Genomic DNA, 72,089 nt, shown 5'->3' on the forward strand with positions numbered 1-72,089 from the left:
AGTTTGGATCCAATCCATCGGATCCGACTTGGCCGTTCCCAGACTTGTGGTAACCAAAAAGCTCTTGGATACCTCCTCTTACCCACAATGCATCTCTCCCCATTACCTCAGATCTTGTTTGCTAGAATCATAACTGTAAAGAAAGAATTTTAGTTCTTAAAGCCCAAAAATATTTTAAAGGAGACCATTTCTGGAGCATAGAAAAAAACAACCTGATACTTGACAATCTCTTCCCTTCCAACCAGGAACCCCAAGGAAGGGGGATGGAGGGAGGGGATATAAGAAGAGATGAAAAAATCAACAATACAGATGGAACATTATGGTGAGTACGTAACTTCTTTGTCTGATATTGTCAATTTTAAATCTCATCCTCACATATGGGACCAAGTCTCCAGCTACGTTTAGCCTGGGTGAACTCACTGGAGAATGTTCTTCAGAACCATCGAACCAAAGGAGGCTCTTCCGCTGGAGATCAAATCTAACTTGTAATGAGTGATAAAGATATGATGGTTTGCCCATGTCGCTGTGGCACAAATATCATTTGTGGAAACATTTGTCTGGAAGACTGCAGATGTGGGCATGGTCCTGGTAGAGTGCGCTCAAATGGATTTGAAAGGTTTCATGCTTTTTTAGGTGTAAATGATGGAAATGCAATGAGAAAGCCATTTTGACAAGGTAACTTTGGAAACTGGTAGGCCTTTCCTAGGGCCTGCAAAGACAATAAACAATTGGCTTGCTTTCTGAAACTCTTCAGTTCTATGTAAATAGAAATGTAACTGTCTATAAACTTCTACCAAGTGCAGGACATATTCTCCCTTATTACTGAAAATAGGGAAGAAAACAGGCAAACGTATGGTCTGATTAATATTTGCTTGTGAAACAACTTTGGGCAGAAAAGAGGGGTTGGTACACAAAGGGACTCTGTCTTTATGAAAAACAGAATACGGAGGCTGGGAAGACAGTATCTGAATTTCTGGTAGCCTTCTCGCAGATGTAATAGCCACCAAAAATATAGTTTTCCAGGATAGAAACTTAATTATCACAAGTGGCTGCAGGTTCAAAGGGTGGCTAAACAATCAGACATAGTACCAAATTAAGGTACCAAGGGGGAGAAGGATCTTTGTGGGGAGGCCTTAACAACATGGTACCTTTTAAGAAAGCTTTGTAAAGTTTGTGAGAAATGAGAGATAAGTTCTCTATCCCAATGTGAAAATTTGAAATGGCTGCTAACTGCACATTAATAGTAGAAGCAGCAGCTCCATTGTTGAAAAGATGGGCTAAAAATTCTAGAATAGAGTGAATACGGGCTGTGAGAGGACCCACATTGTGTTGTTGAGTCCAAATTACAATTAGTTTTTGAGTGGATGACTTATAGAAGGACATCAAACTATGACAGACTGGGGAGGAGAGAATAGGTTGTCTGGCAATCAATGGAACTGCAGGAAGCAAAACATCAGCTTGAGGTTGTGAAGGTGGGGATGAAGCTTTCCTGTCAGGTGTGATAGTAGGTCAAGAAAGGGATCCAGAATCCAGGGCTTCTTCTGCAGATGAGGCCACAGGAAGGGAAACCAGATTTGTCGAGGCCAATATGGGGCAATGAGTATTACTGCTATCTTCAACCTGTTGGCTTTCTAAAGGAATTTGGAAATCAAGAGAATTGGGGACCGGGAGTATACAATAGACCAGGAGACCAATCGTGTATTAGAACATCCCTTGGGGACTGCCCCTGTGGGGAAATTAGGGCGAAGTAACTGCTGCATTTGTTGTTTAGGGGAGTGACAAAGAGGTCACAGCAAGGGTGGCCCCATGTGCGGAAAATGTTCTCTGCTACATTCTGGTTGAGAGACCACTTGGAAGGCACGAGAATGGCTCTCCTCAACTTGTCCACTATGATGTTGGACCTTCCAGGAACGTGCATTGCTATAAGAAAGCAGTAGGATGGGATCACCTATTGCCACACTCTTAGCACTTCTCAACACAGAGGGTATGGTCTGGGTCCTCCCTGCCTGTTTATGTACCAGGCCACCAACACATTGTCTGATTGGATCGCTACTGTTCCCAGAGTAAGAGCAGTCTGAAATGCCTCCAATGCTAGAAGCACTGCCCTCATCTCTAGAATGTTTATGTGGAGCGTATGTGGAGCTTATTCTCATCTGTGGACCAGGTTCCTTGGACCGTCTTCCACAGATAATGCCCACACCCTATCAGGGAGGGTCTATATTAAATATTCAAATGCTTAAACGTTTGAATCACTAAAGATCGAACTTTAGTGATCGAACACTTAAATGTTCGAATATTTTAAAAAATTAAAAAAATAATGATAAAACAAAATGCAAAGTGTTTAAGCAGGGGGGCAAGCCCCCCTGCACCCCCCACACTACTTAAACATACCAATTCCAAGATCGCACTTCAGTGTGCTACAGTGCGGAAATGGAATATTTCCCATTCCCTACACTGTAGTGCAATCTTGGAGATGGTATATTTAAGTAGCAGGGGGTGTGGGGGGTGCAAGGGGGCTTGCTCCCCTGCTTACACCCTTTAGTTTTTCTTTTTTTTTTTTGTTTTAATTTTTTTTTTTAATTTTTTAAAAATATTCAAACATTTAAGCATTCGATCACTTAAGTTTGATCTTTAGTGATTCGAACGTTTAAGTGTTTGAATATTTAATATAGACCCATCAGGGAAGCATCCATGGTCACAGTAGACTGTGGTTGAGCGGGGAATAAAGGGTCGACCTTGTGTCACCTGTTCTAAACGAATCCACCATGAAAGATTCTTTTTGTATATGTCTGTTATATAAGAATTTGGTGAGACATCAGTTGGTGGATTATTGACCATTGAGCAGCTAGAAGCCATTGCAGGATTTGCATGTGAAACCTGGCTAAAGGAGCTAACACAATTGCTACGGCCATAGATCCTAACGCCTGGTGGGCAGCTAACTTCTTGTTCCTGATTAATCTGTAAGTTTGCCATCTGACTGTTAATACTCTGGAAGGAGGAAGTTTTGCAATAATTTGAGTAGTGCTCCTATGAACTCTAGAGTCTGAGTAGGTTCCAGATGAGATTTTTCGTAATTTATTGTTATGCCTAGGTTGGAACATACCTTAAGAACAGACACCTTTACGCGGATAAGTAGATGCCTGGTCAGGGCTGATATGAGCCAGTCGTCTAAAAAAGGTAACACCCGGAATCCTTGTTGTCGCAGGTGAGCTGTGACCACTGCCATGCTTTTGTGAACACTCTGGGGGCAGTAGTGAGACCAAAGGGCAGTGCTCTGAACTGGTAGTGATTGGCTCCCAGCTGGAAATGTAGATATCCTGTGGAGCATCTATCTATTTTTATATGGCAGTATGCATCCTGAAGATCTATAGAGCACATCCAAACGTCCTGTTCCAGAAAAGGAAGTATGGACTGCAATGTGACCATTCGGAACTTGCAACGGCAAACTGACTTATTCAATCTGCTGAGATCCAAGATTGGTTTCCAATCCCATTTTCCTTGGAACCAAAAAGAACTTTGAGTAAGTTCCGAATCCTCTCTGATCTTGGGGGACCTCCTGGATGACTCTTTTTTTCTTGCAGTCTTTGAATTTGAATGACTGCCTGATCCCTTTGACTGGGTGGAACATCTGGGATCCTTTTGTTGGAATGGGGTTATTCAGAAAATGGAATTTGGTAACTCCTAGATATTATCCTCTGCACTGTCATATGGTAAGTTATGTTTTGACAAGCTCTCCAGTGCAGGCATATTCGACCCCCGATTGCCTCCAGAGGTGGACAATTGGGCCTCCTTTCAGGAGCGATGAAAGGGCTTCCCGAAGAAAGACTCCTGGGACCCTTGGTTCTGCGGACCTCCTCTGCCATGAGGGCGGCATCTTCCATTATTGCTTCCCCCTCTGCTTCTGGGGGAAACTCTCCATGTGTGTCTTGGAAGTACCCCTGAGACTTATTAAAACACATTTTTCTGCTGCCTCTCTGACCTTTAAGATAAGGTCTCTGAGAAGCCAAAAAATGTATGGCCACAGCAGAAAGGGTCTTACCTTCCTTCTCACACCTGGATAGCATATCTTTGACTTTGGGACCAAAAAGAGAAGTGCAGTCAAATGGAATGTTGGCAAACGAAGGCTTAAGGGGTTCTGCAAAATCGCAAAGGTGCATCCAGGTATTCCTCCTCACAGAGATGCCAGAATCCACCTCTCTGCCAGTTCCTTCAGCTGCATGTGCAATGAGCCTCATGGAAGAGTCAGCTAAAGAAGATAGGGTGGCTAAATGGGAAGCCACTTTCTCTTTAGCTCCCTCAGCTACTGATCCTTCAAGAGTATCTGAAAGCTCCTTGATCAGATCCCTTTGTAATATGGTGAAATGTGAAAGGTAATTCAACGACTGCAAGGCAAAGGTCACTAAAGAGAACACTCGCATCCTAAATCTATCCATCATCCTAGAATCCTTATTAGGAGAGTAGATAGTTGAACTCTCCTCGGACAGTTCCTTCTTTGCCGCTGCCGCCACGACCATGGCATCCACTGCAACCCCTTTCATCCAGAAGGCCTTGTCAGACACAGCGTTTATAATTTTATCTGGTCTCCTGGGAACAGGCTCAATGGAATCTGAGATCTCCCACGCCTGCTGAGAGATCAAACCTATGAGCTTATCAGTGGGCAGGGTCACCCAGGTGGTGGACGGATGGGAATCAAAGGCTGCTATGTACACCTACTCCTTGGCTGAAGGATTACTGGACTGCCAGCCACCCCTCTTTCAGAATCTTCAGAATCTCCCCAACGGAAACAGCCTCAGGGGGTGACCATGGATATCCTTCTCCCTCATCCAGGTTAGTGTCTTCCATGGCTGATTCCTCCGTGTAGTCCAAATGCTTCCTCTTGTAAAGTCTCTTCCTAGGACCTCCTCAGTGGGGTAGTCTGGGGCAGTATTGGAAGAGTCAGGGGCACCCGGATGGGTATCCTGGCACCTAAGGTCCCAATGTCCCTGTAGAACATCATGGTAAGAAGAGGAATGCAGGGTATCTTTATGGGATTGTGGATCTGAGGGGGCAGGTGTCCTTTTACATGCAGTGGCAGCTATAGCCTTCTCTAAAGCTCCGAAGGCTGACCACTCCTGAATGGACGAGGACTCCATCTCTGACAAGCCATGCTTTTAGGATGGGGTCCTCTTCAGATCAGAAGACTGTTCGCCAGGGGTTGAAGCCTGAGCTGAGCTCACCTTCGTTGAAGCCCTGAAGCACACTGACTGTTCCAAAGACCTGGAAGTCGAGCACACTCGAGGTTTGTGGGGCTCACTATGGCTCTGGAAACTCTCTGGTCTCGAAAATGCAGAACAGCTCTGAGCAAAGGTCTGATCCAAAGAAGAGGATATCTTCGGATCAGAGCTGAAAAGCGCCAGGTGTATCAGATCTGATAACTCCAAAGCTTGCCCTGAATTTGGAGGAGGAGGAGGAAGAGGGGGGAGAGTGCCATTTAGACAGACCTGGCACTGTAAGGGTCGAGGTTGAAAGGGATAAAGTGATGCTCTGCACCCACAAAATTTTCTGCACCATCCGTTCCACATTTTCTTCAGTAAGGCTCCTGGTCGAATGGGAAAAAGAGGCAGATGGGGACCTTGGTCTGAATAAGAAGGGAGATGGTACCCTCAATGGAATCGTATCAAAGGTCAGGGAGTACTGTGTCCTCACTAGTGTCAAAATAGGTTTAAAAGGGTTAGTTGTCACATCTGACATCAACAGATCCAATCTATCCTTACTAAACAGAATCAGAGCTGAAGAAGTCAGACCCAATGCAGCAGAGATCAGTGCCGAAGGCTCTGATCGGATCACAGTCTCCACAGGCTTGGGTGATTTTGACATTTTTGCTCTTGGCTCCAAAGAATCCATTGGCGCTGTAGAGGGTCTTTTCTTTCCTCTATCAGAGGATTTACAAGAAAGTGATGAAGCATGGCTCGAATGAGCTGATTTAGTTTTCTTGGACGAACCAGATTTATCTTTACTGCCAGAAATAGTCTCCCCAAAAGCTGAAGTCAGCATGCCCCTCAAGATGAGCTTATTTTTTCTTTCAACCAAAGCTCGATGGTTGAAAGAATGGCAAATCACACAGTCCTCTTCTAAGTGAAGGGGCCCAAGACAATAGACGCACAGGGAGTGTGAGTCACTAAAAGGGATCTTGTGCCTGCACTTTGTGCATTTTTTAAAACCAGCAGGTTCCTCTTGCTTATCCGCCATAACACCCGAAAAAAACAGGCTGAGAATCCACTCACACAGATACACACACACACACACACACACACACACACACACACACACACACACACACACACTAAGATAAAAGGACAGTGTAAGTAACCTAAATAAAATCTGTTACTGTAAAGGATATAGATTCTTAATGATAAGGGAGAGATAGGAAAGACTAACTACACTAAAAATAAAGAGAAAAAATAGACTATAGAGGAAAAAATTTCAAAATAATACGACCTGATAACGAAGAACTAGCTGATCAGACCATGTCTTCGCAAAGTGGCAAACGAGATCTGGGGTAATGGGGAGAGATGCATTGTGGGTAACGGGAGCTATCCAAGAGCTTTTTGGTTGCCATGAGCTTGGTAATGGCTGAGTCAGATTTGATGGATCGGATCCAGACTGATATGTGAGGATTAGATGAAAAATTTACAATATCAGATACTATGTTAGTATCAGTGCAAATAATCTTGTTTCTGACAAAACTTTCACCCACTCTTCCTAAGGTACCTATATATGCTTCGGAAAGTTATCGCTGGAGCATTATATTATGTAGGTGACAAATGTTCACTAATATTTTTAGTCCTATATCAAAATTACATCTGCTGACCAACCATACCTCTCAACTTTTACCTTTACTGTTAGAGAAGAAATAAAAAATTATGGAAAATGCCTCACATTATGGATACATTTTAAATGCTGATATTAACTTAGAACTTCTCAAAATAATGTTTAATTTTAGGTGGGGAGGAGCAAAAGTATGAAAAGCAATTCATGGCATCCCTCCAAAAACAGGATAGTCCAGTGGTATGTCACCAACTAAATTAGCAACATCTTTGGTGGAATACAATCCTTCTTTATAATGCACTTTTATATGCTGTGTTGCAGAGTTGTAAATGCCAAAATATAAGGGGTTTACTAAACACTGTATTTCCATTTTTTTTGGCCATAGCAGTTTGAATCTATTTATCTTTGACTAACAAAGGGTACACCCACCCCATTTTATATAATACATATATATATATATATATATATATATATATATACATACATATATATATATTTATATATATATATATATATATATATATATATATATATATATATATATATATATAGGTTTACCTTTACAACAGTGAAACAGTGGTGCGATTGCTCATATTCAATGTTTGAAAATCAGCAAATTGAAAAGCAGATTCACTGATATTTGAACATTAATGTCGAAAAGAAAATTTACTGAAGTGTAAAGCAGAGGGGCCAGCCCCCTGCACCCCCCACACCCCCCTACTTTAATATTCTAACTCCGAGATCGCACTACAGTGGGGAAAGGGACCATTTTCTGATCCCCACTATAGTGCAATCTGCCTCAAAATTACGAATCTCCAATGAGCGAATGTCACTGTGCATTTGCTCATTGCACATTCAAACCTTTTTCCATTCTGCGTTTGCAAACTTTGCAAACGTCCTTTCGGACGACTGCTATTCACCCTTGTGCAAAACGCACACATAAAGGTAAACCTATATATATATATATATATATATATATATATATGTGTGTGTGTGTGTGTGTGTGTATCTTTTTATGGATATCTTCACTTGCTCACATAATCTATATTGTACCCTTTTATCAGAGATCTCCTGATGAGTTAAGAAAACTCCGTACCCAATTCATCAAGTAAGGAGGGATTCTTCACCACCCAAAAAAAATGAACTGTAGGCATGTTCCTAACCACTACAGTGAATGTCCACTGTTTAATATTAATAAATTATTGCTTGTAATATGCTTACAGTGTAGTTTTGACTGAAAGCAAAGAAAGAGATTTATTAATTAAATATCTGTACAACCGTTAAAGGTATACATCACTGCTGTACAGTAATTAATAATCAAACCATTCAGCATAAAGAGTCTTCTGTATCAGGAAGCAATTATCAATATAATGTCAAAAAAGTTTGTTTTTAAAAGCATCAGACAAACAAAAACATTCCCCTAAGATAAACACAAGCATGTGGTATGGCCATCTCTATTATTTTATTTACTTCTTTTTTTACTGGTTTAATCCCACTAGGTATAGTCTATTATTACAGAAGCAGTGAGATGGCATTCATAGTGACTTAAGGCAATTTATCTAGTACACTGGGGAAATTCCCAGCTCTTGTATTCTGAGTAAGGGTGAGTTCCAGGATGGAAAACAGACTGCAAATAGGGCTGGACGTTGGAGCCATTTCTAAAACTGTTGTCAGTGAGGTGAAAATTGCAATGTTAAGTGGCACTGGTTAAGGAAATGCTTTTGAGGAAAAGATAATCAACAAAACAGTAAGCATGAAGGACTGGAGAGGAGCAATGTAATGTTAGGATTTACAATAGCATTTATAATCAACTCAGGATATTGTTGTCTCTCCAGGTGTATTGGAACAGCAGGAATCGGGCATGGAACTAGACAGTAAGTTCCATGTAAGTGCGAGGAGAGCCGGGCAGATCTATATCTACTAATAAATACATATAGAGGAAGCACTGGGGTAAGTAGCAAGTGAGCATGAATAGCTTGTCCACAAAGCATATGCTTCAGCTGCTTCTACATGACTTAAAACAGGAGAGAGGGCACTAAGACAGACAGCAACACTTCACAGAAGATATACACTAATATCAATTTCTTGTAAAACTGAGACATATCGTAGGTAGGACAGATATATAGTATGTGATCATTTGATACAGCTGTTAGGTTTTGCTGCATTACAGCACAGATTTATTCATTTAGGGACAAAACTGTTGTGCATGTCTTTTTGGAGAGTGGAAAGAGCACACATTCGTAAAGTGTACTCTGTTGAAATGAATTTAGGTATAGCTTCTGATGCAGTTTAGAAGAGATACAATAGTTAAAAGGAATATACAATTTGTCTAGAAAGCAGAGATGATGTTGTTTATGAAATTAAAAGATTAAAAGTTTAAAGGGGATATGGAATAGAAAAAAGTCTAGACTGACATAAAAATTGTAAATAACCAAATTGTGCATACTGAGAATGTGGTTAATGCCTTCGGCTGTAGAGGGGTAAATGGGTATTTAAAACAGCCAAAGAAGTTATTATTGTGGAAATACTAATCATCTTATTCAATACTGTGATAAAAGAAGATGTGATTAATATAAAGAAAGGGGTTACTCTAAACAAAATTGCAAAATTATATGTACTAAATGTTGCAGTGCTGCTCACTTTTGGTCTGACTGTAACAGGATGAACTAGATCTTGCAGAAGGCAACATGACAAAAAGTATTTGTGTGGAAAAATACAGCACAAGATCTGACAGAATAAAAGTATCTAAATCAGATAAAGCAACACACACTGAGTGATGAAACTATGCTGGGCATAAATACTCAAGGGGATGAGTTATGTTGAAGAAAAGGACATGAAGAAGGGCACAGGGTGGGTTTACTGCAGTAAGTATGGTGTGTTACACCTTTTGAAAACACCAGTAATGCATCTGAAAATTATATGGAAGAAAGTGTAAAATAAGACTGCATATTGCTAAAAAAGTAATTACATGAAAATGGACTTGAAAATAATTTTAAAAAAGATGTAAAGGGATAAGATAGATAACCTTAACTTATGTTCAGTAACTGATTATTTGCACTATAATGGTGGAAAAAAATAAGTTATGACTTACCATAACATTCCATCTGTGTTATCTTCATTCATTCATCACTGATGGGGTTTGGTTCGAAGCCCTAGGAATCGAGTCGGCCTTTTTACCAAGCTTGCTCCAGCCAAAAAAAACTCTTGGGCTAAGTCTCTACCCAGAATGCCCTTCTTCCTGTTACCTCAAATCTAGATCGCTACAGAAAGGGAAGTAAAGCCGAGGCCACTTCTGCGCAAATACCCTAGGACACCACTTAGACCCAAAGCACCCCCCAGTAGCCTTAGGAGGGGGTAGGAGGGTGGGAAGTGATGAATGAAAGAAGATAAACACAGATGGAACGTTATGGTAAGACATAACTTCTTTATCTGACGTTGTTAATCTTCTTTGCATTCATCACTGATGGGACAGAATCCCAAGCTACCTTGAGGTCCATGGGCAGCCTTAAAGGAAGAACATTCCTTAGTACCACTGAGCCAAAGGCAGCTCTCCCTCTGGAGACCAAGTCCAATTTGTAATGATTGATAAAGGTATTAGGTTTAGCCCAAGCAGGTGCTGCGCAGATGGAAGCCCTGGAATGGAAAGCTACAGATGCTGCCATAGATCTAGTGGAGTGAGCTTTAACTTTTGGCATAGATTCATTACTGAGGGAATAGATTTAACATATGCAGTCCCTTAGCCATTTTTGATAATGTAACCTTGGAAACAGCCTCTCCCATTCTGGGCCCAGAAAAGGAGATGAAAAGCTGTTCAGATTTATGGATATGTTTGATCCTGTCTATGTAAAATCTTAATTGTCTATGTACATCTAAGGAGTGAAGGCAGTACTCTCCTCTACTGGCAAAATTCGGAAACACTGGCAGATCTTGCCACCCCCATAGTGCCTTTTTTAGGCAAGGCTCAAAAGACAAACCCACCTCCATAGGTATCACAAGGGATACGAAACTAAGACTAATGCTACTCAACGCCAGAAGTCTAAACCTCAAGATGCACGCACTCAAAACTCTCCTTAGCATGGAGAACATTGATATCTGTGCAGTAACAGAAACCTGGTTCAAGGCTCCCGACAGCACCCCAGCACTACCAGGTTATACCTCATACCATGCTTTTCGGCCCCAAAACTTGGACCGAACCACAAAAGGAGGGGGAGTATCAATATTCGTCAAAGATACCCACACCTCCAGGCTGGTGGCACAGCACGAAGCATCAGAGACTATCCATGTGCAACTAACAGTGGGTAAAACTGCCTTCCAGTTTATAGCCTGCTACAGACCACCCTCCTAAACCCAGGAACCCCACTCGGCCTTCCTGAGAACACTGAAAAATAAGAAGGTCTCTCCAAACACCATTATATTGGGCGACTTCAACTACCCAAACATAGACTGGAAGCATTACTCTAGCTCCAACACCCTAGCCCAAAGGTTCCTAGAATTTATAAACTCAGATGCTATGGAACAACTTGTTACCACTCCCACAAGAGGGGAAAACATACTGGACCTGATCATCACCAACATGGGGGCTCTATGCTCCAGACCAGAAGTGTATCCCTCACTGGTAAGATCAGACCATAGACTAACCTCACTGGATATTCACATCCCGACCCCATCCCCTGCCCAGAAAACCACAGTGAAAAACGTTTCTAAAGCAAATTTCACACTCCTCAAAACCGAGGTGGAATCCGTCAAAGCCCCCGGGCGTGTGGAAAATACGGCCCAGACCGCAGAATCCTTTATAAACGCATTCTATGAACACCTTCAGGAATGCATGGATCATGCAATCCCAAATAAAACCAAGACCCAATCCTCCAAAGGCAGGCGTCCTGTCTGGTGGAACCCAGCCATAAACAAACTGTACAATAGAAGGAGGAAGCTACTACATGATAGAGCAAAATCCCAAAAAGGGAAGGCATCTCTGATCAGTATTAGCAAAAAACTACAGGCACTCATAAAATCGTCTAAGGCCAGCTTTGAGAGAAAAGTTGCACAGGACACTAAGGATAATCATAAGGCTTTCTTTACTTATGTTAGGAACCTGGGTGGGAATTCCCAGATATGCTCAGAATTAGTCCAAAATGACAAAAAATACACCGCACCCACAGACATTGCAAACATTCTAGCTGACAGGTTCAGCGCAAACCCCCCCCCCTCCCCACCAAAAGGGCAAATATCTATCCCAGCAGAGTGCTGCCCCCCTGACATCTCAGATGCTCAGGTAAGAGCCGCCCTCTCCAAAGCAAAAAACACAGCATCAATGGGACCAGACGGTGTCCCGGGCTGCGTCCTACATGAACTCCAAAAAGAGCTAAACCCAAACATAAAACTACTGTTCAATCTCAGCCTTACTACAGGATATGTACCCAAAGAGTGGCGTACAGCAACAGTGGTCCCTCTCCACAAAGGTGGTGCCTCAACGGATCCTGGAAACTATCTCCCCATAAGCCTGACTAGCTTGGTCTGCAAAGCTATGGAAAGGATAATCATGGACCTCATAAATAAAGACATTGGGGACCTACAGACACTGGATCCTACCCAGTTCGGCTTTGTTAAGGGCAGATCCTGCCTCTTAAACCTGGTTGATTTCTTTGAAACAGTCACCAAGGCCATTGACGAGGGGAAGGTGGTCCACACAGCCTACCTGGACCTCGCAAAAGCCTTCGATACAATACCCCACTCGGGCATTATAGATAAGCTCACCAGCTTAAATATAATCCCCTATGTCACTAGATGGGTTGCAAACTGGCTCAAGGACAGAACCCACATGGTTAGAATTGCTGGAGCCATGTCAGACTCCAAACCGGTTACAAGTGGCGTCCCACAAGGCTCAGTCCTGGGACCTCTCTTGTTCGGTATATATTTCTCGGAGGTAAAGGCCAACATGGAAGGACTGTGGCTGACCAAGTTCGCAGATGACTGCAAACTAGGTGCCATAATCGACTCTCCAGCCGACACAAGCATCCTACAAAAGGGCCTCATAGAAATAGACAACTGGTGCCAGAGTCGTGGCCTCAAGCTAAACGCCTAAAAGTGTATAGTCATCCCCTTTGGCAAAAACAAAGTGCCCACAAATTACCACATAGGTGGTAATCCATTAAGTACGGAAGAAGTAATTAGGGACCTGGGGACCCAAGTTGATAGCAATCTCTCATTTGAAAACCACGTGGCCAAAGTGGTTAGAAAAACATTTTATATAGCCCACCTAATCATGAAGGGATTCGCATCTAGATCAGGGGAGATCATCGTGCCTCTTTACTCATCCCTCATCAGGCCCATAATTGAGTACAATGCCCCTTTTGGGATGTACCTTACCAGACACCTGTAGCAACTGGAAAGACCCCAAAAGTACCTCACCAAGAGGATCAAAGGGCTCAAACAGATGCCATATGCTGCCCGGTTAAAGAAACTCCAGCTCTACTCAGTGGCATACCACCTGCTCAGAGGCGATTTGTGCCTGATGTATAAAGCCATGTCCAACCCGGAATTAACGGACATGCTGCACCTCAGAAAATCCAAATCCCATCGAGCTACGCGCTTGAGACACTTGAACCTCAGCACTGAAATAAATAGGACATGCTGGAGGGACAGATTCATAACCCAGAGGCTCCCTTCACTCTGGAATAAAATCCCAGTCCAGGTTAGGCAGAGTCCCTCATTGACTCTCTTCAAGAGGAATCTTGATGAGTGGATGGGAGATCGTAGGTTTACCCCGGGTATCACTTCTCTGTCACTGTTAGACAGAGGCACAGTATACTAACCTCGAAAAAGGGCATAGCAAAATCCATTTAAAATGGGTGGCGAAAGCCAAACACACTCTGGCTAGGCTTATAAATGCCCTAGGGCAGATAGCCTAGTATGAACCTATGAACCTAAGATCAATGGTCTGGTTTATGGAGAATTCAGAAACAACTTTGGGAAGGAAGGATGGATTCGTCCGAAGTGATACTCTGAATTATGAAAGACCAGATAGGGCCTCTTGATACACAATGCCTGCAGCTCCGAGACCCTTCTGGCAGAAGGACAAGGATTTCCAAGACAAAAACTTTAGGTCACACTTCTTTGCAGGTTCAAAAGGTTTTTGAGTCAAAGACTGAAGGACTAAAGTGAGGTTCCATGGTTCCACAGGCTGTCTGACAGGAGGCCTGATATGAGAGGTCCCCTTGAGGAAGGCCTTGCAAAGGCGTAAAGAGATAAAAGGCATGCCATCTATACCATTGTGGAAATTAGAAATTGCCGCTAGATGAACTCATACTGTAGAGACAGAGGCTCCGTTATCAAAAACACTTAGCCAGGTACTGAAGCACTGCAGTCACTGGAGCCAAATATGGGTCTAGCACGTTATCCTTGGACCAGATGGAGAACCTTTTCCATTTATCCTGATCTAGCCTTCTGGTGGACAGTTTATGAGAGGCCAGAATTATGTCTTGAACAGGCGAGGAAAGATTAGCTTGCCTGGAGACTAATGAAAGTGGAGAAACCAAGCTGTCAGCTTGAAACTGGACAGATTTGGGTGACTCAACCCTTGGGAGTGAGTAATCAGATCTGGCAGAGGGTCCAGAATCCATGGCGGGAATACTAGGTGAGGCCGAAGGAAGAGGAACCAAACTTGTCGAGGCCATAATGGAGCTATGAGGATTAGCTTGCATCTCAACTGAAGAGCTTTCTTTAGAAATTGTGGAATCAGGGGGATGGGAGGATAAGCATAAAGAAGTCCCGTGGGCCAGTCGTGGATTAGAGCAGCCATTAGTGACTCCCCCTCCAGGGGAAGTAGGGCGAAATAGCTGCTGCACTTGTTGTTCGATGGAGAGGTGAAAAGGTCGCAGCAAGGCTGGCCCCAGTGGCTGAAGATTTCTGTCGCCACCTCGGGGTTGACAGACTACTCATGAGGCATGAGGATGCATCTGCTCAATTTGTCCGCAATCACACTGGAGCTCCCCAGGATATGCGTTGCTATCATTAAGCGGTTGGAAGCTATCGCCCACTGCCAAATTCTCATGGCTTCTCGACATAGGGGGTAGGACTTGGTTCCTCCTTGCTAGTTGATATATCAGACCACTGACATATTGTCTGACTGAATCGCAATTGTCCTGGAAGGGAAAGCCGAATGAAAGGCCTGCACACTAACAGCACAGCTCTCAGTTCCAGAATGTTGATATGCAGGTGGACCATGTGCCTTGGACTGTCTTTCCCTGGAAATGGCCCCCCCACCCAATCAGGAAAGCATCCATGGTCACAATGGCTCTGGGCTGAGGGGATTGAAATGGATGACTCCAAAGTTCTACGTCTGGCCTCATCCACCAAAGAAGGTCCTGTTTGCAGGAGTTGGTTATTCAAATCTGGTAACAGAGGGAGTGATAGTTTGGGAACCACTGACAAAATAGGAGCCATTGCAGGATCCGCATATGTAGCTTTGCTAGAGGTACTATCGGGATTGAAGCTGCCATAGAACCTAGGGCCTGAAGAACTTCCCTTGTTGAGACTTTTGTTTGAGAGTGTATCACTCGGAGTTGAAGTCTCATTCAGTGGAATCTGTGAATTGGGAGTGATACTAGACAGGAGTGAGTATTGAACACTGCTCCAATGAACTTTATTTGTTGTGTAGGAGTAAGGTTTGACTTCTCCCAATATATCGTTATTCCCAACAATTTTGCCAGAAAAAGAGTATAATGCAATGCTGTTATCAGAAGATGCTTGGTGGGGGCGGTGAGGAGCCAGTCATCCAGATATGGAAACACCCGGAATCCTTATAATCTCAAGTGAGCAGTTACCACTGCCATGCATTTTGTGAACACTCTGGGGGCTGTAGAGAGACCGAACGGCAGGACATGAAATTGATAATGACTGGCCCCTAGCTGGAAGCAAAGCAGGCTCCTGGAGCATTTGTCCATCTTGATGTGGTAATACTCATCCCAGAGATCTATCGAGCACATCCAATCGTCTTCTCTTAAAAAAGGGAAGAATGGATTGAACCATGACCATCCAGAATTTGGTTTGGGTGACAGACTTGTTTAAGCCACTGAGATCCAAAATGAGTCTCCAGTCCACTGTCTTTTTGGCACCAAAAAGAATCTTGAGTAAAATCCGGATCCACTCTGGTCTGGTGGGACTGGTTGGATGTCACTTTTTTGAGACAGCTTTATAATCTCTGAAGCTGCTTCTTCCCCTTGACTGGTTGGAATGTCGGGAAGTTTTCTTGGAAGGTCTGGCTGACAAGAAAGGTGAATGGTGTAACCTCTGGTGATGACACTCTGCACCCAACGATCGGTGGTAATGGATTGCCAGGCAGCTTGGTGCAGAGAGAAATTACCTCTGACTGCTTCCAGAGGTAAGCAATTGGGCTGCTCCTTAGGAGCACTGGTAAGGCTGTCCAGAGAAGAAATCCCTGGAGCCTTGGTTACGAGGACCCCCTCTGCCTCCATAGGGACATCTTCCGGAATTGTTACCCCCTCTGCCCCTGATGGTATTATTACCATGTGCAGCATGGAAAGGACCCTGAGATTTTTTGTGCCACATTTTCCACTCCTCTGATTCCAGGAGAAAGTATGTTGAAGATTGGAAAACTGTAGGCCTACGGCAGACAGGGTCTTTCCATCTTGCTCAAACCTGGCTAGAGTGTCCTTCACTTTGGAGCCAAAAAGGGACGAAGCTTCAATGGGAGCATTCAGAAAGGAAGACTTTGAAGAGGTCCACGAGGTCATAAATGTGCATCCAGGCATGACGCCTCATGACAATGCCTGGACCAGCTGCTCTAGCCACCCCTTTGGTCGCATGTGAAAGCAACCTCATGGACGAGTTGGATATCAATTCCAGGGTTGCGAGCTACAAGGGCAATTTGTCCCTGACCTCGTCAGACAGCTGTCCTGCGAGTGTCCCAGAGCGTTTGGGGATCAAGTCCCTCTGGAGCCTCATAAAATGTGCCAAATAGTTCAGGGACGGTATAGCAAAGGTCCCTGATGCAAAAACACTCTTTCCAAGTCTGTCCACTGCCCGAGACTCCCTGTTGGGTGGATGGACAGCGGGACTTTCCTCAGCCAAGTTCTTTTTTGTGGCCGCCGGCACCACCATAGCATCAACTGGTAACCCTTTGGACCAATGCGGGTTCTCCTCGGGAGGGGAAAGAATTTTGTCTGGTCTCCAAGGGATCGCCTCAATGGAATCAGCATTCTTCAAAGTGTGCTGCATGACGAGCTGGATGAGTTTGTCGGCAGGCAGGGTCACCCAAGAGTTAGAAGGCCAGGTGTGGAAACCCTGCAGGAACATGGACTCCTCAGACGAAGGGTTGGAGGGTTTTCAGTCACCTCTCTGCTTAAGAATTTCCAGGATGTCTCAGAAGGAGACATCAGGAGATGACCGCGGGGACCCTTCACCATCATCATAATCCATGTCTTCAGTTAAGGAATCCTCGGGTGAGTCCATGTGCTTCCTCTTGCATGTCCTCTTTGGAGGGGGCTCCTCAGTGGGGTTCTCTAAGGAGGACTCGGAAGAGCGGGTACCCTGAACAGGGGTGTCCTGCAGCTTTTCTGCCCGGTGTCCCATGGAGGTGGTCTGTGACAACTGTAGTTCAGGGGGTGAAAACTGGCGTTCAGACATCAAAGAAGTGCTGCCAGAAGCAAGAGCCCTCTCCATCGTGCAGAAGGCAGGCCCACCTGAAGAGGGATGGGAGCCTAGAACTGAGAAAGACAACCTCAGAACTGGCGTCACACCCTGCTCCGACGAACCTGCACCCACGGGTGGAGCCTCAAGTAGGATCAGTGCGGACGCAGCTATCGGCGCAGAGGATGGAACCGATGAGAAAGACAGCTCCGTGCCATGGGCCGAAGCACCCATCCCTCAATCCCCAGACTGAGGAAGGACCGGTTCCGCTGGAACCAAAGACCAAAAGGGCAAACTCGGAGCTGGAGTGAGATGCACTGTAGGTGCCGAGGTGATGGGTTCCAAGGATGCCAGAGCAGAAGGCTTCAGAACAGAAACTGTCGGAGGAGTGTAAGATGGAGTCCGTGGATAAGTCAACCCAAGTCCTGCAGGTGGATGGGTCTTAGAAAGTGCGGGTATCCCTCTGGCTAACAACAGCTGGTCCACAAGATGCACCACCTTGTGTTCAGACAGGCTCCTGATGGATCTAGTGGATACTCCGGACGGAGAGTCAGGACATTCAATGAAGGGGCTATACGCTTGGCCCAGAAATGGATCTACGGAAGGGGAGTATCGGGTCCGTGGTGCAAGGTCTGCCAGCACCGAAGTCTCAAGTTTCGAGATCAGGAGTAAAGGGGTCAAATCCAGTGAAGTCGGTACAATGCTCGGTGCCGAAGTGGCACTCGGAGCCGAAATGGTTGGTTCCAAAATGGTAACTAACGAAGTAGTCAAAGGTGTGCCCTGAGCGGAAGTGCCCACAGGTGCTGAAGTCGAAACAGGCGTAGTAAGGTCTACAATCTGTGCCGAAGGCAGGACCGGTGCCAAAACTGGAGCTAATATTGAAGGTTTCGAGATGCTCGGAGCCAAGGAAGATGGAACCGTAGAGGTATATTTATGCTCAGAAGACAACTTTTGGACCTTTGATTTCACAGGCTTGCCCTGATCACCCGATGGTGAGGAGGGAACAGAGTGGGACTCTTTTTGTCTTTAGTAAGAGGGTTTGAGACCTCCATCGCAGAAATGGCCACTGAAAAGGGAGACTTGAGTAACCCTTTCAGAATCAGTTTATTTTTGGGCTCATTAAGAGTGCGTTGACTGACACTCTGACAAATGTCACATGGCTGCTGCACCGAAAGGTGGTTTCCTCCCAAACAGTATACACAGGTATTAGGTAAGTTGCCATTAAATGAAGCACAATGCTTAAAACCTAAGTACCCTTCTTATCCGACATCTTGATAAAGAGACGCCACAGGCCAACAGTATAATCCAATTAGTCAAACACCATTCAGAGAAGTCACAGTTATAGCAATACAGTGATATGTAGAAAAGAAAGAAAACACCTTACTAAAAACCAAAGGTAATAGGTTAAACAGGAAAGACAATACCAACTATGGTATTGAAGGAATACCACAAGGGTAAGGGAGGAAATGCCGTACCAACAATGGTACTTGAAAGCTTACCAACGGTAACAATGAGTGCAGCAGCGAAGAAACAAGGTCAGACAGAAGAAAACACGCTAGAAATACTATTCGTTCAATAAAATACGAATATATCGAACATTTTCCACACAAATATCAAATAAAGTTCCACTTAGCTGAGAGCTCAGCTGAAATGCGGTTTTACGGCTAAGCAGCAAACGAGATCTGAGGTAACAGGGAGAAGGTCATTCTGGGTAGAGACTTAGCTTGAGAGTTTTTTGGGCTGGCGCGAGCTTGGTAAAAAGGCCGACTCGGTTCCCGGGGCTCAGAACCGAATCCCATCAGTGATGAATGGAAAGAAGATTAACAACATCAGATCAATGCATATAGAATGTGAGACTGTATTCAATTTCTCAAAAGGAAGAAAATGAAGTAGTAAGCAAAAAAAATAAAAACTTTGTGCATGAGGACCAGAAGAATGTTCTGGAATCATTATTCTCTAAAATAAGGAAAGGTCTGTAAATTAAAGAACTGATAATTGTTCAGCCTGGTTGTGGTATTTTTGCAGATACAGGAGACACAGTATACAGGACAGTGAGGTTTTATTTACCTACATTGCTAAGTGCATGGAAAGATTTTTTAGAAAAAAATTTAACCCCTATTTATGGAGAACATACTTAGAAATGGGGATTTTAATCTGAATTACAAATTAACAATGGTGAAAGTAAGCTTGGGTATAAAACAATGTAAAGAAATATGCAGAACTGGTGGACTAAAACAGTGAAAAATCTAAATTATACCAACAAAACAGGAATATAAAAGCAGATTTTTTTTTTATTTTCTGAAGTCTTAAAAAAGTGTATTTTGTAGAACAAGCAGTGCAGTATTCAGACCATACAGCAAACTGAATTTAAGGGAATACAAATGAAGTATTATTGCACGGAAGAGAATAAAAATTACACTTTTTAAACATGCCTAAAAGCTTTTAAATAGTGACAGAATTATGAAAGTATCATAAAGAAACATGTTTTGCAAAACTGACTGATGAATGATTTGGAAACAGAAGTATAAAAAAATATATGTAGTATGAAAAAATAATAGGGAAACAGGTATAAAATACAGAAGTTATGTACTTACCATAACACTGAGTCTTCATTATCCAAAGTCCATCCACTTTGAGCCATGGAATACTTTCATCAGGCAGATCTGGCCAGGAAACTAAAGTTGCTCTCAAATGCTCAAGCTCCTTCCCTTATCCCACAATGCATCTATCTTCCCTGAACTCCACAAATCAAATTTGCTACCTATATAGCTATAAAGAACAGAAAAAAATAAATGGAAGAATAGGAAGTGGTACCGGGGAATAGGCTTTAGATTGAATACACAAGGTCTGTCTGATTAGAATTATGAGAGTTTGGAAAAATATGGTAGATGGGCTGTTGACACGAATGGAATAGGGATAATGAATATCTAGCATTATGGTAAATATGTAACTTTCACATCTTACATTATCCATCCAATCTGGCTCATGGGCTATACATGCCTAGGTGGAATCAAGATATGATGGACCTGAGAACAGCAGCAGCAAAACATTGCCTTGATTAGAAACAATGTCCATCTTATTGTACTTTACAACTTGTGCAACTGTAGCCCATATTGCCACAGCACAAATATCATCAATGAAAGAGTTTTTGAACAATGATGCAGAAGTAGAGATAAACCTTTGAGTGTATCCTAGGTCTGGATAAAAAAAAGTATGTCATTTAATTGGTAAAGAAATGTAATACAGCTGAATAACCATCTGCACAAGGTAAGTTTGGACACATTCTCACCCAACTTTGAAGATGAATATGAGATAAAAAGCCAGTCATATTTCGCAGTTGTTTGAATATGGTGTAAATAAAAACAAAACGGTCTATGAACACCCAGAGTTAAAAAAAAAATATATGCACTTACCATGATGCTGGGTCCTTGTTGTCCCTCTCCATCAAGCTTAACAGTTGAATCTAGCATGCACAACTTTGCAAAACCCTATAGACTGGATCTCCTTTCCAGATCCAGAGCAGCCTCCGATTCCACCAAACTAAAAAGTAACCTGCCATTATGCCATCATCGGATCTCAGTTGGTGACTGTCTCATTTGTCAAAAAAGATGGAGGGGACAACATTAGATGTGAAAGTTATGTACTTAGCATAATGCTAAATCACATTTGTCCCTCTCTGCTCATCTTGGATGTAGTTTTTCTTAGTCTGGATATGCCTTGACACAGATAACCTAACTGCTGAAACAGATGGAGGGGACATCATATGATCAAGTTTTCTCTCTTGTTGAAATACGGAGTAAAAAGACTGGAAGATAAATGGTCTGTTATAGAGTGGATTTAGGTATAAAGAGGGGTTGATCCTTAGAGAAACTCTTTCTTTGTGAAAAAAAAAAATAGTGGTTTGAAGAAAAGAGCATGCAGCTCAAAAATAAGTCTGGCTGAGGTAATAGCTACTAGAAATAAGGTTTTCCACGAAATATATTTCAGATTAGCAGTAGATGCAGGTTCAGATGAAGAATGAGTTAGCACCTCTAGTACAAATATGAGACCCAGAGAAGTGTGGGATCCTTAACAGAAGGCCTCGTGAAGAACACTCTTTTGGGGAAGGCTCTGTGTCTTTTCTGACAGGCTAGTGTTTGTCACCTGAAATCATAGTAGAAATTAAAAACAGCTGATAACTGTATCTTAATAGTGGAATAACTGGAACCTGCATCAACAAGAGTGGATAAAAACTATAAAAATAGATGAGAATGGAGCAGAGAAAGGATCCAGCCTTGTTAATGTGTCCAAACTGAAAACCACTTCTATTTGCTCTTATGCAGTTTATGAGTTGTTGCTTTCTGTGAAGCAAAAAGAATCTGGATGACCATAGGAGGGCAGAATAGGTCCCTGGCAATTAGTTGGGTTGGAGAAGCGATGCAGTTAGTTTGAGGAGGGAATGTTTTAGAGAGACTTGCTGCATGGGTGGTATAGGAGGTCCAGTTTAGGATCTAGGAACCATGGCTTCTTTTGGAGGTAGGGACAAAGCACAGGGAGCCAAATCTGCCTGGGCCAAAAGACGGCTATAAAGATTATCCAGGTCTTGCACAGAAACACCTTTTTTAAAAATGTTGTCAAAGGCAAAAGGTGAAAACCGCAGAGAAGTATAGTTGGCTATTGATAGACCAGAGCACCCCTCAGTCTGTCCTTGTAGAAGGGTTAGGGCAAAATGCTGCATTTTGATGTTTTTTTTTTTTTTTTATAAACAAGAAACACCCTTCATTAAATTCTCATGTATGATATAGGTGATGTTACATTTATATAAATGAAAATAAACCATAGCGACACAATCTCAGTTACAAACATTATACATTCCAAACCGTGCAGACACAGCTGTAGCTGCAAACATTAGACATCACTTTTAACATATCCAGTCATCATTAGTCAGCCTTTACATAGCTCGTTCATATCCTGCCTTCTTTTAAACCTCGTTCCTCCTTTGCATGTATTGATACCACATTTCCCATTTTCCCTATGTAATTTGCTCTTACCCTTTTCTAAAGATCTCAGTTCCAGGTTGTTTTATCTCTGTTACTATTTTTGCTACTTCTAGTAAAGTTGGTTTAGATTTTGATTTCCATTTTCTAGTAATTGCATTTTTGGCAACCATCATAATTAGACTCAGCAAGGCCTTACTATATCTAGGTAATTCCGATTCTGTATCACAGCTGAAAAAATCATTTCCCTAGTTACTCCAATTTATTCACCCTGCATCTCCAACAGTGCAGTCTGCAGGGAATCTTTAAAGTTTGCCAACTCATTGCACTCATAGAAAATATGTTCCAAGTTACCACTTTCTTCCTCATTACACCTCCAATATTTGCTGTCTACTTGAGTAAAACTTCTATGAAGTCTTCTTGGGTTACAAAGATACCTATGTAAACACTTCCAGGCAAAGATCATAAATCTTCTAGATTTTGTTGTATATTTGAGAAACATGCATATATCCGCCAATTGTTTATTTGTGAATTGCTTATCTAATCTCTCTTCCCAATCCTTCCTAACATCCTCTGATTGATTCTTATACTTATCATGCTTTTCCTTTCTTAAAGGCAACTTCTGTTCTAGATTCTAATAAATACTCTACCAGTACTGGTCTTTCGTTTAGGAACCCCCTAATTCTTTCTTTTTGTCTATACTCTGAAATCAATCCTTGATATGGAAGGCAATCTCTAGCCTGCAGTTCAAATAAGTTCTAACCTCATGTCTGTGATGGACAGAGGTTGACAGCAAATAAATAAATTCCCAATTAACATACCCCCCATAACCCTGATTACCTTTCCCTCTCTAGTTATTTGTTTCCAATACCTAGGTTCATTTGCCAGTTTTCTCCAATGTATTCCCACCCCCTCTTGGCTATTGTCTGTAGCCCTAATTGCAGTCATCTCTATTGGCAGAATCTCCTTTCTCCATTCCAGCATTGGCTTAGTTCTTAGAAGACCTTCTGCTACTTTATGAATATAATATTTTGTATGACTATTGTTCTCCTTAAAGGTCTGCATTAAAAATCCCAGTTTTTCCCCATTACTTGAGCTTCTCCCCTGTTTCATCATCATCTCGTTCCACTTTGAATTATAGTTTTCTATACGAGCCTTAGCTGTGTTGCTCTGAAACACCCCTTCAACTTGGGTAATCTCAATCTGCCGTGTTCTATTAGAACACTAAGGCACTGTACGAGCACATCCACTCATGCATGAATCGTGCCATCCCAAATAGAACCAAAATGCTCTCATCCAAAAAAAGGAAGCCAATCTGGTGGTCCCCTGCCATAAACAAACTTTACAACAAAAGGAAGAAACTTTTGCAGAAAAGAGGAAAATCCCAGGATGCAAAAAACTCCCTTACTAGCCTCAGTAAGAAACTGAGATGCCTCATAAAATCCTCCAAAGCTAGTTACGAAAATAAAATTGCCAAAGATTCCAAAGACAACCACAAAGCATTCTATAACTATGTAAAGAATCTAAATGGCAATGCTCAGATCTGCTCTGAGCTAAAACAGAATGGCATTAAATATACTGATCCAAAGGATATTGCCAATATCCTGGCAGATCGATTCAGTGCCAACTTCACCCCCTCCACCCCTAAATGGCCAAACTCAATACCGGAAGACTGCCAAATTCGAGTAATAACGGCCACACAGGTACAAAACGCACTCTCTAAAGCCAAGAATAGAGCATCCATGGGACCAGATGACATCCCGCCTGTGTACTACATGAACTACAATATGAACTGGCACCTCACCTAAGTGTCATGTTTAATCATAGCCTCACCTCAGGTTTCGTGCCCACTGAGTGGCGCAGAGCTACAGTTATCCCAATCCACAAGGGGATCCACCTTGGATCCCGGAAACTACCATCCCATGAGTCTGACAAGCCTTATCTGCAAGGCCATGGAGCGTATTATCATGGAACTTATAAACAAAGACATTGGCAACCTTCAAACACTGGACCCCACCCAGTTTGGGTTTGTGAAGGGCCGATCTTGTCTCCTGAACCTGATTGACTTCTTTGAATCAGTCTCCAGAGCCATGGACAAGGGTAAGGTGGTCCACACAGCCTATCTAGACCTTGCCAAGGCCTTTGACACCATCCCCACTCTGGAATCATAGATAAACTTACTAAGTTGGGCATTAATCCCTATGTCACCCAATGGGTTGCTAAATGGCTTACTGATAGAACCCACACTGTAAAAGTAGCCGACTCCAAATCCAGCTCCAGACAAGTGACAAGTGGAGTACCTCAGGGTTCAGTCCTGGGGCGCTCTTGTTTGGCATCTACTTCTCTGAAGTACAGGTCAACACTAAGGGACTCTGGCTAACAAAGTTTGCAGATGACTGCAAACTGGGAGCCATTATTGAATCCCCAAATGATGTGGATACTCTACAAAGGGCCTTACAGAAACAGATGCTTGGTGCCAGAGCCATGGGCTCAAGCTCAATGCCAAGAAATGTATTGTTATCCCCTTTGGGAAAAAACATGTATCCATGAATTACCATATAGGTGGCAGTACACTAAACACAGAAAGTGTGATAAGAGACTTAGGGACACAGGTGGACAGTGGTCTCACCTTCGATAACCACATCGCCACAACAGTCAGGAAATCCTTCTATGTGGCACACCTCATCACGAAGGGCTTTTCATCCAGAAAAAAGGAGGTCATTGTCCCACTGTACTTATCCCTCATTAGACCCATTACAGAATACAACGCCCCATTTGGTATGTACCTCTCAAGACATCTGCAACAACTGGAAAGGCCTCAGAAATACCTCACTAAAAGAATCACAGGCCTAAAGCAGATCCACTATGCTGACTGCATTTAAAAACTCCAGCTATACTCTGTCGCATATCGTCTACTCAGAGGTGATCTCTGCTTAACATACAAGGCCATGTCAAACCCAGAGCTGTTGGACATGCTACACTTAAAGAAATCCCAATCCCTCAGAGCTACACGCTCCAGGGATCTAAACCTTGTCATCACAATAAACAAAACATGCTGGAGGGATAGGTTCCTGACCCAGAGACTCCCCAGACTCTGGAAGAGATTGCCCATACATGTCAAGCAGAGTGCCTCTTTGGACCTCTTCAAGAGGAACCTTGACGATTGGATGGGAGAAAGGAAATTCACCCCAGGGATCATGTCAGTCGCCCTGCTAGACAGGGGTCCAGGAAAGTAAATAATGTGGGAAGAAATAGCCAGGGAATTGTTATGGCTAGGCTTGTATAGGCCCTAGGGCTGATAGCCTAGTACCAACCTATGAACCTAAGAATAAGCTTATCCCACTTGACTCTTGCTTTCTTCTCCTCTCAGATAAAATCCTTTATCTCTTTATTAACTGCTATCCACAACTTCTTCTCTAAATACGCCTGACCAGTGTATAAGTCTAAAGGGAATAAAAATATTTTAACTGCTTGTATATTACTATCGATATCCACATAATAGAGCTTCCATTTTCTCAGTTTTTGTATTATCTTTTGTTCAGTCTCTTAGGTTCATAGGTTCATAGGTTCATAGGTTCATACTAGGCTATCTGCCCGAGGGCATTTACAAGCCTAGCCCATCGTTTTGTGGCTTACGCCACCCCTTTAGTATGGGGAACTATACCCATTATTTTGCTGTGCCTCTGTCGAGCAGTGACACTGAGGTAATCCCTGGGGTATATCTGCGATCTCCCATCCATTGGTCAAGATTTCTCTTGAACAAGGCCAGCGAGGTGCTCTGCCTCACATGTACCGGGATTCTGTTCCACAGCATAGGGAGTCTTTGGGTGATGAATCTATCCCTCCAGCACGTCCTATTAATAGCCGTGTCGAGGTTTAAGTCTCCGCCCTTGTGGCTCTGATGGATCTAGATTTTTTGAGGTGAAGCATATTCATCAAATCTGGGTTTGACATGGCCTTGTATGTTAGGCAAAGGTCACCTCTGAGCAGGTGTGCGACTGAATAGAGCTGGAGTTCTTTCAGTCGGGCAGCATAGGATAGATTTTGAGACCCTTTATCCTTTTGGTGAGGAACTTTTGTGGCCTCTCCAGCTGCTGCAAGTGTCGGGTCAGATACATTCCAAATGGGGCATTGTACTCAATCATTGGTCTGATGAGTGATGAGTAAAGGGAGACTATAACCTCCCTTGATCTAGATGAGAATCCCTTCATGATAAGGTGGGCAATGTAGAAGGTCTTCCTAACTACTTTAGCTACATGGGTGTCGAATGACAGACTACTATCAACCTGGGTCCCCAGGTCCCTGATAACTTCTTCTGTGCTCAGTGGATTGCCTCCTATTTGGTAGCTAGGGGTAACCTTGTTTTTCCCAAAGGGATGACTATGCATTTTTGGCATTTAACTTTAGGCCGTGGCTCTGGCACCAGTTATCCGTTTCTGTGAGACCCTTCTGAAGGATATCTGTGTCAGATGTGTTTTCTACTATGGCCAGTTTGCAGTCATCTGCAAACTTTGTCAGCCATAACCCTCCTGTGTTTGCTTGTACTTCAGAAAAGTAGATGCCAAACAAGAGTGGGCCCAGGACTGAGCCCTGTGGGACACCACTTGTGACAGGCTTTGAGTCTGACATGGCGCCAGCAACTCTGACCCTGTGGGTTCTGTCACTCAGCCAGTTTGCAACCCATCTTGTGATGTATGGGTTAACATTTAAGCTGATGAGTTTTTCAATGATACCCGAGTGGGGTATTGAAGGCCTTAGCCAGATCGAGGTAGGCTGTATGGACTGCCTTTCCTTCATCAATGGCTTTGGTGACTGTTTCGAAAAAGTCAACCAAGTTTAAAAGGCATGATCTGCCTTTGACAAAGCCAAACTGGGTTGGATCCAAAGTCTGCAAATTCCCAATGTCTTTATTTATGAGGTCCATTATGATCCTCTCCATGGCTTTGCAGATAAGGCTTGTCAAGCTAATGGGCGGGTAATTACCAGGGTCGGTGGAGGCACCGCCTTTGTGAAGTGGGACCACAGTTGCAGTGCGCCACTCCCTGGGTACGTATCCAGAGGTAAGACTTTGATTAAACAGCTGTCCTAGCTGTGGGTTTAATTCCTCATTGAGTTCATGGAGCACACAGCCGGGACACCATCAGGTCCCATGGATGCTGTGTTTTTGCTTTGGAGAGAGCAGTTCTCACTTGGGCGCTGGAGATGTTTGGGGGGCTGCAATCATTTGGTATAGATATCTCTCCTTTTGGGGGGGGGGTGAGAAGTTTGCACTGAACCTGTCAGCCAGTATGTTGGCAATGTCTGTAGGATCAGTAATCTTCACATCATTTTGAACTAGTTCTGAGCATATCTGGGAGTTTCCTCCTAGGTTTCTAACATAGCTAAAGAAGGCCTTATGATTGTCTTTTGAGTCTTTAGCTATTTTTCTCTCGAAATTTGCTTTGGATGATTTTATGAGAGCTCTTAGTTTTTTACTTATAGTGATCAAGGGTGTCTTACCTTCGCTGCCACACCAATATCATTTTAATCCATACTCCTAAGTACTTAATTTTATCATATCCTTATAAATATGAATATTGCTGAACCAATTCATATGTGGGTACATAATTTACCACCATTGCTTTTGTTTTAGCTTCATTAATTGTGTACCCCGAAAAGGTTTGAAACTGTCTCAATATGTTCTACAGCACTGTAATGGCCCTTTCTGGTTTTGTCAGGTATAAAATAATGTCATCTGCAAACAGAGCCAGCATTTATTGACTACCATACCAATTATATTCTTGAATTTCCATTATTTTCTTTGCCAAAGGTTCTAAATATAATGCAAATAACAAAGAGGACACTCCTGCCTGGTTCCTCTGTATGCTGCATTATGATGCTGATCAGAGAAATAAAAAGGCTGCAGCAAGGCTGGCTCCAGAGATGAAATATCATTTGTGTTACTGAAGGATTACCAGACCACTTGTGAAGCATCAAGACACTCCTGCTGAGCTTGTCTGCTAGAAAGTTGGACCATCCCAGAATATACATAGGTTTATACTAGGCTAATGACCATCAGGGTCTTTACAAGACTAGATGTGCAACCCAACTCAGTTTTGTCCCTGAGTTCCTTCGAAGCCTATATGGTGGGGTTTGTACTAAACAGGTACTAGGGGTTATGGGGGTGTATGTTAATTGGGAATTTATTTATTTACTGTCAACCTCTGTCCATCACAGACATATGGGTTAGAATAGGGGTGAATTTGCAATTTCCCATCCAATGATCAAGGTTTCATTTGAATAGGGACAAGGATGAACTCTGCTTCCTGTAAACGGGGATCTTATTCCACAGCACAGGGATCCTTTGAGACACATATTGGTCTCTCCAGCATATTCTATTTAAGTCACAGACAGAGTTCAGGTTCTTGGATCTAGTGTTTCTGGTGCTGTTTGTTTTGTAAATGTGCAAGAGATCCATCAGAGCTGGATATGAGGATGCCTTATATGCTAAGCATAGATCACCTCTCAGTAACCTGTAGTAGACTGAGTACAGAAATAGGGACTTAAGGTGAGCTGTGTAGGTCAAGGTATTCATACCCCGGATTCTGCTGGTGAGGAACCTGTAAGGCCATTCCAACTGTTGGAACTGCCTGGTTAGGTACATACCAAAGGGGGCACTGTAGTGAATGACTGGGTCTGATAAGGGCTGAGTAGAATGTATTATAACTTCCTTAGACCTGGATGCCTTACCCTTGCTTATGAATTGGGTGACATAGCATGATTTTCTTACTACCTTGGCTATGTGTTGGTCAAAGGCCAGATTACTGACTACATATGTTTCCAGACCCATAACTATCAGGTCAACTCTTATGGGTATATTATTGGTGAAGTAATTAACATGAGTGGGTGATTTTGCAAAGTGCAATATAATTAATATATTTGCATTGAGTTTTAATCTGTGGCTTTGTCACCATTCATTTTTTTGTGTTAGACCCTCTTTTAGGATGTTGCTGACATGGGGGAATCTATGACAGCTCACAATTTACAGTCATCTGTGATCTTGGCCAGCCAGAGGCCTTTGACCTTAGCCTTTCCTTCCAAGAAGTAGATGCCAAAAATGACAAACAGCAGTGGGCCCAACACAGAGCCCTGGGGTACTCTGCTGGTGGCCAGTGTCCTGGTGGAGGTGGTTTCACCGATCCTGACTTCTTCAGTCCTGTGAGCCAGCCAGAAATCCAATGAGTTATCTATGGATTTATGCTATGTTCTGAGAGTTCATCAACAGCACCTGATTGAGGTGTTGTACTGAATGCCTTGACTAGGTCAAGGTACGCAGTATGCACCTTTTTCCACTCATGCAAAGCTTTGGTGACCCTCTCAAAGAAGTCTTCCATATCGAGTGAGTAAGACCTTCCCTTAACAAAACCACACTGGAATGGGTTCAGTGTCTGTAGGTTGCCAATGTCCTTGTTGATTATTTATTTCCATGATAATTAATTTCCAAGGCTTTGCATATCAGACTTGTCAGACTGATGGGTCTGTAGTTCCTGGGTATGATTGATAGTCCACCCTTATGAAGAGGGATGGCCATTCTGGCCCTCCATTCAGCTGGCATGTAATCTGTTTGAGGCTGTAGTTGAAGACTGCCTCAAGTGTTCCTGCTAGGTCTTGTTTTAGGCTAATTAGGAGGCAACCAGGGATATTGTCAGGGCCCACTAAAGCAGTGTTTTTGGTCTTAGTGAGCACTACCAAGACCTGTTGACAGCTGGGGGGATATGCTAGAAGGGATTTCACAGGCGGTAGTGGAAGAAATTAAGGGTGAAGTTAGAGCTACATTTATCAGCCAGTAAATTTGTTATGTCAACCTGGTCAGTGAAGGTTGTGCCATTTACCTCCAGTTCTTCTCACTGCTGAGTGTCATCTTTAAAGTTACTGACATAGCTGAAGAAGGCCTTGAGATTGTCCTTAGCCTGGACGGCAATTCTGCCCTCAAAATTGGCCTTGCTGGACTTTATTAGATGTCTAAGCTTCTTGTTTAGTTGAATCAGACAGCTTTTGTCTCTATGAGAGTTGCTCTTTCTGATTCTGGTCATGACTTTTTTTTTCTTTTGTTATATACCCTGTTAAGGAAAGGATTCCACCAGTGAGGTTTGCTTTTGGTGTTAGATCTGGATTTACTTCTGGAAGGTATAGCAGCCTCAGTGTAGCTATTTACATAATTGTATAGGGTTTCTGTAAATAATTCTGCATAGATAGCTGTGTTCTCGGGTTTTGGGGGAGCTATGAATTTTGACAAATTGTTGCTTAACAGATGTAGTTTGCTTTAGAATAGCTCCTAACTGTTATGGGTTTAGTTGTGTTTTCCTATGGAAAGAGACAGCTTTCTGGTCTGACTTCACCAATGATGATATGATATGGGGGGGGGGGTGTAATGCTCTACCATGCTGGTGAGTACAAGGTCCGATTATGTTTGATCCTCTGGCTGGAGTGCGCACTATCTGATCCAAGGTGTATGTGTTGATAAAGTCCAGGAAACGTTGTGCCTGTGAGTTATAGTCAGTGTATGTTTCCCAGTCTATAGATGACTCTCCAATGAATAGAGTATTTGTATGTTTTTCAGTCTATAGAAGAATCCTCAATGAATAGGGTATTTGGTTGGATGATGAGCACCTCTACTAGGTCTAGGTAAGAGCTGTGAGCTACATGGGCCATACAGGGTGACCTGTAGCTGACCAGGACACAGTAAGGAACCTTGTCTATGGAGACTTGTATGTGGATAAACTCCAGGGCATCATCCTGTTTAAACAACCTGAAGTTGTATTGCTTGCTAACGTAGATTAAGACTCCTTCACATTTTGCCCCTGTCTATGCTGCTATTTGTCTAAGTGTGTGGAAGGCATTGTAGCCTCCCACCTCCGCAGTACTTTCTGCAGTTTTAAACTAAGTATCTGTGACAGCACAGATGTCTACATTCTCCAGAGTGAGGAGAGCTTGTAGGGTGTACAGTTTCTTGTTTAGGGTCTGAGCAATGAGGCAATTAACACCTTAAGGTTGCTGTGTTTTCTTTTTCTTTTTTTTGTTTGCTGTGTTTTCTTTTTCTTTTTTTTTTTGCTATGTTAATAGTTTTGTTATTCTGACATTGCCCAGAAACAGCTCTAAGGGAGTGGATAAAGTTTTAGCCAATACGCAAAAGCCCAGGGGGATTCTTGGCAAAACAATGTTGTCTTTTAGCCATGTTGATAGATACTGAATTTCCCTGGACTAACACCAGAAATTAAGCCAGCTATTAAAATCGATAATTTTCTGTTCATACTGTGGCATCATCCACGATGAAGGCAGAATGCTACTCATTGCAAGGCATGTACCTGTCTATGACACACATTCAGAGAGATCCATAATGTCTCTTTTTATATAGTCCATTGAGGTACGTCTCAGGTCATTTATATATATATATATATATATATATATATATATATATATATATATATATATGGACTATGATAGAATCATATTATTACTGTAATGCAGTGACATGAGTGTGTGCATGATACTGCAGATCCTTGCTCCAGATAGGCAACTGTTATCTTCTCCTTTTCCAGCCTGGTAACAGGGGCATCTGTGTGTCGTACAACAAAAAAAATGTTTGCTTGCCTTATGGGTTTTGTTCCTGGGAGATCATTGGGTGTAGGCTTGTGTGTGATGTTAGGTGCTGCTTTTAGTGTGTGCTTTAGTGGTTACTGAGGGTAGGTGTTGCCCTTCGATGGCTTAGGAGGTATGTGAAGTATGGACAGTTTCTTTTAAGCACCTCAGCATAAGAAGGTCTGAGTGAGTGAGTGAGTGAGTGAGTGAGTGAGTGAGTGAGTGAGTGAGTGAGTGAGTGAGTGAGTGAGTGAGTGTGTGTGTGTGTGTGTGTGCGTCTGTGGTCAGCAATATTTGTGAAGGATTAAGTGTGTGTGTTCTTGACAACCTTGTTTGTAAGCAAGATTTTTGCTTCCAAAGTAGTTATGTATGTACATGTCTTGCATATGGTGTTAGTTTCTTTAAGGATTAAGAGGTTGTTTGAGTACACATAAATAGAAGTTATGTCCTTACCATAACGTTCCATGTGGAGTGTTCATCTCGCCTTTGTTCTTACACATGGGTTCGGAGCCGATCCTCGGCTCCGTGTCGGCTGGTTGCAAGCTCTGCATCGAGAAGAAGCTCGAGACAATCTAATACCCACAATCCCCCTCTGCCTTTACCTCAGATCTAGTTTGCAAGCAAACCAGTCTCTAGAGAGAGCACACTCATGCTTACATCACATATGCACAGAACTAAGAGTCTATATATATATATAGACACATACACATATATATACATGCCAACTATGTACACAACAACTGCAAAGCAGAAGCAGAATGCCCCAGGCCAGGCACCAAAACTGAACGTTCTTCCTAAGGGCGGGAGGGTGGGAATGTAAGAACAAAGCGAGATGAACACTCCACATGGAACGTTATGGTAAGGACATAACTTCTATATGTGATAGTGTTCAATCTCGCCGCTTGTTCTTACACATGGGTAGCGCCCCTAGCTCCTTGTTCCTGAGGAACTCACGGAAGGACGTTCTTGAGCACAGTGGAACCAAAGGTTGCCCTGTCCCTAGAAACCTTGTCTACCTTATAATGAGAAATGAATGTATGTGGCTTAGACCAAGTAGCAGCCGCACAAATAGCTGCCTAGTGGTAGGCGGGCTGCATGAGCCAGGGATGTAGACACTGACCTTGTGGAATGTCCTTTGGGTTTGTGCAAAAGAGTTTGATTTGAAGAATCATAGACATAGATTATACAATCCGTTAACCACTTAGAAAGAGTTCTTTTGGTAACTGCTAATCCTTTCCTGTTATCAGCAAAGGCCACAAAAGTTGATCAGTTTTCCTGTGATCTTTTGTTCTATCCAAGTAAAATCTTAGCTGTCTGTGAACATCTAATTTGTGCAACATATACTCCATTTTGTTGGAGTGATTCTTGAAGAAGGTGGGTAATTCAATGGACTGATTAATATTGTTAATAGAACAAACTTTAGGGAGGAAGGATGAATTAGTTCGAAGAGAAACTCTGTCAGAGTGGAAGATCAGATAAGGGTGCTTGATGGAGAGAGCTTGAAGTTCAGATACTCGCCTAGCGGATGTAATGGCTACCAAAAAGAGAGTCTTCCAAGACAAAAATTTTAATGGGCAAGAGGAGGCTGGTTCAAAGGGGGGCAACATTAATTTAGATAACAACAAGTTCAGACTCCAAGGTGACGTAGGAGATCTAATTGGTGGTCATATATGAAAAACTCCTTTTAAAAAGGCTTTACAAAGTCTGTGGGCCATAACAGGAGCCCCACATTCTTCCACATGGAAATTAGAGATGGCAGCCAATTGAACTCTTAGTGTGGCAGGAGAAGCACCCTGATGGAACAAGTCCGTTAAAAACTCTAATATTTTATTCAAAGGAGCTATAAAAGGATCCACTTGCTGTGTATTCGCCCAGAATACAAATCGCTTCCATTTACTAGAATATGTTTTAGTAGTGGAAGCTTTATGAGAAGCCACCAATATATTCTGAACTGCCGTCGAAAGAAGATCAGACCTGGCTAAGTTGGGAATTGGAGCAGCCAAGCTGCTAGATGGAGGGACAAGAGCGCGGGATGGGGAGCCCCTGACGAGTGAGTCAATAGATCTGGCTCTGGGTCCAGGATCCAGGGTCCCCGAATGCAGTGTGTCTTCAGGAAGGGAAACCAAATTTGACGAGGCCAGAATGGGGCAATGAGGATTATTGTCCTGTGTAGGTTTCTGGCTTTCTGGAGAAACTTTGATATCAGGGGAAATGGAGGAAATGCGTACAGGAGTCCCGGGGGCCAATCGTGAATCAGTGCGTCCCTGGGGATTTCCCCTGGAGGAGGTAATAGGGCAAAGTAGCTCCTGCATTTGGCGTTCAATGGAGACGCAAACAGATCGCAGGAAGGCTGGCCCCACGTGCGAAAAATCTTTTTCGCCACTGACTGTTTTAGGGACCACTCGTGCGGTAACAGAATTGCTCTGCTCAGCCTGTCGGCTATGACGTTGGATGACCCCGGGATGTGCGTTGCTATTAGAAAGCGACCCGAGGACTCCGCCCATTGCCAGATTCTCATGGCCGCACTGCATAGCTGATAGGACTTGGTTCCCCCTTGCTTGTTTATGTACCAGACTACCGACATGTTGTCCATCTGAACTGCAATAGTTCCCAGAGGAAGAAGGGGAGCAAAGTGTTGCAACGCTAGAAACACTGCCCTCAACTCTAGAACATTGATGTGCAGATTGTACTCCAAATTGGTCCATTCGCCTTGGACTGTCTGTCCCTGAAAGATGCCCCCCCACCCTATCAGGGAAGCGTCCGTGGTCACCGTAACTGTAGGTGAGGGTAGCACAAATGGTCTCCCCTTGGAAAGGTTGCACGTTTGAAGCCACCAGTTTAGGTGTGTTTTGCATGTGTTCGTTATAAGAATCTCGTGTGTTAGAGGTAGTTGTTGGAACGACCATTGTGCAAACAGTAGCCATTGTAGGACTCTCATGTGCAGCCTTCCCAAGGGTATTGCAATAAGAGAAGCTGACATTAGTCCCAAAACCTTCAGTACCAGTTTTGCTGGGGATTTCCTGGACAAGAGAAGAAGACGTATGTGAGTCTGAAGTGAAAGTATCCTTTCTGGAGGGAGTCTTAGAATTAACTGTGTGTTTAATTCCGCTCCTATGAACGAGATACTCTGTGATGGCTGAAGTAAGGATTTTCCGAAGTTTACGGAAATTCCTAGGTGAACACACAGTTGAAGAGTATAGTCTCTGGCCTGTACTAGTTGACGCTGGGTGGTGGCAGAAAGGAGCCAGTCGTCCAGATACGGAAACACCTGGAATCCTTGGCGTCTCAAGTGAGACGCTACCACTGCCATGCATTTGGTGAAGACCCTGGGGGCTGAGGTCAGACCAAAGGGCAGGGCTCGAAATTGAAAGTGACTGGCCCCCAGCCGGAAGCGCAAATGATCTCTGGATGCCCTGGCCATTTTGATGTGGTAGTATGCATCCTTCAGATCTACTGAGCACATCCAGTCGTCCTTCTGTAAGAATGAAAGGATCGATTGAAGCGTGACCATTCGGAACTTTTCTTTCTTGACGAAGGTGTTGAGGTCGCTTAGGTCCAGAATGGGCCTCCAGTCCCCTGTTTTCTTTGGAACTAAAAAGAACCTTGAGTAAGTCCCGAATCCTTGCTGGTCCGCTGGGACTGGTTGGATGACTCTTTTTTTCTAGCAGCTTTGAAATTTCTATAGCTGCTGGCTCTCGCAGATGGGGCGGTACATCTGGGAGTCTTTTCTTTGGAATGGGATGGCATAGAAAGGGTATGTTGTAACCTCTGGTAACCACGCTTTTACCCACTTGTCTGTAGTTATGTTTTGCCAGGCCTGAGGGTATAAAGCTAAGTGACCCCGACTGCCTCCAGAGCAGGACAGTCGGGCCTCCTCTCAGGAGTGCTGGAAAGGTTTACCAGGAGTGTATCCCTGTCACCTTGATGCTGCGGACCCCTCTGCCGCCAGGGCGGCGTCTTCCACCTCTGCCCCTCCTCTGCCTCTAGAAGGGGCATCACCCTGTGTGCCTGGGAAAGATCCTTGCGGTTTTGAAACCACATTTTTCCACCACGCTGCCCTTTGGGGTACGGTCTGGTTGGGGTGGAAAACGGACTCCGACAGCAGACAGAGTCTTTCCCTCCTGTTCACACCGGGTAAGGGTCTCCTTTACTTTGGGGCCAAAGAGAGTGGCACCGTCAAATGGGGCATTAGTAAAGGAAGACTTGAAGGCTTCCAAATGAACATAAGCGCATCCAGGATTGTCTGCGAAGAGCAATCGCTGAAGCTGCTGCCCTACTCGAACCTTCGGCTGCGTAAGAAATCAGCCTCATGGACGAGATCACAATGGATGTAAGGGTATTAAGTTGCGCTGTCACTTTCTCTGAGACAGCAGCATCTGTAGTACCCTGGAGGGTATCTCCCAACTCTTTGACTAGATCCCTCTGTAGTCGTGTAAAATGGGTCAAATAGTTCAGGGATCGCATGGAAAAAGCCGCTGAACTAAAAATGCGCTTCCCGTACCTGTCCATAGTCCTAGAATCTTTATTAGGGGGATGGACAGATGAGGAAGATTCCGACATCTCCTTTTTCGTGGCCGCTGCCACCACCATAGCGTCCACTGGAACTCCTTTTGTTAAGTAGGTCTTGTCCTGAGGTGCAGTTATATACTTATTGGGTTTCCTTGGGACTGGTTCCACTGTGTCAGGAGCCTCCCACTCCCTTCGAGCAATAAGTTCCATTAATTCATCGAAGGGCGGAGTGACCCAGGAGGAAGAAGGGCGAGCACCAAATGCCTTCAGCAAAACTGACTCATCCTCAGAAGGGGGAAGGGAGTGCCAGTCACCTCTCTGTTTCAGGATCTCCAATATGTCCGAAAAAGAGACATCTTCTGAAGGTGACTTAGGGGACCCTTCTGACTCATCTAAGTCAGTATCGGATGTTAAGGATTCTTGTGGAGAATCCAAGTGTCTCCTCTTACACAATCTTTTCCTAGGGACTTCTTCGTGGGGGGCATCCGAAGAAGCCTCCGAGGAAGAGGGGGCACCCTCCAGGGGTGGCTGAGACACTGGTGCTCGACGCTTGGATGTGGCCGTGGGTGCAGAGGAGGATAACGGCCCTTTATAGGGAGGAGAGGTTGCTTCCACTGATGTGGTTGTCTGGGTAGACAACACCTTCCTCATTAGGTCGAACGCCCGGTCCCGAATCGAAGAATCTCCGGTTCAAGAAATGGGAAGAATCCCGAAACAGGCACCGAAGGCATCGACCCGAGGACGGAGCCGAATCGATCCGTGCGAGGCCCGAGGGAAGAGTCGGAACCGAACGCCGGTTCGACTCGGCCCCGGAACCAAGGACAGATCGTCGGCTCGAGACTCCGGTACCGGAACCGACGGAGTCGAGGTGAGAGGAACAGACCGAGAAAAGGACGGTTCTGGACCCGAGGGCTCCACAATCAGAAGATCAACCTCTTCCGGCTCCAAAGACTGGACAGGTCTCGGAGGAGGAATGGATGGAGACAATGGGAGGCCTTCAAGTTTCGACACCAACTGCGTGGAAACTGAAATAAGTTTGGACAGGGCCGAATGCTCCAATAACTTCTGCACCACACGATCCACATCGACATCGGAGAGTTTGGACGAAGAACGGGTCGAAGGAACCAAGACGGAGCCGACCTCAATAAAGTCGATGGAGGGAGCTCCATCACCGGTTCCAAGACTCGAGGCTCAGGAACCGACACCAGTTGAACACTCGGCCCCAAGTCTGTGGAACCGGTGATCTAACTTTACTCGAAGAGCTCGGAGCCGATGACTTGGGCTCCGACGCCTTCGATTCCTTCGAGGATTTGATGCCTGGTCAGAAGCATCCAGAGCCTCCTGAAAGGAAGGTTTTAATAATCCTCTGTCCATGAGTTTCCTGCGCCTATCTGTCATGACCCTCCCACTAAAAGAGTGACAGATTGAACAGTCCTCTTGTAAGTGGAGAGGGCCAAGGCAGTAGACACAGGAACTATGGTTGTCAGTCACTGACATTTTTTGGCCACACTGACAACGCTTAAAACCTGATTTCACTTTATCAGACATTTTACAAGTAAGATAAGAGTCAAGTCCAGTATAAGAGTCAAATCCGTGAAAAAAAGTCAAATCCAATTTAAATGTCAAGTCCGGTTGTCAAATTTAAGTAGGGTTGGTAGGCCCCGAAAAACTCTAACCAATTAATAAACTTAACGGTACCGAGAAATCAACCTACTCATACACACATACAGTCAGTATATCAAAAATTACTATTAGAACAAATTTTCCAATAAAATATAACAAATTAAGCTATATCTTATCTCAAGATGCTCGAGCTAGCTCCCAGCGATGCGAACGCAGCAGCGGCAAACTAGATCTGAGGTAAAGGCAGAGGGGGATTGTGGGTATTAGATTGTCTCGAGCTTCTTCTCGATGCAGAGCTTGCAACCGGCCGACATGGAGCCGAGGATCGGCTCCGAACCCATGTGTAAGAACAAACGGCGAGATTGAACACTATCACATCAATAGTTACATTGTCCCTGGATGCTCATATCTACCAAGCTGGCCACGGAGATTAGGAAATTGCAAATACATGTTGTCAGGACCTGTGTTAGGGGCGGGGTATTATGGGTTAGGGACTTGGTTTTACAGGGGTCACCTGAGTGGTGTCTAGGGTTACGGCTAGATGTTACATAGTGCTATTATCTGAAATTGGTGCTGTCTGATGTGCTAACTAGCTCCACACAAAGCCTTTCTGTGTTACAAATTAAAGTCCTAAGTACTAGATTTATAGGTTTGCTACTGTACAGGGTACTGCTAACCACCACTGTGCAGTAAATAGTTCAGCAAAAAATTGCTTAATTTATAGCAGACAAAAAAAAAAAAAGCTGAACTAACTTCCATACCCTTCAACCAGTAAATGACTATACTTTTAGCTCCCTGGTATGCATCCCGACTCAGAGAGATCAGGTAAACAGCTTCTGCCACAACATGGATAATCCTGGAACTTCATAATGTATAGGCACAGCAAAAGTAGCTCTCAAGTGCAGATAACACTAAACAACGTAGTCCATAATAAGCCCACCGGCTGATGAAACAATCTCATTTTAAGCCTCCTTGTGTGTTTCCCAAATTGGATTGATCAGGCTACTTCACTACTGCCATTGAAATGGCAGTCCCAGTCTATTTAATATAAAGACACACTTGGTTTGTCAAAAATGAAGAGGTACCAAATTGTTACAAGTAATTGTTCCTTTAAGCTCCCTTTTGTGTTTCCCAATTCGGACAAACCAGGCAACAGTTCTACTCCAACTAGAATTGCAGTCCCAGTCTACTTAATGTAAAAATACACTTTGGTTAGCCAAAAGTGAAAAGGTGTCCAAAACAAATGAAATAACTAGTTACAAAGTACAGTTGTGTACACCTACCATAAATGTAGATGTTCGAGTGTCTTCACTGTTGCAGTCATAACTGTGGGGTGATCCTGCCGGCAGGCAGCCCGAGGTCGGCCAGAATTCCAAAGTCTGGGTCCGGCGTCGGCTGTACCAGCAAGTACCCTGACGTCAGAACGCAGAGGTATAAAGCTGACAGCTGATGCCATCTTCTCCAGCCTTTCTTGCCCCAGATGTCAGAAGCCCCCAAAAAACAAACCAAAAGGTGTCTAAAAAGGAACACAAATACACTACAAAAGAAGTGGAAGAGAAGACAAGTAAAAATAAGAGGGAACTGGTGGGAGGGAAACACCGACTGCAACAGTGAAGACACTCGAACATCTACATTTATGGTAGGTGTACACAACTGTACTATGTTCTTCGTGTTTCACTGTTGCAGTCATAACTGTAGGGTAGAATCCCAAAGCTGTGAATGAGGGAGGAGGTTATGCAGAAGAAGGGGCAGCTAGAAGACCCTGCAAAACAGCAGAGGCAAAGCCTGCCCTAGACTTAGAATACAAAGGGAGATTATAGTGCTTAGAGAATGTATGCACTGAACTCCAAGTGGCAGCTTCCAAAATGTCCTTGGTAGGAACCCCTCTGAGAAAAGCTGCTGAAGTGGCAGCTGCTCTAGTAGAATGACTTCCAACAGTACCTGGAATCTGTTTCCCATAGTGAGAGTAACAAAACCTTATTCCATGAGCAATCCATTTGGAAATAGTTTGTTTAGAAATAGCCTTACCTAGAGAACTGGAGGCATAAGAGATAAGCAATTGATCAGATTTTCTGAAATCTTTAGTCTTGTCCAGGTAAAATCGTAGTTGCCTGTGTACGTGCAATGAATGTAAGATCCTTTCCCCTTTATTTTGAGGATTTGGAAAGAAGGTAGGAAGGTGAATAGTCTGATTTAGAGCCACTTTAGAAATCACCTTGGGCATAAAAGTAGGATTTGTCCTCAAGGAAACTCTGTCTTGGTGGAAGATAATGTATGGTTCCACAGCCATGAGAGCTTGCAACTCTGAAATCCTTCTGGCAGATGTCAATGCCAATAAGATAGCTGTCTTCCAGGATAAGAACTTGATATCCGAAGCCGCAGCAGGCTCAAAAGGAGGCAAAGTAAGTTTCTCCAAAACATAATTAAGATCCCAAGCAGGAACAGGAGGAGTTCTGGGAGGTCTTAAATTCTTAGCTCCTCTCAAAAATTGCCTCACCAGCTGGTGAGAAAAAAATGGGAGGATCAGTACTAAAATGAGCCGAGATAGCAGAAGCATGAATTTTGATGGAGGAAAAGGAAAGGCCTTTAAGCAGAAGGTCTGAGAGGTAAAGTAAAATGGAGGCAATATTAGGCAAAAGAGGATCAAAACCTCGATCCTGCATCCAAATACAAAATCTTTTCCATTTTGAAGCATAAGATTTTCTAGTGCTAGGCCGCCTAGCTTCTAAAAGAACATCCAAAACCTGTTTAGGAAGGGAAGGAATCAAAGGCCCTTGAAGAGCCAAGCTGCTAGGCAAAGAGTCTTGATTTGAGAGTGTTGCATCTGACCCTGATGCTGGGACAGAAGAGAAGGGATCAGAGGAAGAATCCAAGGAGGTTCCAAGAATAGGTGTTTTAAAGTTGGATACCAAAACTGCCAAGGCCAATTTGGAGCTATCAGAATGATAGTCTTGGGTTTGTCCTGTTTTATTTTCAGTAACACCCGAGGCAGAAGAGGAAGAGGAGGGAAGGCATATCCCGAAAGATTCCTCCAGCTGAATGACAGGGCATCCACTTTCCAAGCTGTTATGTGGAAGGACCTGGTGCAAAAGAGAGGCAACTGATGATTGAGATGGGATGCAAACAGATCTATCTGAGGACAGCCCCAAACTGCAGTTATTCTGCTGAATAAGTTGGGGTCCAACATCCATTTGTGAGGATCCAAAAGATTTCTGCTTAGGCTGTCTGCTAAGAGGTTCTGATTTCCTGGAATGAACTGAGCTTGAAGATGCAGATTCAGATTTAGAGCTGTGTCCCATAAATTCATGGCTAGCCTGCAAAGGGGGTAAGAGTGAGAGCCCCCTTGCTTGTTTATGTACCACATGACTGTGGTATTGTCTGTACGAATCAGAAGAGGTCCTGGTTTCAAAAGAGTCTGGAATGCTAGAAGAGCATTTTGGACTGCCAACATTTCCTTCAAGTTGATGTGCCAGAGTAGTTGCTTCTTTGTCCAAGAGCCCTGCTGGCCAATGTCTAGAAAATGAGCTCCCCAAGCATAATCCGAAGCGTCCGTGGTTATGATCTGAGAAGGTTGAGGCAGACGGAAGGGATTCCCTTTGTTCAAAGCACAAGCCCTAGACCACCAAAGGAGCTCCTTTTGGAGGCAGGGAATCAGTGGAATCATTGTGTCTAGACTGTGGTAATGCTGAGACCATACACTCTTTAGGTACCATTGAAGTTTTCTCATATGAAGCCTTGCATTTGGAATCAACAGGATGCAAGAAGCCATGTAGCCCAAAGCCTGCAGGAATTTCCTTGCAGTGAGCTGAGGTAAAGTTGCCAAGGTTTTGAAAATTGAGGCCAGCTGTAATTGTTTTTCTGGAGTGAGGAAGGCCCTTTGCAAGCTTGTGTTTAGAAGAGCTCCCAAAAAAAAACATTTGCTGAGAAGGGATCAAATGTGACTTTTTTGTGTTCACTGAAAATCCTAGTAGTAGGAGAAGACGTTGAACAAAATCCAGATGTTGAAGTAAAAGGTCTTTGCTGTCCGCCTGAATAAGGCAGTCGTCCAGATAGGGGTAAATTTGAATCCCCTGGAGTCTGCAATAAGCTACTACTGGAGCCAGACACTTGGTAAAGACTCTGGGCGCAGTAGATAAACCAAAGGGCAGTACAGAGAATTGAAAGTGCCTCGAACCTGCCTCGAATCTGAGGTATTTTCTGCGTTCCTGCCTGATGGGAATGTGTAAGTAGGCTTCCTTTAAGTCCAATGTCACCATACAAGCATCCTGGGAGAGCATTGGAAGAAGTTGTTGTAGAGTAAGCATTTTGAATTTTGGAATTTCCAGAAAGGTGTTTAATACTGAAAGGTCCAGAATAGGTCTCCATGAGTTTTGTTTTCTTGGGACCAGAAATAGTCTTGAGTAAAAACCTTTTCCCATCTGTGAAAGTGGAACAGGTTCTACGGCTCTCATGGCCAATAGAGCGTCCACTTGATTTAAGGCCTCTAACCATTGATGTTTTGGCAGATCCGGCCAACCAATAGACCTTGGCAGAGTGTGAAAGTGGAATTTGTAACCTCTTAAAATCACGTCCAAAACCCATTTGTCTTGGGTAATATGAGTCCAATTTTGGTAGAAAAGAGAAAGTTTTCCTCCGAGAGGGGCTTCCAGGCAAAGAGGACCTGTAGCCCAACAGAGAGAGTCATTGGGTCTGCTTCCTTTGAGATTGAGATCTGTCTTCTCCCCTTCTAGGGGATGAAGCAGTCCATTGTCTGGACCTGTAAGAGGCCTGAGCCTGAGACCGACCTCTGGACCGTCTATATCTTCCCCTTTGAGGCCTGTCAGACGTGGGAAAGGACCAATTTTTGGAGGGCCAATTTCTAGTAAATCTAGGAGGCTGAACTTGTAAGAAATCTTTAACAGTCTGCATAGATTTCGCCTTATCCTCCATCTTTTTAATAACCTCCTCAGCTTTAGAGCCAAACAGAACATCATGCTGAACAGGGGCATCTAACAATTTAGCCTTAACTTGCTCAGGCAAATTCTGCTCTCGAAGCCAAGCATGTCTCCTGATAACAGTACCAGAGGCTGCGGCCCTACAAGAAGCCTCCAAGGCATCAAAACCACAATGTAAACTATGTTTGCTAACTTGTTCAGTTGCATGCAATACATCCTGTAATTCCTTGTCCTCTGAACATGCAGGAAAGGTAGAAAGTTTTTGTTTTAAAACAGACAAAAGAAATTGCTGATACTTGAACATATGAAACTGGCAATTTAAAGCTCTAATAGAAAGAGTAGCAGAAGTATAGACCTTTTTGCCCCATCTGTCCAAGGCATGAGAATCCTTTTCAGAGGGAATAGGATTTTTAGCTGAAGCGGCCTTAGCAGCCTTGGAACCCTGAGAAATAGTTTCAGGATCTGCAGAAGGGTTCTTGAACAAAAATTGATGGGAATCAGGGACTCTATAAAATCTATCCGGCTTAGAAGGAGCAGGCGGATAAGAGTCAGGATTCAGGTTAGCTTCAGAGAAAGCATCATCCACAATATCAAGAACAGGAGGAATAGCCAAAGGTCTGTGTTGAGGGAGAAGGAGAAATTCCCTAAGTCTCTTCTTGGAAGCGGAATAATCCTGACCTTCCCAATGAAAATGCTCTCTCATCTCATGCAAGGTTTCCCCAAAAGAAAAATCTTCAGGGGGAGAAGCAGAGGGAATAGAGTCCTCTGCATCAGAATCCTCATAAGGAGCAAAAGAGTAATCCTGTTCAGAGGAAGAAATTGAAGACACAGAAGCCTGATCTGAGGAATCATAAGGAATATCCTGTCTAGGCCTTTTTTCAGGAGGGGGGTGAGAACCCCTAATCATAGTAAGCAAATCTTCAGCCATCCTTAATAATTGCTTTTGGGTCTTGGGAGCTGAATCCGAAGAAGCTTGAGAAGAAATCCTTGGCTTAACAGGAGTCTTTGACTTTGTCTTTGTAGTAATGGTGATATGAGAAGGCCTGAAAACCCCTTCAGAAGCCGGTACCTGCACAGCGGTTCCGGACCCATCTGAAGGAGCGATGTCCGAAGGTCCTGCAGCAGATAAAATACTGGGCCTAGTTGGCTCCCCATGGGAGTCCATATCGGCCATCGGTTCCGAAGTGGCTGACGACAGGGGCTGCAAAAACGCCTCACTGACGACCGCCGAACCCGAAGCTGGCTCCGGCTGCATAGAATCCTGTTTGGACCTCGGAGGCCTATCCTTGTCCTTGCGCTTTTTGTGAATTCCGGTTGTCGGTAAAGTATCCGACGACATCCTGTAATTGAACCGTCTACCGAAATAATTCAAGGCCCAATCGTACCTACACTTAATAGTACGCGAACTAAACCTGGCACAAAACCGACAGCAAGAAACATCGTGGTCAGGGCCTAAGCAAGGAAGACAGTAAGAGTGGAAATCTTTATGAGGTATTTGTTTTCCACACAATATACAATTATTAACTTTTTCTGACATCGGAGGAGCAAGAAAAAAGTTTCCCCAACGGGGTACTTAGCTTGAGAAGAGAAGAAGAAGTCTTCGGACCGACGACAAGCAAAGCATGTTGTCCGGGAATCCGCCAACCAACAACTTGCGAGCTGCTTTCCACCGCATGGCAAGAAAGACTGGAGAAGATGGCGTCGGCTGTCAGCTTTATACCTCTGCGTTCTGACGTCAGGGTACTTCCTGGTACAGCCGACGCCGGACCCAGACTTTGGAATTCTGGCCGACCTCAGGCTGCCTGCCGGCAGGATCACCCCACAGTTATGACTGCAACAGTGAAACACGAAGAACATCAAGTAATTCTTGCTTTAAGCCTCCTTGTGTGTTTTCCAATTTCAACAGAACAGGCTATCTTTCTACTCCAAAAAGAATTACAGCTCCAGTGTTCTTAATGTAAAAACACACTTCAGTTAGCCAAAAGTGAAAAGGTACCAAAAACAATTCTAACACATAAAAGGCTCTGTGAGGAACTCACCCATTGCCACACGCTCATGGCTTTTCAGTACAGGAGATATGACCTAGTTCCTTCCTGCTTGGTGATGTACCATATACTGACATGTCTGTGTGAATCAAAATCAACCCCTCTGGAAAGAAGTTCTGAAAGGCCTACAATGGTAGAAGGACCACCCTCATCTCCAGGATACTGATGTGAAGATTGGCCTTTAATTGGGCCAGCATGTTTTGGACTGTTCTTCCCTGAAAATGTCCCCCACCCCAGAGATGCTCATGGTCATTGTGGCTCTATCGGGAGAAAGAGAATGAATGGTTTGCTAGCTTGAACAGAAGAAGACTGAATCCACCAGTTCAGATGTTGTTTGCAGATGGAGAACAGCCAAATGATGCTAGCATCAAGAAGGTTTGACTTTTTGGTAATGGAATAAAAAAATGAAAATTATATACTTAGCATAATGTTAGATCCATGTTGACTGATTTTCATTTGGTTCAAACATTTGGGTTGTCGGATCCAATTGGATCTGACCTCAACACTGACTCTGAAGCTTCTTCAGATCCAGACTTCTTACTTATCTTCTACCCATAATTCTCTGGACTCCACCTCAGCTGCTCAGATCGAGTTTGCCCCCCTTTGTCAGAAACTGGATAATCCTGTAAAAGGATCCACCCAGATTAGATATTTCTAAGTTTTGAAGAAAATTGGTGAAGTCTCACATGACTGCGCACAGACATGGAAAAGGGGTCCACTCCACCATCTCAAAGCTATAGGTGACAATTTGGAAGGGGGCATGAGGGAAGGAGTTTGAACCAATCAAACATTCACAATATGGACATAATATTATTGTAAGTATATAAGTTTTGTATCTAATGCTGTCAATTTTTGTCTGTTTCAAACATATGGGACAGAATCCCAAGCAGTCAAACTGGGTGGTATCAAAGAAGGACATTCCTGAGTATGGTGAAACGAAAGGAGGAGCATGACCTGGATTGTACATCCAGTTTACAGTGAGACACAAATGTGTGTACCATGGACCAAGTGGCCACAGCACATAGGTCATCAATGGACAATCACCTATTGAAGGCTGCCGAGGTACAAATTGCCCTAGTTGAATGAGTCTTAGGTTTATATGGTAAGGGTAAATTCTTCTTATGACAGACAAAGAAAATACAATCTGACAACTATCTCAACAAAGTAACCTTTGTCACTGCGCTTCCAAACTTTGGTTTTGAAAATGAAATGAACAATTGATTGCCTCTTCTGAAATGTTTTGTTCTGTGGCTATAGAACCTGAGTTGTCTGTGGACATCTAACATATGCAACATGTATTCTCCTTTGTTTGAATATCTGGGGAAACATACTGGTAAGTTCATGAGCTGGTTTATGTTTACTTTGGATGTCAGTTTAGGAGTAAAGGATGCACTGGTTCTAAGGAAGACTTTATCCTTGTGAAAAACTACTCAGTGAGGTCTTTAACTCTGAAATCCATCTGGCTGATGCTACTGCCACTAGAAAAATTGTATTCCAAGTAAGGAACTTTAGGTCTGCTGTGGAAATTAAGTCACAGCTTGCAGCATAACGGTGATGTCCCATGGAGGGGCTGGATCTCCAATGGGAGGTCTTAGTAAGAAAGTACCTTTCAAGAAAGCTTTAGAGATATTCATTGAAACTATAGGAGTGTCCTTACGTCCGACATATAAATTTGAAATAGCTACCATCTGAACCTGAGCTAAAGCCTTTATCAAAGAACTCACAAAGAATTCTAGTACGGATAGAACAAGTGCTGAAAAAGGATCAAATCCTTTAGAAAGGACCCAAATAGAAAATCTTTTCCATTGCTCTGGTATATCTTTCTAGTGGCCAGTTTCTGAGAAGCAGAAAGAATACTGATTACTATAGGAGGAAGCCTGGCATCTCTGGCTATATTTAAAATTGGAGGAACCATGCAGTTAATTTCATGGACTTCTGATGTAGAGGAGGCAGTCTGGATGGGTGAGTTAGTAGGTTTGGAGAGTGATCCAACATTCATACGGGATATGCTAGCACAGGCCGGAGATAGGGAAACCATGTCTGTCTAGGCCAAAACGGGGCAATGAGGATCACCCTAGCCTTGCACTCTCTTGCTTTCTGTATGAATTTGTTGATTGGGGCAATGGTGTAAAAGTATATGGCAGACCCGGGGACAAATTTATTATCACACATTACTTACCAACTCACTACCGCCTACTCCCCACTGTCCCATCTATATCCACTAACTCTTCCCTAGACTAAATTGAAAAGATTTCCCTTAAAATGTCCATGAACCTCATATGAACTTGTCTATATTCTCCTCCTTTGACAAACTGGCTAGTATTTTTAGTTTTTCCTTTCTTCTCTTATCATTATTATATCTTCATGATTATCTCTGCTGGACATACTGTATGAACAACAATCATAATGTTACTTACCTGCTATACTTTTAATTATGTCTAAACCACTATGCTATGTAAATAGCTTATCTAATCATATGTTATTATCTGCTATATTTTATAACTGCATGTGTAAACCACAATGCTCATGTAAATATCTTATGTATAGTATATTAGCAATTGGGGGCGGCAGCTGTGGTGCAACGGTTAGCACTGCCGCCTTACAGCAAGAGGTTCTCCAGTTCGATCCTCGGCTGGGGTGTCTTCTGTGCAGAGTCTGCATGTCCTCCCTGTGTTTGCGTGGGTTTCCTCCGGGTGATCCAGTTTCCTCCCACATCCCAAAGACATGCTGTAGGTGGATTGGACACTCTAAATTGGCCCTAGGCGTGAGTGTGTGTGTGTGTGCCTTCTGTGGAAGGTTGGGCACCAGGCTGACAACTCATCACCGTAAAACTCCACTGCCAATCATGAGCAGACAGGTGATCCGCTGGGGGGACCCCTAATCAGGAAAAGCCAAAAGAAGAAGAAGTATGTTAGCAATTGTTTCTGGAGCTTTTCTCCCCAGGCCTCTGCTGAAAACGGACAGCTTTGTCCAGTCGGACCTCCCCGGTAAACAAAAGTAAAATAAATAAATTAAATAAATAAACTGTGGATGAGAGCATCTGTCAGTGACTGACCCTGTCTAGGGATCGAGGCAAAACACCTGCTGCATTTCTTGTTGAGATAGGAGGCAAAGAGGTCGCAGCAAGGTTGACTTCAGCAGCTGAAAATAACACGCGCCACTGTAGGGTTGAGGGACCACTCAATCAGAACAGCTCTGCTTAATTTGTCTGCTAGCAAATTGGTTGACCTAGGATGTGCATTGCTAATAGAAAGCAGTGTGAAGAAATTGCTCATTGCAAAACTCTCATGGTCTCACAACATAGAAGATAAGAATGTGTCCTCCCCCAGGCTTGTTGATGTACCATACCACTGCCATGTAGTTCATCTGTATGGACATCACAAAAACATTTGTGGAGGAAGTCCTGAAATGCATGCAAAGCTAGGAGGAATTCCCTCAACTCTAAGACAATAATGTGAATACTGACTTCTAGGGATGACCATGTACCTTGTACCATTCTCCCTTCGAAGTGCCCCCCACCCTAGAAAGGAGACATCCATGGTTACTACTGCAACCGCAGAATCTCATTGGAAAGGAAGCCCCTCAGTTACAGTTGGAGATGTTATCCATCAAGCAATGTATTGTCTGCAAACTTGAGTAATTCAAATCTTTGCAAGCAATGGATGAATGGATTGAGACCGCTGTACTCCTAAAGTTCATTAGAGTACTCTCGAATAGTATCTGGCTAGAGAAACCATCAGAATTGTAGATACTATTAGACCTACAAGACACAGAACTAACCTCACTGGTTGTGATGGATGATGTAGGACCTGGATGGCTGTAAAACAAAGCGACAAAACTCTGGACTCGGGGAGGCTGACTATCTGCAGGTTGGCATCTAGGTGGCATCCCAAAAACTCTACATTCTGGGTTGGGGTTAGGTGGCACTTTGGTAGATTCACACTTCTCCCTAAGTCCAGTAACAACTGGAACAACTAGTCCAGGTGGTACAGCAGTAGATGGTTTGGTTAGATCAGCCAAATAATTGATCTAAGAGCGAAAGTTGCTGATGCATAGGCCTGCTTCCCAAATCTGTCCACTGTCCTGGACTCTCTGTTGGGGGGGGGGGGGGGCAGATGAACTGTCTTATGATAGAGCTCTCCTAGTGGCTGCTGTTACCACCATAGCATCTACTGGTAGACCCTTGCTCCAGAGTTTCCTGTCCTTAGGAGTAGCTAAAATGTGATCCACTTTTCTGGGAATGGGTTCCACCACATCAGGGTCTTTCCACGTCCATTGAGCCATAAGGTCAATAAGGGGATCAAATGGTGGCACCATCCAGGATGATGGTAGGCCAGAACCTTAAGCTTCCAAGAACACTGAACCATCAGATGAAGTGTCTTGGGACTACCAACCCCCTCTCTGCTTCATCACTAACAAACCTTAGCACTAGACCCCCCCCTATACTGTAGAGAAGGACAAGGCTCTCTATTCGACCTTACCAGCCAATCAGTAAAATAGTTCACTGTACCTATCCAGGCATGTTCAAAGGGCAGTTCCAGGTGTACTCTCCGGTCTAACTCGTGAATCTGGGCATTTTGAGGCAATGTTACAATTGCCTCATGTACACAGACAATGCTCTCCTCCTTCCACCAAATACTAATACATGCCAGAGATGCAATTATACAGCCAAACTGGAGGCTAAGCTCTCTCAACCCAAGACTGGACCAGGCAGTCAAGAGGAGAAGGGAATTACTTGCATCACACCACCAGTCTCACATAGACCCATGAAACCAGCACCGGCAAAAAACACACATAAATACACAAAAACATACTCGGAGGCTCTAAATAAAAATTTGCAGAAGCAACAGAGACCTCCAAAGCAGATATCCAAGCAACCTCCACCCCCCAACACAAACCATGAAACACATACTTCACAAAACCAGGGTGCCACACAATCACAGCCCTTAAGGCAAAATAACATACCCAACACACTAGTAATAGGTGAATCTATAGTCAGGCACACTGACGTCCCACTCACTAGGCTGAAGAAGGAGAAGGTTACTGTTTGCTGCCTGTCGGGTGCCAGGATCCACCACATAACACAAGCACTCAGGTCACTCCAGAACAAGTACAAATATGACTCTGTCATTGTCCATGTTGGTGTGAATGACCTGAGCCGTACCTCCCTGGACTACATGAAAAGAGACATGGAGGAGCTCTCTGATCACGTAGCCCAGGCCGGTATGACCCTTACCCTGAATAGCATCCTGCCCTCACCAAGAATGATACCACGGTATAGAGACAAAATTATCAATTTCAACAACTGGCTAAGCTTCTGGTGTCATTCAAAGGGGATCCAGTGTCTGTCAGCCTGGGATGACATGCTCGACAAGCCAAGCTGCTTCGCTAGAGACGGCTTGCACCTGTCACCCTTAAGCTTTCGAATACTGGCCAAGGCTCTTGCCACCCCCATAGTGCCTTTTTTAGGCAAGGCTCAAAAGGCAAACTCACCACCGTAAATAGCACAAGTAACAAAAAACTGAGGGTAATGCTACTCAATGCCAGAAGTCTAAACCTCAAAATGCACACACTCAAGGCACTCCTCAGTATGGAGAAAATCGATATATGTGCAGTAACAGAAACCTGGTTTAAGGCTCCAGAGAGTACCAGGCTACAACTCATACCATACATTTCGGCCACAAAACCCGGACCGAAATACAAAAGGCGGGGGGAGTATCCACATTCATCAAGGATACCCACACCTCCAAGTTAGTGGTTCAGCACGATGCTTCAGAGATCATCCACGTGCAACTAACAATGGGCAAAACAAGAAGTTATGTACTCACCATAACGTTCAATGTATGTAGTCCATCTCGCCTCACATTCTTACCCTTGGGTTTGGAGCAGAAGCTCGGCTCCGACTCGGCCATACTCTAGCTCGAAGTCTTCAATTGGCTCATGGCTAAGAGGTATCCCATGTTGCAATGCACCTATCTCCAGATCTTGTTTGCTGCAAGCTCACATACACACACACCAACACGCTGAAAGGAAGAACCAACACAACTAATCAAAAAGGAGTGCTGAAAACAGAGACTAAACCTCTAGGTCTTCCAGGAGGGGGTAGGTGGGAGGGTTAGTAAGAATGTGAGGCGAGATGGACTACATACATAGAACGTTATGGTGAATACATAACTTCTTGATGTTATGTAGTCCAATCTCGCCTACATTCTTACCCTTGGGACAGCGTCCCTAGCACCTAAACCATGGGTGGCTCACTGGAAAATACTCCTGAGCACTGTGGAACCAAAGGAAGATCTGCCTCTAGATATCAGATCCAATTTGTAGTGACTAATAAAGGTGTGAGGCGATGCCTGTGTGGCTGCAGCACAAATATCATCCATAGACATCCTAGCCTGAAAAGCAGTAGAGGTAGACACTGATCGTGTAGAATAAGCCTTCACTTTAAAGGGTAATTCCTTGCCATTTGCAGTATAAATGAAGGAAATGCAACTAGAAATCCATCTGGACAGAGTTACTTTAGAAACTGGAGCCCCAAGTCTGTTGTCTGAGAATGAGACAAAGGGTTGATGTGATTTCCTAATATTTTTAGTTCTATGTAAATAGAAACGCAATTGTCTGTGAACATCTAGCTGATGAAACTTAAATTCTGCCCTGTTAGAGAATTCAGGGAAAAATATAGGCAGCTCAATGGACTGGTTGAGGTCGACAACCGAAGCAACCTTAGGCATAAAGGAAGGATTAGGTCTTAGAGAAACCCTATCCTTGTGAAATACCAAGTAAGGGGACTGAACCGATAAAGCTTGGAGTTTAGAGACCCGCCTGGCCAAAGTGATGGCTATCAAAAAAATTGTCTTCCAAGAAAAAATTGAATGTCACAAGTTGCTGTGGGCTCAAAAGGAGGTGAGGTAAGCCGCTGTAACACAAAATTGAGGTTCCATGACATTACAGGATCAAAGACTGGAGGTCGAAGTAACATAGTCCCTTTCAGAAAAGCCCTACAAAGTCTGTCGCCATTAGATTGGGTTTATTAGCAACATGAAAACTAGAAATGGCTGCTAACTGCACTTTGATAGTTGCCACAGCTGATCCCTGGCTGAACAGTTGAGAAAGAAATTCTAAAACTGATGAAATGGGAGCTGAATATGGATCAATCTGCCTTTCATGAGCCCAAATGGAGAATCTCTTCCACTTACTGGAATAAATCTTCCTAGTACAACGCTTGTAGGAAGAAGACAGAATATGAACCACATCCTGGGAAAATTCATGAAGCATGACTAGGGACGGAATTGGAGCAGACATGCTGTCAACTTGAGGGTCTGAATGGAGGGGTGGAACTGCCCTGACATATGAGTCAACAGATCTGGCTCTGGGTCCATTAGATAAGGTTGGAGAAAAGGAAACCAAATCTGACGAGGCCAGTGTGGTGCAATCAGTATCATTTTGTTTCCCAAGGATTGTGCTTTCTGAATAACCTTCGTTATCAGGGGGACTGGCAGAAAGGCATAGAGAAGATCGGAGGGCCAATCATGAACTAGAGCATCCCTGTGTGCCTCCCCCTTTGGGGGGATAAGGGTGAAGTAGCTGCTGCATTTGGCATTGAGGGGGCTGGCAAACAGATCGCAGCAAGGCTGACCCCATCTGCGGAAAATCCGCTCTGCCACTTGTTCGTTCAGGGGCCACTCATGAGGCATGAGAATAGCTCTGTTCAGCCTGTCGACAATCACATTGGACTTTCCCGGTATGTGCATTGCCACTAGAAAGCGTCGGGAAGATACTGCCCACTGCCACACTCAAAGTGCCTCTCTGCAAAGGGGATATGACCAGGTTCCTCCCTGTTTGTTCAGATACCATACCACTGACATGTTGTCTGACTGGATTGCAATTGTTCCATGAAGAAGAAAGCCCTGAAGTGCTTGCAATGCTAATAGCACAGCTCTCATCTCCAAAACATTGATATGCAAACGGGTCTCGTGCTCTTGCCAAGTGCCTTGGACTGTCCTGCTGAGATACTGCACCCCCCCCCAATCTGGGAGGCATCCATGGTCACCGCGGCAACTGGAGAAGGAAGAACGAAAGGCATGCTCGCGTAGAGACTGCTGGTCTGAAGCCACCAGCGCAGGTCCTGCTTGCACTTGTCTGTAATCAGAATAAGATGGGAGAGCGGGAGATGCTGTAGAGACCATTGGGCAAAAAGTAGCCACTGAAGAAGCCTCATGTGTAGTCTCGCAAGAGGAACTAGCATAATCATGGCAGCCATGGTCCCTAACAACTTGAGGACCATTTTTGCCTTGACCTTCTTTAATGGTAGCAAAGCGTAGACCTGCTGCTGTAAAATCTGAATTCTCTCTTCTGGTAGGAAGGCCCTCATGAGCACCGTGTCTAATTCGGTGCCGATAAAGGTAACACGCAGCAAGGGCAACAAGGCAGACTTTTCCCAGTTCAGAGTAATTCCCAGACTTTTGCACAGCGCAACAGTAGCATCCCTGGTCTGTAGCAGTAGATGCCTTGTGGTGGCAGACAGGAGCCAGTCGTCCAGGTACGGAAACACTTGGAATTCCTGACGTCTCAAGTGAGCCGTTACCACTGCCATGCATTTGGTGAACACTCTGGGGGCTGTGGTGAGACCAAAGGGCAGGCGCAAAACTGAAAATGACTGGCTCCCAGCCAGAAGCATAAGTGACTTCTGGATGCCCTGTCCATTTTGATATGGTAGTAAGCATCCTTGAGGTCAATGGAGCACATCCACACATCTTTCCCTAATAACGGGAGAATTGACTGTAACGTGACCATGCAGAACTTGGACTTCTCTACATGAAGGTTCAAACGGCACCAAAAAGAATCTGGAGTAAGTCCCTAATCCTACTTGGTCTGAGGGGACAGATTGGATGGCTCCCTTTGACAGCAACTTTTGTACTTCTAAAGTTGCGGAATCCCTTTGACTGGGTGGAACATCTGGGATTCTTTTGTTTGGAGGGGGATAAGAAAGAAGGGGAATATGATAACCTCTGGAAATTATCTCTAATACCCACTCGTCTCAGGTGATGCCTCGCCAGGCTTCTGGGTATAGAGAAATGCGACCCCCGACTGGCTCCAGAGATGCACAGTCGGGCCGCCCCTCAGGAGCACTGGTAGGGAGAACCACGAAAAAGGAATTGCGGTTCCCTCTGGTTATGCGTGCCTCCTCTGCCTCTAGGGTGGCATCTACCTGAATTTCCACCCCCTCCTCTGCCTCTGGAGGGGGAAATGACACTGTGCATCTTGAAAAAACCTCTGCGACTTTCTGAACCACATTTTTCCACCCTTCTGGCCCTTGGGGTAAGGTCTAGAAGGAAGGGAAAAATGGACTCCCATGGCAGAGAGGGTTTTTCCTTCCTGCTCGCACCTAGCGAGAGTGTCCTTCACCTTGGTTCCAAATAAGGATGAACCGTTAAAGGGGGCATTGGTGAAAGTAGACTTGAAAGCCTCCGCGAAGTTGCACAGGTGCATCCAGGAGTGTCTCCTAAGAGAGACTCCGGAACCCGCAGCCCTGCTCGCTCCGTCGACTGCGTAAGAGATCAGCCTCATGGAGGAGTTGGTAATAGCATTTGGGGTAGACATCTGAGCATTGACCTTCTGAGTCACAGCATCAGAAACGTTACCCTGTAGAGAATCTCCCAGCTCTTTTAGGAGATCACTCTAGGGCTGTGTAAAATGTGACAAATAGTTCAGGGACCGCAGTGTAAAGGCCGCTGAAGAGAACACATGCTTCCCATACCTGTTCATAGCCCTAGACTCCTTGTTAGGGGGATGGATGGTAGATGAAGTTTCTGCAAGTTCCTTCTTGGTGGCTGCTGCCATCACCATGGCATCTACTGGAACGCCTTTCGTAAGAAATTCTCTGTCAGGGGGAGCGGACAAAAACTTGTTGGGTCTCCTAGGGACCAGTCCCACACTGTTTGGAGTTTCCCACACCTTTCAACAAATGAAGTCCAGGAGCTTGTCGAATGGGGGAAGAAACCCAAGAGGCGGAGAGTTGGGACCCAAAGGCCTTCAGGAACACCGACTCCTCCTCAGAAGGGGCTTTGAAGGGCCAGTCGCCTCTCTGTCTCAATATTTCCAGGATATCTGAGAAAGAGATATCGTCAGAAGACGACATGGGGGACCCCTCTGACTCCTCGAGGTCGGTGTCAGACGTGAGAGACTCATCTTGGGAGTCAATGTGCTTCCTCTTGCACACTCTCTTTCTGGGGGGCTCCTCAGGTAAAAACTCTGGACAGGCCTCAGAAAGTTGGGGACCACTCATGGAGGTATCCTGAGGCCCTGGGTCTCTCCTGTCCCTGGATAGAGGGTGATCTGAGACTGATATCAGTGCTGGACGGGGAAGAGTGTCGGTGCCGTAAGATGCAGCTGACGACCTGGCCAGCACACTCCTCATAACCTTGAAAGCTGATCCTCCCAGCTCCGAAGGTCGACTAACTGTGGAAGATATGGTAGTAGCCCTCGAAGCCGAGGAGATGAGGTCCGAAGCCAATGTTGGGTCCACGCTCACCTGAGCCGAAGCACCGAGAGGAAGGCTAGGAGCTGAAGAAGTTCGATCCGAGACCTCCCTCTAGGGTCTAACTGGTGAACTGTGAATCCTGGACCCCGTGGACGGTGCTGACAGGGTCAGAGCGGAGATCGGAACCGAGATTCCAGAAGGGGCTACCGGAACCGACCTCACGGCGTCCGACGGAACCGACAGCTCTGGCTCCGAAGAAAGTTTCGGAGGAGGAACAGCCAAAGATGAAGGGATGATGGGCTCTGGAGCAGAAAGCAATTTAGCCAGCACCGATGACTGGAGCAGTTTCTTCACCACTCTATCGACATCGTCATCGGAAAGGGTCCTAGAGGAGCTAGAGGATATGGTCGGGGATCTGGATCTCCCTGCAGAGGGAGACCTGTGAGTTGGAGAAACCAGTCAAAAAAGTGGAGACCGGCTCCGAACTGGAAAATATGTCACCGGCTCCAATAGACTAGGAGCCGATGTCGACATAATAGATGCACTACCTTCTGTCGACCCCGAAGCCAGTGGAACTGAAGAAGCAACTATAATTCTGGTGATTTTCTCTGGCGGCTCAGAGGAAACTGACGGAGATGGAGAGCGTTTGAGGATTTTTTTGTCTTTTTTTGTCCAGTTTGGAAGGAGAACATCTGGAACTAGAAGACCTCTCCAAGTCTTCTTCAAAGGAAGGTTTCAGCAATCCTGTTAAAATAAGCTTGTTCTTCCTTTCTTGCAGCACACAGGGACTGAAAGCATGGCAGAACAAGTAGGATTCTTGTAGATGAATAGCCCCCAGGTAATACACGCACACTGAGTGCCCATCAGTCAATGACATCCTATTATTACATTTGACACACTTTTTAAAGCCCGAAGGCCTGTGCTCTTTAGAATCCTTGGACATGCTGACAGAAAAAACACACGCACAGAGAAAAACAGTAGGGACACCTTCACCAAAAATAACCAACGATAGAGCACGGGAAACTAGTAGCCTCTAACTGAAATGGCCTAGAAACCGTGGGATAACCACAGGGAGGACAAGGTCCTTTAAGTTAAACAGGCCTAGCCCAGGGAATAAGCAGGAAAAAAGACACACAACAAAACCAGCTAACGGGTATACTACAAAAATACAGGGAAGGACTAGGCCCTCTAACTGAAACGGGCCTAGCCCATAGACACCAAAAAAGGAAACGGGATACCAAGAAAAACGGCCAACAGAACCGGTCACACAACCAGCAGAAGCAACACACACACACACACACACACACACACACACACACACACACACACACACACACACACACACACACACTAGCTATGAAAATAACTTCTGGAGCTACAATATTGAAAAATAAATCGAAAAATTGTACTTAGCCACGGCCAAGAGCGAGACCACGTCCGAGCTATATGAGCGGCAAATGAGATCTGGGGATAGGGGCGTTGCAGCATGGGATACCTCTTAGCCACGAGCCAATTGAAGACTTCGAGCGAGCGTATGGCCGAGTCGGAGACGAGGTTCGGCTCCGAACCCAAGGGTAAGAATGTAGGCAAGATTGGACTACATAACATCTGCTATTCAAATTATAGCTTGCTACAGATCACCCACCATGTCCCAGGACCCCAACTCCACATTCCTAGAAACACTGGGAAACATAAAGGTCCTACCAAACACCTTGATACTGGGTGATTTCAATTACCCAAACATTAACTGGGAGAACTACTCAAGTACAAACTCCCTTGCCCAACATTTCCTAGAATTTATAAACTCAATGCCCTGGATCAACTGATCAACACCCCCACCAGAGGTGACAACATATTGGACATGGTCATCACCAACATGGCGACTGCTGTTCCACACCGGAGGTCAATCCCTCGCTGGTTAGATCTGACCGTAAACTAATCATTCTGGATATCCACATTCCTCCACCACCCCGGTCAAAGAAACCACCGCAAAAAACTTTTCAAAAGCAAACTTCACGTTACTTAAGACCGAGGTGGGAAGTTTCAAAGCCCCCATGCTAAAGGATAACGTTGTCCAAGCTGCAAAATCCTTTACTAATGCACTCTATTGGCACCTACAAGAATGCATGGATTGTGCTATCCCAAACAAAACCAAGACTCACTCCTCCAAGAAAATGAAACCAGTCTGATGGACCCCTGCCATTAACAAGCTATACAATAGAAGGAGGAAACTAGTACAGAAAAGAGTAAAATCCCAAGAAGGGAAGACACCTCTGATCAGTATCAGCAAGAAACTATGTTCCCTCATAAACTCATCCAAGGCTAGCTTCGAAAGAAAATTTGCCATGGACTCCAAAGATCAACACAAGGCATTCTTTAGCTATGTCAAGAATCTAAGTGGCAATTCTCAGATCTGCTCTGAGTTAGTGCAGAATGGCACAAAATACACTGAACCGACTGATATAGTCAACATCCTGGAAGACAGGTTCAGTGCAAACTTCACCCCCCTCTCACCCCCAAAAGGGCCCATAACTATACCAGAAGAATGTAGTGCCCCTGAAATCACAGACACTCAGGTTAAAACAGCCCTCTCCAAAGCAAAAAAAACAGCATCAATGGGACCGGACAGTGTCCCAGGCTGCGTCCTACACTAGTTCAAAGATGAACTAACCCCTTATCTAAACACACTGTTTAAACTCAGCCTCTCCACAGGCTATGTGCCCACAGAGTGGCACAAAGCAACAGTTATTCCACTCCATAAAGGTGGAGCCACAACGGACCCCGGGAACTATCGCCCTATAAGCCTGACTAGCTTGGTTTGCAAAGCTATGGAGCGCATCATCATGGATCTCATTAACAGAGACATTGGAAACCTTCAAACACTGGACCCTACCAATTTTGGCTTTGTTAAGGGCAGAGCATGCCTCCTAAACCTGGTGGACTTCTTTGAGGCAGTTAACAAGGCTATTGACGAGGGAAAAGTGGTCCACACAGCCTACCTAGACCTTGCAAAGGCCTTCAACACCATTCCCCACTCAGGTATTATAGACAAGCTCACCAGCATGAACATAAACCCCTACGTCACGAGATGGATTGCCAACTGGCTCATGGACAGAACCCACATGGTAAGAGTTGCGGGAGCTAGGTCTGACTCTAAACTAGTTACAAGTGGCATTCCCCAGGGCTCAGTCCTAGGACCCCTCCTGTTCGACATATACTTCTCAGAGGTACAGGCAAGCACTGGAGGACTATGGCTGACCAAGTTCGCAGACGACTGCAAACTAGGGGCTATAACTGACTTTCCGGCTGACACAGACATCCTCCAAAAGAGTCTCACTGAGACAGATACCTGGTGTCAAAACCATGACCTCAAGCTAAATGCCAAAAAGTACATAGTCATCCCCTTTGGAAAAAACAAAGTACCCACAAACTATCACATAGGTGGTAGCCCCCTAAATACGGAAGACGTAATAAGGGATCTGGGGACCCAAGTAGACAGTAACCTCTCCTTTGATAATCACATTGCCAAAGTGGTTAGAAAATCCTTCTATGTGGACCACCTAATAACAAAAGGGTTTGCATCCAGAACGAAAGAGGTCATTGGGCCCCTCTATGCACCACTCATCAGACACATCATAGAGTACAATGCCCCATTTGGGATGTACCTTACAAGACACCTGCAACAACTGGAAAGACCACAGAAGTACCTCACCAAGGGGATTACTGGCCTCAAGCAGATGCCCTATGCAGCTTGACTGAAGAAACTCCAGCTGTATTTGGTTGCATACCGCCTACTCAGAGGTGATCTCTGCCTGACATACAAGGCCATGTCCAGCCCAGAAATGATGGACATGCTCCACCTAAAGAAAACCATATCCCCTCGAGCCACACGCTCCAGGGATCTAAACCTCACCACAACAATAAACAGGACGTGCTGGAGGGATAGATTCCTGTCTCAGAGACTTCCCATGCTCTGGAACAAGATTCCAATCTACATTAGGCAACCTAACCCTCTTCAAGAGAAACCTTGACGAGTGGATGGGAAACAGAAAGTTTACCCCAAGGATCACCTCAATGGCTCTGCTGGACAGAGGCACAGGGAACTAATCTAAGGGGGCAGTGAAAACCAACACATTCCGGCTAGGCTTATAAATGCCTTCGGGCAGATAGCCTAGTACCTACCTATCAATTTGCGTATATCACCAAAGGTAATGTCTTCAGAGAGGGAATGAGGGGAACACTCCCCTTTCTCTAAGTCAGTGTCTTCACTGAATTACTCTGGAAAAGAGTCTATATGCTTCCATTTGCATATCCAGTCTCTCTGAGGTCCTTCTGAGGGAACATGAGAAGGCTCTGAATCAGACAGGGAACCAGGGAACTAACAAAGCAGACCTCCTCAGAAGCCTTTGAAATGAACTGCTCCTGTCTGACAAGATGAAGAGGAGAAGAAGCAGACCCCCACTAGGGCTTTCACTGAGTCTTCCTGTTTGAAGACACCTTATCCATGGAACCTGCCAAAACTCTTTTGAAGGCCTCGAAGGCCAAAGCTGCAGTGGGTGCCAATGATCCCCTCCAATCTGAGGATGAAAGTGAACCTTTGGCACCAACAGCTCCTGGTCCTGAAGCTGACCTCAGAATTGAGCTCTCCAGGGCTGATGCCCTGAGAGGGAGAGATGGCTCCCAGAATCTTGGTGTCAACTAACCCCCCATGAACTCATCTCTGATGCTTCTCTCCTCTCATTCCAATGGCATAGGTGTTAAAAAAGATAGGGAAGCAGTCTGCTTCAAAATTGTTTGCAACTCAGGTGCCCAACAAAGGTGTTCCTGGTCCACTTGGATCTAATACACCAGACCTGAAGAGCAGACTGATGGGGGGGGGGGGGGGGGAGTGCGATGGCCAATACTTCCGAGGGGACAGTACCATGATAACCCCAAGATAAATATGCATCCTCAAAAACTTTCTCATCATCCTGTTGACACCTTGCTCCTTGAGGCTTCAAGATGAAGGAGTAGACAAGGTTCTCCTGAAGAAGGGAAAAGTGTAGTCTAGGGTTCACTGGTTCCATATAGTACCTAGCTCTTGGAGATGGAGACTGGGCTCGAGGAGCCACTGGATCTGGGGTCTATGTTAAATCATCGAACGCTTAAAAAAGCGAATGATGATTTATCAAACCCATGTAAGCGAAAGCTTACAATTTCGAACGCTTAGAACAACGATTTTTTCCAAGGGGAAATAAATCGCTGTTCCACCACAAAAAAAAAAAAAAAAAAAAAAAAAAAAACATTACATAAAGTGGGGGGCTTCACCCCCCTACTTAAATATACCAACTCCGAGATTGCACTACAGTGACGAAAATAGCAAAGTAACGGAAGTGGCCAAGCTGCTTCTTTCCCAGGGTAAAAATTTGCTTATGCCGTTTCGCGATTTTGCCTTTTCGTGCTTTCAAGTTCAATCAAGACACATTCGAAAGAATGCCTCTTCGATCATTTAATAGGAACCCTTGGATCTGATCTGCAAGCACATTTCAGGTCAGGCCTGAGCAAAGGTGTCGGCTCCAGAGAGTGCTTTTTAGTTGATTTTACAGGAGATTTGCTCTTTCCTTCTGCCTTTTTTCCTTTTCCTTATCTGAGTCCTTGTCCTTTTCTTTCATTGATCCATATCTTTAGACCTAGTTTTATCTTGCTTCTTAGAAGGGGAAGAAGAAGAGATAGAAGGTGTAGCCTGTGTCTGCGCTGGGAGGAACCCCTTCAGAACTACCTTGTTCCTTCTACTCTGAAGGGCCCTTGCACTGAAGGCAGTGCAAGACTGGCAGTCCACATTCAAATGGACAGTGCCTAAGCAATAAACGCACTTATAGAGTCAGTCCTGGGGTGGGAGCTTATGTACACACTCCAAACAATTTTTAAACCTATCCCAGTTATAAATGTACACATTCATACACTCACACTAACTGAAATACAAAGTATTTTCTTTTTTTTTTTTTTCTTTTTGTTACAGACACTACACTTGACCTTGGCTGAAAAACAGAAGTTGAAAGAACAACAGAAATGGTACAAAACACCTGATTGAAAACCACTGTATCTAAATAGAAGTTATGTCCTTACCATAACGTTCCATGTGGAGTGTTCATCTCGCCTTTGTTCTTACACATGGGTTCGGAGCCGATCCTCGGCTCCGTGTCGGCCGGTTGCAAGCTCTGCATCGAGAAGAAGCTCGAGACAATCTAATACCCACAATCCCCCTCTGCCTTTACCTCAGATCTAGTTTGCAAGCAAACCAGTCTCTAGAGAGAGCACACTCATGCTTACATCACATATGCACAGAACTAAGAGTCTATATATATATATAGACACATACACATATATATACATGCCAACTATGTACACAACAACTGCAAAGCAGAAGCAGAATGCCCCAGGCCAGGCACCAAAACTGAACGTTCTTCCTAAGGGCGGAGGGTGGGAATGTAAGAACAAAGCGAGATGAACACTCCACATGGAACGTTATGGTAAGGACATAACTTCTATATGTGATAGTGTTCAATCTCGCTTGTTCTTACACATGGGTAGCGCCTAGCTCCTTGTTCCTGAGGAACTCACGGAAGGACGTTCTTGAGCACAGTGGAACCAAAGGTTGCCCTGTCCCTAGAAACCTTGTCTACCTTATAATGAGAAATGAATGTATGTGGCTTAGACCAAGTAGCAGCCGCACAAATAGCGTCTAGTGGTAGGCGGGCTGCATGAGCCAGGGATGTAGACACTGACCTTGTGGAATGTCCTTTGGGTTTGTGCAAAAGAGTTTGATTTGAAGAATCATAGACATAGATTATACAATCCGTTAACCACTTAGAAAGAGTTCTTTTGGTAACTGCTAATCCTTTCCTGTTATCAGCAAAGGCCACAAAAAGTTGATCAGTTTTCCTGTGATCTTTTGTTCTATCCAAGTAAAATCTTAGCTGTCTGTGAACATCTAATTTGTGCAACATATACTCCATTTTGTTGGAGTGATTCTTGAAGAAGGTGGGTAATTCAATGGACTGATTAATATTGTTAATAGAACAAACTTTAGGGAGGAAGGATGAATTAGTTCGAAGAGAAACTCTGTCAGAGTGGAAGATCAGATAAGGGTGCTTGATGGAGAGAGCTTGAAGTTCAGATACTCACCTAGCGGATGTAATGGCTACCAAAAAGAGAGTCTTCCAAGACAAAAATTTTAATGGGCAAGAGGGGGCTGGTTCAAAGGGGGGCAACATTAATTTAGATAACAACAAGTTCAGACTCCAAGGTGACGTAGGAGATCTAATTGGTGGTCTAATATGAAAAACTCCTTTTAAAAAGGCTTTACAAAGTCTGTGGGCCATAACAGGAGCCCCACATTCTTCCACATGGAAATTAGAGATGGCAGCCAATTGAACTCTTAGTGTGGCAGGAGAAGCACCCTGATGGAACAAGTCTGTTAAAAACTCTAATATTTTATTCAAAGGAGCTATAAAAGGATCCACTTGCTGTGTATTCGCCCAGAATACAAATCGCTTCCATTTACTAGAATATGTTTTAGTAGTGGAAGCTTTATGAGAAGCCACCAATATATTCTGAACTGCCGGCGAAAGAAGATCAGACCTGGCTAAGTTGGGAATTGGAGCAGCCAAGCTGCTACATGGAGGGACAAGAGCGCGGGATGGGGAGCCCCTGACGAGTGAGTCAATAGATCTGGCTCTGGGTCCAGGATCCAGGGTCCCCGAATGCAGTGTGTCTTCAGGAAGGGAAACCAAATTTGACGAGGCCAGAATGGGGCAATGAGGATTATTGTCCTGTGTAGGTTTCTGGCTTTCTGGAGAAACTTTGATATCAGGGGAAATGGAGGAAATGTGTACAGGAGTCCCGGGGGCCAATCGTGAATCAGTGCGTCCCTGGGGACTTCCCCTGGAGGAGGTAATAGGGCAAAGTAGCTACTGCATTTGGCGTTCATTGGAGACGCAAACAGATCGCAGGAAGGCTGGCCCCACGTGCGAAAAATCTTTTTCGCCACTGACTGTTTTAGGAACCACTCGTGCGGTAACAGAATTGCTCTGCTCAGCCTGTCGGCTATGACGTTGGATGACCCCGGGATGTGCGTTGCTATTAGAAAGCGACCCGTGGACTCCGCCCATTGCCAGATTCTCATGGCCTCTCTGCATAGCTGATAGGACTTGGTTCCCCTGCTTCTTTATGTACCAGACTACCGACATGTTGTCCGTCTGAACTGCAATAGTTCCCAGAGGAAGAAGGGGAGCAAAGTGTTGCAACGCTAGAAACACTGCCCTCAACTCTAGAACATTGATGTGCAGATTGTACTCCAAATTGGTCCATTCGCCTTGGACTGTCTGTCCCTGAAAGATGCCCCCCCACCCTATCAGGGAAGCGTCCGTGGTCACCTTAACTGTAGGCGTGGGTAGCACAAATGGTCTCCCTTGGAAAGGTTGCACGTTTGAAGCCACCAGTTTAGGTGTGTTTTGCATGTGTTCGTTATAAGAATCTCGTGTGTTAGAGGTAGTTGTTGGAACGACCATTGTGCAAACAGTAGCCATTGTAGGACTCTCATGTGCAGCCTTCCCAAGGGTATTGCAATAAGAGAAGCTGACATTAGTCCCAAAACCTTCAGTACCAGTTTTGCTGGGGATTTCCTGGACAAGAGAAGAAGACGTATGTGAGTCTGAAGTGAAAGTATCCTTTCTGGAGGGAGTCTTAGAATTAACTGATGTGTGTTTAATTCCGCTCCTATGAACGAGATACTCTGTGATGGCTGAAGTAAGGATTTTCAAGTTTACGGAAATTCCTAGGTGAACACACAGTTGAAGAGTATAGTCTCTGGCCTGTACTAGTTGACGCTGGGTGGTGGCAGAAAGAAGCCAGTCGTCCAGATACGGAAACACCTGGAATCCTTGGCGTCTCAAGTGAGACGCTACCACTGCCATGCATTTGGTGAAGACCCTGGGGGCTGAGGTCAGACCAAAGGGCAGGGCTCGAAATTGAAAGTGACTGGCACCAGCCGGAAGCGCAAATGATCTCTGGATGCCCTGGCCATTTTGATGTGGTAGTATGCATCCTTCAGATCTATTGAGCACATCCAGTCGTCCTTCTGTAAGAATGGAAGGATCGATTGAAGCGTGACCATTCGGAACTTTTCTTTCTTGACGAAGGTGTTGAGGTCGCTTAGGTCCAGAATGGGCCTCCAGTCCCCTGTTTTCTTTGGAACTAAAAAGAACCTTGAGTAAGTCCCGAATCCTTGCTGGTCCGCTGGGACTGGTTGGATGACTCTTTTTTCTAGCAGCTTTGAAATTTCTATAGCTGCTGGCTCTCGCAGATGGGGCGGTACATCTGGGAGTCTTTTCTTTGGAATGGGATGGGATAGAAAAGGTATGTTGTAACCTCTGGTAACCACGCTTTTTACCCACTTGTCTGTAGTTATGTTTTGCCAGGCCTGAGGGTATAAAGCTAAGCGACCCCCGACTGCCTCCAGAGCAGGACAGTCAGGCCTCCTCTCAGGAGTGCTGGAAAGGTTTACCAGGGAGTGTATCCCTGTCACCTTGATGCTGTGGACCCCCTCTGCCGCCAGGGCGGCGTCTTCCACCTCTGCCCCCTCCTCTGCCTCTAGAAGGGCATCACCCTGTGTGCCTGGGAAAGATCCTTGGGGTTTTTGAAACCACATTTTTCCACCACGTTGCCCTTTGGGGTACGGTCTGGTTGGGGTGGAAAAACGGACTCCGACAGCAGACAGAGTCTTTCCCTCCTGTTCACACCGGGTAAGGGTCTCCTTTACTTTGGGGCCAAAGAGAGTGGCACCGTCAAATGCGCGTTAGTAAAGGAAGACTTGAAGGCTTCCGCAAATGAACATAAGCGCATCCAGGATTGTCTGCGAAGAGCAATCGCTGAAGCTGCTGCCCTACTCGAACCTTCGGCTGCGTAAGAAATCAGCCTCATGGACGAGTTCACAATGGATGTAAGGGTATTAAGTTGCGCTGTCACTTTCTCTGAGACAGCAGCATCTGTAGTACCCTGGAGGGTATCTCCCAACTCTTTGACTAGATCCCTCTGTAGTCGTGTAAAATGGGTCAAATAGTTCAGGGATCGCATGGAAAAAGCCGCTGAACTAAAAATGCGCTTCCCATACCTGTCCATAGTCCTAGAATCTTTATTAGGGGGATGGACAGATGAGGAAGATTCCGACATCTCCTTCTTCGTGGCCGCTGCCACCACCATAGCGTCCACTGGAACTCCTTTTGTTAAGTAGGTCTTGTCCTGAGGTGCAGTTATATACTTATTGGGTTTCCTTGGGACTGGTTCCACTGTGTCAGGAGCCTCCCACACCCTTGAGCAATAAGTTCCATTAATTCGTCAAGGCGGAGTGACCCAGGAGGAAGAAGGGCGAGCACCGAATGCCTTCAGCAAAACTGACTCATCCTCAGAAGGGGGAAGGGAGTGCCAGTCACCTCTCTGTTTCAGGATCTCCAATATGTCCGAAAAGAGACATCTTCTGAAGGTGACTTAGGGGACCCTTCTGACTCATCTAAGTCAGTATCGGATGTTAAGGATTCTTGTGGAGAATCCAAGTGTCTCCTCTTACACAATCTTTTCCTAGGGACTTCTTCGTGGGGGGCATCCGAAGAAGCCTCCGAGGAAGAGGGGGCACCCTCCAGGGGTGGCTGAGACACTGGTGCTCGACGCTTGGATGTGGCCGTGGGTGCAGAGGAGGATAACGGCCCTTTATAGGGAGGAGAGGTTGCTTCCACTGATGTGGTTGTCTGGGTAGACAACACCTTCCTCATTAGGTCGAACGCCCCCGGGTCCCGAATCGAAGAATCTCCCGGTTCCGAAGAAATGGGAAGAATCCCCGAAACAGGCACCGAAGGCATCGACCCCGAGGACGGAGCCGAATCGATCCGTGCCGAGGCCCCGAGGGGAAGAGTCGGAACCGAAACATCGGTTTGACTCTCGGCCCCGGAACCAAGGACAGATCGTCGGCTCCGAGACTCCGGTACCGGGTCTGACGGAGTCGAGGTGAGAGGAACAGACCGAGAAAAGGACGGTTCTGGACCCGAGGGCTCCACAATCAGAAGATCAACCTCTTCCGGCTCCAAAGACTGGACAGGTCTCGGAGGAGGAATGGATGGAGACAATGGGAGGCCTTCAAGTTTCGACACCAACTGGGTGGAAACTGAAATAAGTTTGGACAGGGCCGAATGCTCCAATAACTTCTGCACCACACGATCCACATCGACATCGGAGAGTTTGGACGAAGAACGGGTCGAAGGAACCGAAGACGGAGCCGACCTCAATAAAGTCGATGGAGGGAGCTCCATCACCGGTTCCAAGACTCGAGGCTCAGGAACCGACACCAGTTGAACACTCGGCCCAGAAGTCTGTGGAACCGGTGATCTAACTTTACTCGAAGAGCTCGGAGCCGATGACTTGGGCTCCGACGTCTTCGATTCCTTCGAGGATTTCGATGCCTGGTCAGAAGCATCCAGAGCCTCCTGAAAGGAAGGTTTTAATAATCCTCTGTCCATGAGTTTCCTGCCTATCTGTCATGACCCTCCCACTAAAAGAGTGACAGATTGAACAGTCCTCTTGTAAGTGGAGAGGGCCAAGGCAGTAGACACAGGAACTATGGTCGTCAGTCACTGACATTTTTTGGCCACACTGACAACGCTTAAAACCTGATTTCACTTTATCAGACATTTTACAAGTAAGATAAGAGTCAAGTCCAGTATAAGAGTCAAATCCGGTGAAAAAAGTCAAATCCAATTTAAATGTCAAGTCCGGTTGTCAAATTTAAGTAGGGTTGGTAGGCCCCGAAAAACTCTAACCAATTAATAAACTTAACGGTACCGAGAAATCAACCTACTCATACACACATACAGTCAGTATATCAAAAATTACTATTAGAACAAATTTTCCAATAAAATATAACAAATTAAGCTATATCTTATCTCAAGATGCTCGAGCTAGCTCCCAGCGATGCGAACGCAGCAGCGGCAAACTAGATCTGAGGTAAAGGCAGAGGGGGATTGTGGGTATTAGATTGTCTCGAGCTTCTTCTCGATGCAGAGCTTGCAACCGGCCAACACGGAGCCGATGATCGGCTCCGAACCCATGTGTAAGAACAAACGGCGAGATTGAACACTATCACATCTATTATTAACATAAAAGCTCTAGTAATGAGAGAGTGAGAGAGAGAGAGAGAAAGAAAGATTGATCCAAAAAGGATACAATGCCATGAGAAGAGCTCTTTCACATGTCTGACAACTTCAGATGAAAAATGAAATCTGAGCAGCTACAGTGGAGCCCAGCAAATTATGGATAAGGGAGTTGTCAGAGTAACTTCAGGCTGCAAATGAGATCTGAACTGCTATGGTGGAGTCCAATGAATTATGGGTAAGGGAGAAGTCAGAGGACTGGATCCGAAGAAGCTTGTCAGTGCTGAGGTAGGATCCGACAACCCATATGTTTGAAACAAACAAAAATAGACATAGGTTAATAGGTGTTCATAGATGTGCACTAGGCTAATGGCCCTGGAGCCTTTACAAGCCTAGCCCATAGGATTACCCTGACACTGTGCCACCTGACCTTAGTTCCCAGTACCTCTGTCGAGTAGAGCCACTGGAGTGATCCCTGGGGTGAATTTCTATTTCCCATCCACTCATCAAGCTTTCTCTTGAAGAGGGCCAGTGAAGTGCTCTTTTTGACATGTATGGGAAGTCTGTTCCATAGCATGGGCAGTCTCTGGGTTATAAACCTGTCCCTCCAGCACATTCTGTTGATTGTGGTAATGAGGTTGAGGTCTCTGGAACGTGTGGTGTGCAGGGATTGGGATTTCTTAGATGTAGCATTTCTAACAGAGCTGGGTCAGACATGGTTTTGTAAGTCATGCAGAGATCACCTCTAAGTAGACAATATGAGACAGAGAATAGCTGGAGTTTTTTTGAGTCTGTCCATATAGAATTAGAAGTTATGTACCTACCATAACGTTCCATATTAGTTGTCTTCTCTCGCCTTCTTTCTTACTGGATGGGTTCGGAGCCGATCCTCGGCTCCGACTCAGCACTTGCTAAGCTCGAGAGTCACTTTTACCAGCTCGAGGCAGCCCCATATCCCATGATGCAATGCGGTAATTACCCAGATCTCGTTTGGTATCTAGAGGAAAAACTGCCTATAAAAACTTTCCACTTAAGGAAAGAGAAACACTAACCTAAAAAGGCTGTAATGGAAACCAGGTAATCAAGGACAAGAACTATCTGGTGTCCATGGAAGAAGAATCTTCCAGAGAAAAGGGGAGATCAAGGTCTGTCCAGGCTAGGGGGACAGGAGGGAGGGGCGCAAGAAAGAAGGCGAGAGAAGACAACTAACATGGAACGTTATGGTAGGCACATAACTTCTAAATGTTAAGTTGTCAATCTCGCCTTCATTCTTGCTGGATGGGACCGCGTCCCTAGCACCTCTATCCTGGGTGGCTCAATGGAACAGACTCGTGAGAACAGTGGAACCAAAGCTTGCCCTGTCCCTGGAGGCCAAATCCAATTTGTAATGAGAAACGAAGGTATGAGGAGTGGCCCAAGTGGCTGCTGCACAAATAGTATCTAAGGGTAGTCTAGCCTGAAAAGCTGTAGAAGTGGCTAGACCTCTTGTGGAATGAGCTTTAGGTTTTGAGTTCAGCTGTTTGCCCCTAAGCTGATAAATGTCAGAAATGGTGGAAGATAGCCATCTAGTAAGGTCACTTTAGAAACGGGGAGACCTTTTCTATTTTCAGCATAAGACAGGAAGAGCTGATCGGACTTCCTAAATTGCTTTGTTCTGTCCAAGTAATATCTAAGTTGGCGATGAACATCTAGGTAATGCAATTTTTGTTCCGCCCTGTTAGAATAATTTGGAAAAATACAGGGAGATCAATGGATTGGTTTAAATTTGTCTTAGAAGCAACCTTGGGCAAAAAGGATGGGTTGGTTCTCAAGGATACTCTGTCTTTGTGGAAGACCAAATAAGGGGACGAACACAGAGGGCATGAAGTTCAGACACTCTTCTAGCCGAGGTAATAGCGACTAGAAAAAGTGTCTTCCAAGAAAGAAACTTTAATAAACATGAAGCAGCCGGTTCGAAAGGGGGAAGTATCAAGGATGTCAGCACTAAATTTAAGTCCCACTGTGGTGGAGGATCTCTAACAGGGGGTTTAAGAAGGAACACTCCTTTGAGAAAGGCTTTACAAAGTTTCTGGGACATAATGTTGTGGTCTGCAAAGCCGACATGGAAGTTCGAGATTGCAGCCAACTGAACTTTGACTGTGGAAGACGAAGAACCTGAGTGAAAAATTTCCGCAAGGAAATCCAAGACCGACTGAATAGGGGCAGTAAAGGGGTCTATGTTCTTAGATATTGCCCAAAAAGAGAAGCGTTTCCACTTGCTAGAATAAATCCTCCTGGTAGAGGACTTAAGAGAAGCTACTATGATATCTCTAATGGGGTTAGAGATCATAGGAAGCCTGGCTAAGGAAGGAAGTGGAGCAACCAAGCTGTGAGGTTGAGGGAAGGAACGGACCGGTGCAGTTGACCCGACTGATGCGTCAGAAGATCAGGAACTGGGTCCAGATGCCAAGGCCGCACCAAAAGATGGCGATGAAGGAACGGGAACCAAATTTGTCGAGGCCAGTAAGGGGCAATGAGAATCATTTTGGCTCTCAAGACGGTAGCTTTCTGGAGTACTTGTGGTATCAAAGGAAAGGCATAAAGAAGTCCCCGGGGCCAATCTTGGGTAAGAGCGTCTCTGGGGGGATGGCCCGGAAGTGGGAGAGAGAGAAGAAGTCTGGGCATTTGCTGTTTTGGGGTGTAGCAAAAAGATCGCAGCATGGGCGGCCCCACTTCTGAAAAATCTCCTCCACAATGGATTGCTTGAGAGACCACTCATGAGGCATGAGAATAGCTCTGCTCAATCTGTCCGCTATTATGTTGGTTTTCCCGGGGATATGCGTTGCTACCAGAAACCGATGAAAGGAGATCGCCCATTGCCAAAGTCTGAGAGCTTCTCGACACAAGGTATAGGACTTGGTTCCGCCCTGCTTGTTGATGTACCACACGACGGACATGTTGTCCGTGTGAACTGCAATAGTCCCTAAAGGGAGAAAGTCGTTGAGGGCTTGCAACGTTAAAAGCACTGCTCTCATCTCTAGGACATTTATGTGCAGGTGGTATTCGAACGGTTGCCACGTGCCATGAACCATCCTGCCCTGATAATGCCCCCCCACCCGATCAGGGAGGCATCCGAAGTGAACGTGGCTACCGGGGCCGGGGGAACAAATGGTCTGCCCTGATGAACTAGAGGAGAGGAAATCCACCAGGATAGATGGTTCTTGCAGGTTTGTGTCACCAGAATCTTGTGACGCATGGGAAGCTGCTGGAAGGACCATTGGGTGAACAACATCCATTGTAGGAGACGCATGTAAAAGCGGGCCAGAGGAAGAAGTGTTATGGCAGCTGCCATGAGGCCCAACACTTTCAGGACCAACCTGACTTGTGCCCTTTTGCTGGATAGGATGATCCGAACGTGGTTTTGGATATCTAGGATTCTCTGACTTGTTAGGTTTGCTGACATCCGAGTAGTGTCTAGATTTGCGCCTATAAAGGTAATAGATTGGCAGGGCGACAAGGAAGATTTTTCGAAGTTGACTGAAATTCCTAAGTGACCGCAGAGACGTAGAGTGTAATCTCTGGCTTGGAGAAGTTGATGCCTGGTGGTGGCTGAGAGGAGCCAGTCGTCGGGATACGGAAACACCTGGAATCCTTGACATCTCAGGTGAGCCGTGACCACTGCCATGCATTTGGTGAACACTCTGGGGGCTGTAGTGAGGCCAAAGGGCAGGGCTCTGAATTGAAAATGACTGGTCCCCAGCCGAAAGCGGAGAAAACTTCTGGAGCGTCTGTGAATCGTTATATGATAGTACGCATCCTGAAGGTCTATGGAGCACATCCAGTTGTCTTTGCCCAGAAAGGGCAAAATTGATTGAAGTGTGACCATCCGAAATCTTGTCTTTGACAGACTTGTTGAGCCTGCTGAGGTCTAATATTGGTCTCCAGTCTCCCGTCTTTTTGGGGACCAAAAAGAACCTTGAGTAGATTCCGGGCTCTAAATGATCTTTTGGTACTGGCTGGATGGCCCTTTTCTTTAGAAGCTTTGACACCTCTAATTTTGCAATTTCCCTTAGACCGGGTGGTACGTCTGGAAGGGAACCTCTTTGAGGGAAGGGGCTTTCCTCGAAAATAATCTTGTAACCCTCGGATATGATCGACTGTACCCATTTGTCTTGAGAGAGGGAAAGCCAGGCTTCTGGGTACAGCGACAATCTCCCCCCGACTGCCTCCAAGGGTGGGCAGTCGGGCAACACCTCAGGGATGCTGGAAGGGCTTGTCAGAGAGAGGCTCTCTGG

The sequence above is a fragment of the Protopterus annectens genome, chromosome 6.part1, assembly GCF_019279795.1.
Source record: "Protopterus annectens isolate FY-2018-M chromosome 6.part1, PAN1.0, whole genome shotgun sequence".
Classification (NCBI taxonomy): domain Eukaryota; kingdom Metazoa; phylum Chordata; order Ceratodontiformes; family Protopteridae; genus Protopterus; species Protopterus annectens.